The sequence below is a fragment of the Mytilus californianus genome, unplaced genomic scaffold (genome assembly GCF_021869535.1).
Source record: "Mytilus californianus isolate M0D057914Y unplaced genomic scaffold, xbMytCali1.0.p SCAF_2, whole genome shotgun sequence".
Lineage (NCBI taxonomy): Eukaryota > Metazoa > Mollusca > Bivalvia > Mytilida > Mytilidae > Mytilus > Mytilus californianus.
Genome location: NW_026262668.1, coordinates 18,102,254 through 18,158,151, shown reverse-complemented (window position 1 = coordinate 18,158,151; position 55,898 = coordinate 18,102,254). Strand labels below are relative to the sequence as shown.

At 33.2% G+C, this 55,898-nt stretch overlaps 3 protein-coding genes across 3 annotated transcripts; all 3 read right to left on the bottom strand.

The window, feature by feature from the left end:
- Positions 1–2,316: 2,316 nt before the first annotated feature.
- Positions 2,317–11,263, bottom strand: LOC127729399 (uncharacterized). Its single transcript, XM_052237226.1, has 3 exons — positions 11,224–11,263; positions 6,273–6,450; positions 2,317–3,452 (listed from the first exon to the last, which is right to left on the bottom strand). The coding sequence occupies exons 1-3, from the start codon at positions 11,239–11,241 to the stop codon at positions 3,112–3,114; spliced, it is 537 nt and encodes a 178-aa protein (XP_052093186.1). The 5' UTR covers positions 11,242–11,263; the 3' UTR covers positions 2,317–3,111.
- Positions 11,264–15,633: 4,370 nt separating this feature from the next.
- On the bottom strand, positions 15,634–38,166 carry LOC127729398 (transcription initiation factor IIB-like). The gene is made up of 10 exons (XM_052237225.1): positions 38,103–38,166; positions 34,810–34,920; positions 34,241–34,328; positions 26,326–26,430; positions 24,714–24,800; positions 22,013–22,142; positions 21,200–21,309; positions 20,528–20,622; positions 19,210–19,286; positions 15,634–17,704 (listed from the first exon to the last, which is right to left on the bottom strand). The coding sequence occupies exons 1-10, from the start codon at positions 38,120–38,122 to the stop codon at positions 17,571–17,573; spliced, it is 957 nt and encodes a 318-aa protein (XP_052093185.1). The 5' UTR covers positions 38,123–38,166; the 3' UTR covers positions 15,634–17,570.
- Positions 38,167–46,514: 8,348 nt separating this feature from the next.
- Positions 46,515–51,272, bottom strand: LOC127729397 (5-hydroxytryptamine receptor 1D-like). The gene is made up of 2 exons (XM_052237224.1): positions 51,174–51,272; positions 46,515–47,762 (listed from the first exon to the last, which is right to left on the bottom strand). Exon 2 carries the CDS (start codon positions 47,760–47,762, stop codon positions 46,725–46,727), a length of 1,038 nt encoding a protein of 345 aa, XP_052093184.1. The 5' UTR covers positions 51,174–51,272; the 3' UTR covers positions 46,515–46,724.
- Between the last annotated feature and the right edge of the window lie 4,626 nt (positions 51,273–55,898).

Below are 55,898 nucleotides of genomic sequence, written 5' to 3'. Positions count from 1 at the left end.
ATCGATTTTTTTTGTCAGATATACTTGTAAGCAAGAAAAAAAAACTATATAAATCACATGACATATTATTTATAAAAAATTAACACATTGATCACGGATCACGAAAATATAAAAAAAAATAAATCTGTAGAAAAACGGATCACGATAGCGAAAATGCGCCGATCACGAAGAACGAAAATAACCCATTAGGCCCCTCTATATATTGTCGGACGTCAAGAAACAGGACAGAGAAGGTGTAAATAAGGAGAGAGGTTGTGTGAGTCAGGACAGAGAAGGTGTAAATTAGGAGAGAGATGGTGTGAGTTAGGACAGAGAAGGTGTAAATAAGGAGAGAGATGTGTGAGTCAGGACAGAGAAGGTGTAAATTATGAGAGAGATAGTGTGAGTCAGGACAGAGAAGGTGTAAATAAGGAGAGAGATGGTGTGAGTCAGCACAGAGAAAGTGTAAATAAGGAGAGAGATGGTATGAGTCAGGACAGAGAAGGTGTAAATTAGGAGAGAGATAGTGTGAGTCAGGACAGAGAAGGTGTAAATAAGGAGAGAGATGGTGTGAGTCAGGACAGAGAAGGTGTAAATTAGGAGAGAGATGGTGTGAGTCAGGACAGAGAAGGTGTAAATAAGGAGAGAGATGGTGTGAGTCAGGACAGAGAAGGTGTAAATTAGGAGAGAGATGGTGTGAGTCAGGACAGAGAAGGTGTAAATTAGGAGAGAGATGGTGTGAGTCAGGACAGAGACGGTATAAATTAGGAGAGAGATGGTGTGAGTCAGGACAGAGACGGTGTAAGTCAGGACCCGGTTGTTCATCTCTTAAATATCAAAACCCTTGGTTATTTTCTGTTGTTCATTCAGTGGTTAAATTTAACCATCTGACAAAGACGTTGTACGTCAGGACGGAAACTGTGTTAGTCAGGACAGAGACGTTGTTAGTCAGGACAGAGACAGTGTCAGACAGGACAGAGACGGTATCAGACAGGACAGAAGCAGTGTCAGACAGGACAGAGACGGTGTCAGACAGGACAGAGACGTTGTAAGTCAGGACAGAGACGGTGTCAGAAAGGACAGTGACGTTGTAAGTCAGGACAGAGACGGTGTCAGACAGGACAGAGACGTTGTAAGTCAGGACAGAGACGTTGTCAGACAGGACAGAAATTGTAATGATTAACATCCTTTGTAAATGACTGATAAAAGGTTAATGTCGGTGACAAATAGATTAGAGATTGCGAGGACAGAAAAGCAAACAAATTCAAAAAGCGACAAATAGAAACAGATGTTTAGTTGAGGGACAGAACAGAGAAGATGGAATAGAGAATGACGGGATTGGCAGAACAAGGATAATATTTCCAAACTGAACGTAGGTTAAAATGGCAGAGTAATACTGTTGAGCATATCAAATTATGCTTGCTTGAAAAACAGAACAATGATTTAGACAGGAAGCGGGAAAACAATGAATGTTTAATGTATTTTCTTTTAAATTTGTTCCGCTAATGCAGTTGAAATTTTTAGTATCCGGCTACCCTACCAGATAATAATTTTTTTTTTCAGAGAAATTTCTCCGTATTACTATTCTAAAGTAAGGTTTCACAGAGGCAGATTTGTAAACGGAAAAACGTGTACATACCTGACCGTGATTGTTCATAGATTATGGACGTACGCCTCCAAACAGATTCGTGAAGATCTGGGTATAACATGTTTTGATTGAGTATATATAAGCATGTACATTGGCGAATACATTCATACGCTTACTTAAAAATATCATTCTTCTTGATAGAATCACATGATGCTTTATATTTTCCTCATTCGACCATAAGTTAAATCACAGTTTCGTCTTCTTTTCTGTAATTCCATGGCCAATCTATACCAAACTAAATATAAATAATGGTGGGAATGTCCCTCATAATATATAATTCTCATTTCAATCTGATCGGAGGAAAACACCTGACAATTTTCATATTTCTCATACTATGAAACTATGTAGAAAATACTTAAAAGACTACTAGTATATTAATGGAAAGATCATTCAAACTGCTTTAGCAGGGATGGAAAGAAAGGAAAACTACGGATGGAAAGATAGGAAAATTAGAGATGGAAAGATAAGAAAACTTTGTATGCAATGATGTATGTATTATTTCTGCAATGTATTGCTTATTTGTGTGATGTATTGATTATTTACTGGACATGAGGTGCAGCAAAATCTAAATTGTGAAGAAATTCCATGTTAATTTTTATGCAACAAATCTTAACAAGCAGAAAAATTAAAACACATAAAAAAAAGCTTGACTACCTTGTATTCCTGAGTAATCAATACATTTGAACACATACTTTTATGATTTTTAATTACTGATGAAAAAAAAACAACCAAATTTCATATAGGATGATTGACTACAACGTAAAGAGATCTATATAATGTAAGCAATGTGTATATGAAGTAATACTTGAGAATCAATCCATATAATAGAAAAAGAAAGGATATGGGGTATCCATCCATGACACAAAATCAGTACATTCCTATTTTGTATGCTAGATGTTTAACTCATATTATGAACTGTTCGAGCTTTTTAGCTAAGATTTATATAACAATGTGGATATTTTGTTGGATTATTGAATGCATATAACATGTTATGAATACATTAAATGGAACACAGTTGCAAATAAAACTATGAAAAAATACATCATTATATTTCCGTCCTTTTTTCTTTTAATGGGAACATTTGAACAACATTATTGCTCTAAATATGGAAAAAGTTACTCTATTTTTTATTTGCTTGAAACATCATATTGAAGAGGTCTATTATTAACTGCGAAACAAAAGAACTGACAATTCGTGTAAGGTTATCATTAAAAAACAATTAAACGACTAAACATCTTAATAAAAGGTTTCTGTGGAACTTTACAAACTGTATTCTTGCTTTAGGAACTGGAGCCCACGTTAGAATTCTAGCAACATGCATAACTAAACGTATTCTTAATAAGGCTTCACCAGATGTCCAATCGTTGTTCGTTTTTCCTTTCGGAAACATATGTTAAACAATTTGTGACATTTTGTCCATGGCAAACTGCTTTGAGTATTTGTAGAAAGGAGACACACACACATACACTCACTATTCAATATATTTATTTCTTCTTCCAAAAGAAACCATTAGTTGTAGGACCGCCTCCAAAAAAGTTGTTGAACATTCCAGGTTGAACGGGGTCTATACAACATCCAAATCCATATCCGTCTCGACAACATTTACGTTCATAAAAGCAATCATCGTCTCTATGACAACGTCCATAGCAATTGGCATGTACCGCATCAAAATCGGGACACATTCCTTTTTTTGTAGAAGGATATGTAGTTGCAAAATACATTCCCCAGTCATACGGTTTTGTTGTTGTTGGTATTGGTGTTGTTGTTGCTATGGGAACTGGAACCGGAGTTGTTGTCAACGGTGGTGCATGGGTAGTTGGTATTGCTAAAAGAAAAGAAAAACAATTAGTGCTTTGCGCCATGAGCGATTGCATTTTTTTAAGCTACAATACTTAAAAGTATAATAACACTGCAAAGAAGCATATATAGAATAATAGAATAATCATGCGTCACTTTCACAATATTAAGTGTTACTGGTCCACAACTATATGACAAGAGTTAGAATATATTCAAGAGTCAGTTAAATTTATTCTTTTGGATGGTCTTCTAAACTGCATTTATCTGAGTGAGTGCATCTTTAATGTTTTCCAAAACAATTGTAATTAGAACATTAGAACATAAGTGTTGTACTGATAGTCCAGTTTACGTATCTGATTTTATTTTTTAAATAAGGGAAAAGCTGTGGGCCTGACTATCTAATGAAAAAAATAAAATATAGTAGTTAAGTCACAGCTATGGCAATCGACCAACTATAAAATCTTGTACTTGTCCAACCAGTTATAGAAAATCGTGTATTGTCCTTATCCAATAAGTAAATTAGTCAGTCTATCCTTGAACGTGTTTGTCACATTGAAGTCTTCGTTAAAAAGTTTTTTTTGAACTGATGGTGTAGGAGCCCTGTCGACAATTTCATGATAAATGTTAAAATTGCTGTGTTATTGCTTGATCCTTAAGGGCGTATTTTACAAAAATTAAGATTAACTTTATCATCATATAATAATATCTTTATTCTCATATAAACATATTTAGTTTGTGACAAAAAACAAAAACAAACATTATATTGCAAAGAAATAACAATTCTATAATAAATGAACACATGGAAAATAAATGGGGAATGTGTCCATGGGACACAGATGATGCCCCCGCTTGCATATAACGTTATAAAGGGACAAAACTCAAGAACTGTAAAAGTGACGCTACCCAAAGTTGTACTTGCTCTGAGTTTTGTGGTAATAAGCATTGTGTATACGTTTCATAACATTTAGTTGAGGCAAACTTAAGTTAGAGAACGGAAACGAAAAATTCAGCAATTTTTCCATTTGTAAAGGGACATAACTCTAGAACGGTAAAAGTGACACCACCAAAATTCGAACTTGATCTGTGTTTTGTGGTAATTAGCATTGTGCATAAGTTTCATATCATTTGGCTGATGCAAACTAAAGTTAGATTACAGAAACGAATATTCCAGCAATTTTTCCATTTGTAGAGGGGCATAACTCTAGAACGGTAAAAGTGACGCCACCAAAATTCAACCTTGATCTGTGTTTTGTGGTCATAAGCATAGTGTGTAAGTTTCATAACATTTGGTTGAGGCAAACTAAAGTTAGAGAACGGAAACCAATTTTGGGACGTACGTACGGACGTACAGACGGACAAGGGTAAAACTTGATGCCCCCTCCGCGACGGCGGGGGCATAAAAATATAGGATTTCTGCCCTCAGTTCTTATGACAGTTTTATAAAGGAGCCAATATTTTCAACATGTTACATGATGAAGGGGTTTAGCATTTCTTTTACTTTTTGTTCTTCGGTAGGTGACGTAAAATTTTGAGAAGGTAAACAATTTTGAAAATAGATTATCCCTTAGATTTTGGAAATTTTACATTCAAGGAGGAAGTGTTTTTCATCCTACAGCAAGTGGCACAGTTAACATATTCTATCCTTTCTCGGAATTTTATGAATAGCGACCTTTTTTCTATTTCTAACTTATGGTCACTAATTCTCAACTTACATTTTTCGACTTATGAGTTTGAATGTCCCCTTAATTAGTATATTTCACCTCTCCTTTAGTGTGAAGCATTTTCTTATAGAATAGTTATTGGAAGCTAAATAAAATTCTCTTTCCAAGCTAACTTTAAATAGATTTTTTATAAAGTAATAGTTTGATCATACTTTTTATTCTATTCTCAAAAATATTCTTATATTTTTTTTAAATTCATTTTTAATCAAGGGCTTTAAAGAGTACAGCTGTTTTGACAATATAAATGCTTCTTCAAGTAAAGGATTTATATTTTCAGAATTCAGTCTTGCTAGGTAAGATAGAGACTGTGATAGATGTTCAAGGGGGCTTCTTCCTAGTTCTGATAGGACTGCTATATTTGAAGCTATTTTTCTGGTGCCCAGCAAAAATTTACAAAAATTAATGTCAGCCTTTTCAAATGGAGTTTTATCAATAAACGAAATTTTATCAAAGGTTTTATAGGTCATATAGAATAAGAAACTGACTGAGATTAAACGGCTTATACAGCTACATAAACACTGAAAATACACAACAATAATAACGAACTTTCAAACTTCAATATAAACTGTAGCAACAGGTGCTCGTAGACATGATCTTAGTCTATTTTAGTGTCATTAATTATTATAATAATTCTGGTTTTCTCTCATGTTTAAATTTGACACAAATAACATATATGTTATGTAAGCCTTCTAGCACTTATGCTATAACTCAAGATGGTTATAAAATTGTTGTTTAATCCAATAAAACATACAACAGTTGAAGGAGAATAATCTGAAGTATATCGCTTATTTCAATATTGTCTGATAAGCATATTTAGAGAGTATACATTAAGAAGGAAGAAATCTTCTGATTTTTAAGGGTTCTACTAATAAAATTTCTCTGGGGGGAATCTGGATAATTTTTTGCAGTATTTTCATTGAAAAGTATGGGACTATTGTTATCTCCTGACATTTGGTCCTTTCCAAAATCAAAAATCCCCCCCCCCCAAAAAAAAAAAAAACAAAACAAAAAACAAAACAAAACAAAACAAAACAGAACAAAACAAAACAAAAATTCAAAACTAAACCTAGGGGAAAAAATAAAAAAATCCTTTCACGTGTAAATTCTAAAAATGAGCAATAACTTACGAGGATTTGTGAAAACGTGAACTCTGCCTTGATTTTGTCGGTGTTGTGGTAATGGGCCAACATGGAACACACCTGGAGGTGGTTGTTTCATCTGCCCCATTGGTCTAAATCTGTTCATGGAATTGGAGTGAAAGGATTTCACAATATTTGCTAAACAGCAAAGGACGTACGACCATATCTGAAAAAAAGTAAAATAAAATTTTTACAATACAACAATCAAAGTCTTTTTCAAGTAATGCTACAAACCAGAAAAGAGAAATAGGATAGAACGGGTATGGTGCATCCCGTTATATATAACTCACATTCCATTATTTGCATAAAAATTTCAATTCATTAAGAAACTAAGGTTTCATTTCCGTCAGGCAAATTTGAAATTAGATGTATTTTTTAGCTGTTCATTCAAGGTCTCTTTTGGATCATATAACTCCTCAAGTATACGTTTCCTTGACTTTCAAACTTTTGATTTTGAGCGTTTCTGATTGGAGAAAATCCATAAAAACGCTTTGTATGCAACAATGTATTGTAAAGTGCAATCGTTATTTACACCAGTATATGATAAATATAATGAGGCTAGGTATTTGAAAATGTGTTAGAGGAGTATTCATAGTAAAAGTACAAAAAAAATGTATACCGAGAAATGTTTAAAGGGAATAGTAAATGAGTTACGTTACATATTTCTACAGATTTGTAATATAACATTGACATGTTGAACCGAAACTGCAAATAAAATATTAACGCATTTTTATTCGTCTAACAATTAATGTTTTGTCTATCTCTATGCAGGACAAATTAAGGGCGGAACAATACGTACTCTTTCTGGGCTTTAGGTGTTTTAGGTAGTACACGATGTTTCTTTAATTAAACATCAGCAATCCAGCCCCTGGTATGATAATACCGCTTCTTTTTTGTAGTGAGGAAGTGACAGGTGTGACGGACAGTGATTGACGTTACAAGTATATTGCCTGTCAACTGATTTGTCCTTTACAGTAATATTTATGTTAATATGTCGGTCAGTGAATGAAATATAATAATTTATTTACAATAAAAAAAAGTATAAGCATAGTTCAGTTACTAGTTTAATGACAATATAAAACGCACTACTTGTAAATTTACTTTACTTATGTAATACACATTCCGAGTACAAAAAGATATGTAGTAGTTTCAAGTTTAAATCGACCCCAGTGGTCATCTTGAGCCGGACGCTAGGTGTGAGTTCTTTAGCCTTCAAGCAATTATTAAGATAGAAAAAGCAATAAACGCGTTTAATGGTAATAGCGTTGTTCCTATTTTAACTGCTGTCCCATGTATCATCCCTTCATTCCTGGCAACCCCTAAGGTTATGACAGGAACAATTTCGACCGTTATCGTGCGATTTTATTGATACACAATACCCCCCTCAATGACAATATAATGTTCATTGTACTGTCTCAAAAATGAAGGATAAATATTCTACAAAAAATTACTAACCCATTATTAACCATTGCTATTTTAAAAACACTTAAATTCACAAGGGATGACTGGGGAAAAGTAATGTTGATCATACCTTGACTTCTCCCGCTCGGAAGTTAAACTCTCGCTAATATTATGCGTCCAATTCGCTGTGCGATATGTATAAATACGCAGCCTTGTCCAGTGGATTGGAAAGATTAGAATCGATACCCTGTGTAGGGTGAATGCCACGCTACGCACGTTAAAAAAATATTGAATCAACTCTCTAAGGAGTTCGTTGACATTAGCTGTTTGCACGGCAAAATTTCTGCTCCTCTCCAACATACCTCACTGTCCAGTGGCAGTCTTTTCCGCCCTTCATCCATGTATTCATACCTTTCAGAACCTATTTTGTTTTATTAATTGTGTATTTGTTCTCGAAATTATTGCCGATGAACGTTAAACAAGCTACAACCAATTAATAAATGATTAAATTTAACGGAATCGAGAACAGAAGTCTCTATGGTCTGTCAAATTAACATTTACCAATTTAATTAAAATTCTCAGCATTGACCGTAACAATGTTTTATTGGAGTTTTGGATCAATAGATGTGAGCTTAACGTCCAGTGGCTAATATTTCATGCATATTTATAATGAGGACAAATTTACAATTAATCAAATACAGGGGCGTAGCTACCCGGAGGCATGACAGCACGTGCATCCACGTCGTTTTCATCAAAAAAAAAAAACAGAGAGAGAGAGAGGGACAAAGTTAACTTATAGGAATTAGTCTTTCTATGTATGCATTTTAAAAACTACACAAAGAATAAGAGCAAGAGGAATACACATGCAGCGAAATTTTAATCCTGTAAGACGATAAATACATACAACTGGTGTAAACATGGCGGAACTTTTTATATTAAGCACATTGTTTAGGGAAAAAAACAGCTACATAGTTGTCGGTACCACCACCATAACGTATACTCGCCTTGAGTGCAAAAAAAACAACATAAGCCCTTTAGGATTAACAAAAAAACTTGAAAATTATTATTTTCCGCTTCGCTCCAAAACACACATCTTACTAGAACGAAGACTTTAACTCGTATCGATCCGGGAATAATGACTGTTACCTTGTGAACTAGTTCAAAATTGACCAAGTATGTAGGTCTTGACAACACGAATACTTCATTTTCACAACACGTAAACGTATTCCCGTCCTGGTGTGCATGTAATATTTGCTACTGGACATTAATAACCATTCGATCAATCAATAGTTTCCGTAAACTAATAGATGAGAAGTTGGAACTGCTGTTATTATAAAGAAAGTACTCATTTTCCAGTACATGTATTACGTTTTTATTTATTTTCCAAAAAAACATCTTGTATATAGATTCGATACTTCGAAGTCGTTTCTATATGGGCCGGCTATACGAATAGTTGATTGTAAAAGCATTTAAATAAATTGTTAATTCTAACTCGTTTTACTGGACTATTTGGTCATTCAATTTTATAACGAATTTTATGTCCGAGTCGGACACTAAACTGCTGATTCTTGTTCGAAAGAAACACCAAACTTTTAATACACGTATCTTCACTGTTATCATCTAGATATTGCCATACAACTGGTCGAATGCACATGTAGTTGTTAATTAGCTGGATGATTAACAAACGCAGATCATGAAAAGATCGTGATCAAAGTACCATTCCCTCTGAAAAAGTTCATTAATTTCAACTTCGAGAATTCCTAACTGCGTAAAATTAGACATTCCTATCTCTCTCTTGCATGTAGAGTTTACCCACAGAATTTTTAAACATCTAAATCCATATGTTCAGCAAAATATTGGAGAATGTGTCCACCAAGTATTTGGTATCCAAAGATGTTTATTCTAACAGAAACTCCACATATAGTATTGTGTTTTGTTTATTGTTTTTTTTTTATTCATCTACTTTGCTCAATACAAATACTAGCATATGGGACAAATCTCCATGATTTTAAAAGCTCTCACGGCGTACAAAAAACGCAAACGACAATGTTTAGTCTTCATTCGACTCGAAGTTAAACAAATAGTTGACCAAAAAACCACAACAAAAGTGTACAATTTTTATTACGGTTGTGATTGTTTTGAAGCGCTATAAATGCGGATCTTCCGGGGGGGCTTCGCCCTCCTGCCCCCCCCCCCCCCCCCGCCCCCCCCCCCCCCCTACTAGGGCTTTGCCCTGGGCCTACTGGGGGCCTTAGGCGGCGCCCAGACCCCTCGCCCTTTAGTTTGTGATTCCACTTCATTAAGAAGGTAGCTACGCCCCTGAAATATGTATCTATAGGTTCTGTAAAATGGGACGACCAGGATGAAGGACGGGAAACTTTAGGCTGCAACTGCATGGAAAATAGGGTTTGTTTCTAGAGCGGATTTTTTGCCTTTAATTTGTTATAGCTATATAGGGTTAAATCATTATATTTTTTTTTTGGGGGGGGGGGGGGGGGGTCTTTTGGAAGTGACATAAATTTATCTTCCTACTTAAACTTTTTAAATAGATCTAATCTTAATATCTTATTCATATATTAAACTCCAAAAGGAAATGTTCCTCGTTTTTAAGAACATGACATAGATTGCATGCTAATCTTCTATAGGAATTGTAAAATATTTACACGTTTCAATTTGAAGGTTGTTGTAACATATACGTTAATTTTTTTCATTTTTTTTTTCATTTACTTTTTAGTTGCTTATAGTGCTTAATGATTTTGATTGCTTTGCATGGCTACTCTTCATTTTATGTGTGTTTATATGTTCTGCTTATACTGACATATATGAATGCTTTGATTGACTTTCGTGTATATCATATTCATTCTATGTCTATATGTGTATGTATATCTGTTTTATTTTATGTGTTATTGTTTTATATATTCGGTGAAAAGCTCACGAGCTTATGTTTGTATGTTTTAAACCATGCCGAATCAAAATAAAGTTTTCTTATCTTATCTCGGTGAAACACATTCTGATAATAAAATCGTGGTACATTAAGTTAAATTCTTTATCTGGACCAACTTTTATATTTTTGTATAAAAATAACTTACTTTTTATCATAACTGTTTTAATTTGTTTACAATTATGATTCTAGTTTCAATCCGAAATTTTACATTCGAACATCTTAATTTAGAAGAATCTTAATGTAGAAAGTGATGGGTTTATTTCTGATAGACTTTGGAATTTCTTTTTCATTTCATCTATAATAATAAAGCGGTTCTTACGAGTCGTACTGTTTAAAAGCATGTTTGATCTCAATGTTTTAAGACATTAGTCACTTCCAGAAGAAAGGACAATTATAATATCGAGTCTCGGAAATTGAAGAGCAAAAAAAAATCGTATTCAATGAAATTTACATCGATTTTTTATTTATTTTTTTATTTTCCATTAACAACTATTGGAGGACCAAATTTGTTTGAATCCATAGTTATAAAACTTAATTTCAAAATCATAAAAATATCACAATAAAGTCTGAATCTTTTTTTTACTAACAACTTACCACAAATTTAACATCCATGACTGACCCTCCACACACCGGTATGTTGTGAACAGATGATTTATTTTTTATCAACCGTTGATATATTCACCAACCTTGCAAAAGATGACAACTGACAATAAAACAATATAACATGTAGTGTTATGCCATATGCTGTGAAGTGAGGAACAGACAGGATCAAACAGATGTTTTCTTCATACATGACCTCTCATTTTCCGACAATGGGAGTAACCTTAGGCAATTTATAAATAATAAATATAATGATTTCCAATGTTCTTATCACCAGGGCTGACTTACGGGGAAAAAAATCTTCAAAGAATAAAAAAAACCCAGAAAAATTCAGAGAATAAGCCATTTTAGAGTAATATACATGCAATAAAATGAGATATTGGGTAACTTTCAATTTAAAACAGCAACTCAACAAATTTTGCATTTGAAATGTGTTCTTGTCTTTTCCATACAATATTACAATAAAAGAGGTTTATATATGCAGTCAATCTATTCTTTTTTTCCACATGGCAAAAATTACAACAGTGTATGAGTGCCAAAGCAAAATACCAGGCATAAAATTTTAACAACAATAGTAAAGTCATAGAATTTACAATGCGTACAAGAAGGACAAAAGGACACTGCTAAAACTTATTTGCTTTGTTATCGACATTATATTTTCAAAATAAAGATTTGTATGTGTATAAGCATAAGCTTTAAAAATATCAAACTGATACTAAACTATCCAAAAAAATCGTAGTTATAATGTTCATTTTTTCAGAAAACTGTAACCCTTTGCTCTCCATAACTAGTAAATATGTTTGCATGTTGCCATAAATGAGTGTATACATGATTTAACAGTTTTCGAGTCTTTATAAATCAAATAATATCTGCGTTAGCGGGTTACTCGTAGTATGGTGATAAGGGAGTGAGTTACATGAAAAAGGTGCCTGGAAATCGTAAGTTTCAACTATGTCAATGTAATGTTGTCCTTGTCAGGATTAATTATGGTATGGTGTACACCAAGTTAGATTATTGTACTTGAAGTTTAATTGGACAATTGGCGAGTTTACCTTCGGTTGGATGCTGTCACATAACTTCATACAGAGTTCATTCCTTTACCAAGTTCGTGTGCACAATTTGGACATTGATCCTTAATTAGACAAAAATTGTAAAGATAAAAACATTTTTGTGTCTGTGTGCAAACATTGCCTTATTTATTCACATCATTACTTATGGCACCATAAATTCCCGGATGCACATTGATTAATCCAAGAATAAATTGGACGTCAACTGAACGTCATTATTTCTAGACCGAATGAAATATGGGTGAAGTGATCTTCTTGGAACATTATCTTTCTCGAGATGCTTCTTTGTGCCAAGTTATATTTCAAACTGGTACTGGATGCAGATGTTTGGGTACTCCAAAATACCTGATACTATACACCTTATAAGCGAAAAATAAACTGAAGTAAAAACTCAACCAAATTTCTAATTCTGTACTCTGTCTGTTTCTCCCAACTTTAACGTTTTTCAAATATAGTCAATATACGTATGTCTAAGACCGCGAATATATATACGTGAAAGAAAATTTGGTCAGTAAACCTATATGTTGCTATTATTCAATTTTCATGTGCGCCATTCTGTTTAATGTTATTTTTAATATGAAGATTAATTTGAGAGAACATTGTTGAAGTACATGCAAATTAATGTTTTCTGTAATCGTAATGGTTATATATGTCTAAGTAAATAACGAAGACAGTATATTTTTGTAAGTCAAGTGTAAAATGAAAAATCTTGCATCATTACATATTTTCTTCTTTTTTATACGACTGGACAGTATTTGCAGTGAAAATGGATTTTCTTAACCAGTTTATACAAGCAAATAAAGTTTGTTAAAAGTCGGCACAAATATTTCCCACACGACCGCTAATACTATGAATGATACTTGGTGGTGATAAATGCTCCATTGGACAAAAACAAGAGGCTCCCAAGAGTCTCACTTGGTAAAAATATCAGGCAAAAACTCCTATAAGGGGTCAGTTGACCATTTTGGCCTTGTTGCATTTGATGTTAATCTTATTGTGCTAAAAATGTTTGTAATTTACAGATTCTCTCTATCTCTAATAATTCCTTTGGAAGATGCCAAAAAATTGAAGAAAAAAATCCTTAAAGGGAATTAACACATAAAAGCTGTCAATTAACGATTTCAATGAGGTTGACTCATAAGTATATAAACAAACTCATCATTGACACCAGAATTAATCAGATCTTATTGTACTGGTAATTTTACCATTTCAGTGTCTATAACAGTTTTCAAGATAATAACCAAAAGCTGAAATTTGCCAAAACAAAAGACATTTCAGGGGCAACTACTCAAAATTGGGTTTTACTGAAAATTTTATGGTAAATATAACTTGACCTGCTAATTATTGTTATCTCCATGTCAGTTTTGCTCTAACTGCTTTAGTTTTAGAGATATAAGCCAAAATATGCAATTCCCCCTATGTTCCATTTTTAGAAACAGCAGCCATATAAAAATAAGAAGATATGGTATAATTGCCAATGAGACAACTCTCCACAAGAGACCAAATGACATAGAAGTTAACAGATATAGGTCAACGTACGGTCTTCAAAAATGAGCAAAACCTATACCGCCTAGTCAGCTATAAAAGGCAAATGACAAATGTAAAACAATTCAAATGAGAAAACTAACAGCCTGATTTATGTACAAAGCAATGATAGAAAAACAAATATGATATACAGCAACAAACTACAACCACTGAATTACAGGCTCCTGACTTGGGACAGGCACAAACAGAATGTGGCGGGGGGGGGGGGGGGGGGGGAGGGGGGTAAACTAATTTGAAGGTGTCAACCCTCCCCCTAACCTGGGACAGTCGTGTAACAGTACAACATAAGAAAAGGCTTAACTCATCAGATTGATACAAAGCAGAAATACATATAAAAAAATACAGACTGGGCTTGGCAGGGTACTTTACATCCCCACAACAAAAAAGACACTAAGTACAGATCTGAGAGTACTCACAGTTACTGACAGCTAGTTCAAAGCCAGTAACAACTAATAAAAAAATCATGCATCTAAAACTAAAATATCAACCAGTGCACATCCAACATCCAATGGATTTAGTGTATAGACATCATTGACAATCAGAGAAAAACATGACCTTGTGCAATGCCAAGATACAGGTATCGACAGTTTTTAGAGCCATGGATGTGCATATGTATCATGTATCTTTTGTGTTTGTATTGCATAATATATTATTTTTAAAAGTATAATCAGAATAAATGGGGAATGTGTCCATGGGACACAGATGATGCCCCCGCTTACATATAATGTTATAAAGGGACATAACTCAAGAACGATACAAGTGACGCTACCCAAATGCATTCTTGATCTGAGTTTTGTGGTAATAAGCATTGTGTATAAGTTTCATTAGTTGGTTGAGGTTAACTTAAGTTCGAGGACAGAAACGAAAAAATCAACAATTTTTCCATTTGTAAAGGGGCATAACTCTAGAACGGTACAAGTGATGCCACCAAAATTCAAACTTGATCTGTGTTTTGTGGTAATAAGCATTGTGTATAAGAGTCATAACATTTGGTTGAGGCAAACTTTAGAGAACGGAAACGAAAAATTCAGCAATTTTTCCATTTGTATAGGGGCATAACTCTTGAAAAGTAAAAGTGATGCCACTCAAATTCAAACTTGATTTGTGTTTTGTGGTAATAAGCATTGTGTATAGTTTGATAACATTTGGTTGAGGCATACTAAAGTTAGAGAACGGAAACCAATTTCGGGACATACGGACATACAGACGGACAAGGGTAAAACTTAATAACCCCTCTGCTACGGCGGGGGCTTAAAAATTGTTTATCTACTGCATATTGTAAATAAAATAGCTTGACATATGAAAAAATTTCATTTTAGTTCATTTTTTTAAGCTAGCGTTCAAACCATCTCCACACATTTATTAGTCGTCTGTTGCTGATTTGTTGCAAGATTTCGAAACCAATTCATCATACCATATTTTTTACAGAGACAGTCAATTAATTCCATCCTCTATCCCACTCAACTAACTTTCTAGAACATACTTTTTAATGTATTGTTTAATTTGATATCGTCTTAATTATACATTTGTAACTGGACATACAGCATACAACAATTTCAAGGTTGACTTTTTCAATAGTTGTTGATCCTTCCAAGTAAATATGTGGTGTTTAAAGACAGAGCTAGTGGTCATTACAAACAAATTTCAGTGGTTGCATAAAGTAAGTAGTCCCTTAATACAGTTTAAACATAAATGGGAAATCTATTGAGGGGCTTTAAAAAGAGGTTGCATACAGCAGTTCATCACTAAATGCAGGTGGTTAAACTGGTTTGACTGTAATAAAAACAAAATATAACAAAACAACTGTTTTATTTTCCATAAAAAATTATTTCAAAAATTACATAAAGTGTTAAATCTACCAAACAAATATTTGTTTGGCAATAATATCTATGTATACTACCATAATTTTTACCAGCTTAATTTTTAATCTTACCGCTTACTATAAATACAAATCCTTGCTTCCCAGCGACAACAAAAAATATGAAATATGAAGTACTGTAGAAAATAAGTTATCATACAAAAACATACATTTTTGGTGCTTTTATTGTTACAGGCAAAGACTTGGGATGTTTAAAGCAGGACATATATGGTTTAGGAACTTGTTCATTTTTGAAAAATGGTTGTTGCCCTCATAATGTCTTTTCTATTTTTATTGTGTTTAGGGTTGCTGTCTTATTGACCTATAACCCTCCTCTCCATAATTCCAACACATTGGGTGACAATACATTAAAGTCTGTATTTCATTGCATGCATTTGCTATTTTTTTTATTAATAGTAGAAAATAATACAAGTATGATTTCCATAGGCCCATGAAATAAAAATGTTCTCCCTCACATTATCTAATCAATTCATATAATCAGAATAAATGGGGAATGTGTCCATGGGACAGTCCGACACAGATGATGCCCCCGCTTACATATAACATTATAATGGGACATAACTCAAGAATGGTAAAAGTGACGCTACCCAAATTCGTACTTGATCTGAGTTTTGTGGTAATAAGCATTGTGTATAAGTTTATAACATTTGGTTGAGGCAAACTAAAGTTAGTGAACAGAAACCAATTTTGAGGTGTACGGGCGGACAGACGGATGTACAGACGGACAAGGATAAAACTTAATGCCCCCTCCGCTACAGCGTGGACATAAAAAAACGTCAGAAGATACCAAAGAGAGAATCAAAACTCATAAGTCGAAGAGAAATCGATAAAATCATGACACAAGACGAGAAAAAGACTAAGAACAGTCTACAAAACATTACATTTGTAACATATAACAAGTTTTCTCTCAAAATTTTCTGTTTAGTGTGAAATCAGAATAAATATATTTGCAGAATTTAATGCATTTTATAAACTGCAACTGAGTAATGCTTAAAACATTTGTGTGTTGACAGAATCTAACAGACATATATTAAGACATACATATGTATATAGACATTTGTTTAACCATACTACAATTATCACAACACATTATATACTACTAATAATAGAACATAATAAAACTCAATAATATAAAGTAAATTAGTCTACTTCATTTTATTTTTCATTTTCATTCCAGTCTACCTTCATTCAAGTGTAGACAACCATATTTTTCCAATGTGTCCCATTTCAATAAATGTATGACTGTAACCTAATTATTTTTTCACACTTATTTCAGTTTGCTGACATTGTGGCAATTTATTCTTGCTTTGTTGATTTATTTTTATATGAGAAGATTTATATTTATGTAAATAAATTGATCTTGAGAATCGATTAATTACATAATTGACTAGTACACGAGCCCACATTATGTTATGGATGTAAAATGATTAACGATATCAAGTGATGACAAAATATTGAATGCCTTTTATGAAGCATATCATTAAAAATATTTCATTCAGGTTGTATTTGAATTGCCATAAAGTTATAACATACATTTTATCATTAATACTTTGTTTCACTGTCAGGATGACATCATCAAAACTGAGAGCAATGCAGTCATATCTTCAGATACTAAACAACACATATTACGCTAAAAATGACTGATTTTCTGTATGCTAATAGTGTAACAGAATCAATCATAATGATTAAAAAAAATTCTCTGATTGACAGAGTTCTATATTTGTTTTAAATGTTTGCTCTGTTACAACTATCACAGATAGATGTAAAAAAATCTTCCTGTTACACACCAGACAACTATCTGGTTCCTGCAGGAAGTCAAATCTATCCACATCATTCAGGCTAGGGTTGGCTCACTGTGTTGGTAACTGTTCTACTGGTGTGTGGAACTTATAGTCGGCAGGGAATAAGTCATGTGCTCTGGGATACATCTGTTTGTAGGCCTGTCTGATTGTTACCTCTGCTACACCAGCAATGTCACCAATCTCTGTAATATAAATCACCAATTAGTTGTTGTTTTAATTCTGGCACTAATTTTGAAAGTCAACAACAATACCTTCATGGAAGCATATTGAAAAAAAAAATAAAAATCAATTTAAAGCATGTAAGTGTCAGAGCTTGAATAAACTAGTTCCCAGTTGGATTAAGATACGCCTTAAATCCTTGACTAGAACGACCAGGTTAAATAAGGATATGACCATGGGGTGGTTTCATGACTGAGACCACATTTAATTTAAATTATCCTGCAACATCAAATAAATAAATGAGAATGTTGTACTACACTTGCCAATAAGACTTTATGGATAGTTGTCTTATTGATTAGCATAAAAACATTTAGATCAATAAATGGGGAATGTGTCCATGGGACACAGATGATGCCCCCGCTTGCATATAACTTTATAAAGGAACATAACTCAAGAACTGTAAAAGTGATGCTACCCAAATTTGTACTTGATCTGAGTTTTGTAGTAATAAGCATTGTTTATAAGTTTCATAACATTTAGTTGAGGCAAACTTAAGTTAGAGAATGGAAACCAATTTTGGGACGTACATACATGTATGTACGTACATACAGACGGACAAGGGTAAAACTTAATGCCCCCTCGCTACGGTGGGGGCATAATTAAGAAATTTTCTATGAGTATTTTGATAATTCAGCTTATTCACACTGCAACCTTCATTGTAATATCAGAAACTTTCTGTAGAATTTATTGTAAACTTTGTTCATGTAGTGATTTCAATTCCTTGCAAGACACAGGTTAACCAATATGTTTTTCCTTTTCATTACTAAAATTACAAATTCAGAGATAGTGTTATTTATTCATTAATTTTAGGGCAATGTAGGATCGTATCTCTTCATGCATTCCTCTACCGGTAGCTGTTTCTTTTTAAGTAGAATGTATAATCAAATGGTTAGAAAAGTCATATTTCCCTCTGGCAATGCACTCGTGAAATATGAATTTTCTTGGGTGAACAAATCTTCATATCTCCCAATGGCAAGGGAAATAAATGTATAATATTTAACCAAAACTTCCTCCTTTGGAAGGAGAAAGAACTTTCAAAATAAAATGGGAGATAACTTTGCTTATCAAATCAAGATATGTCTCCTCTTGATGGGCTTTAGGTAAAGCTCTTGTTTATATCTATATAATAATGACAAGAGCCCAAAATGAGGCTATTTTGGCAGTAATTTCAGTTTTGCAATAAATGCAAGAAGGCTGAAGTTCTAATGCAAATATGTAAGACAAAATTCAAAAATACGAATACTGAGATCTGGACAGACTAATGTCTTATGAACATCTGAAGGATGTTATTTAGTAGATTTATACTTTTTGATTTTAAAGTTCAAGGAGCAAAAACGTAGCCTTACCATATATTTTCCTTTGCAATTAGGATATAATTAAAATTGAATATTTAGGTAAAAGTGCAATATAAAGTATACCTATTTCAAATATGACTAGATGCAATTAAAAAAACAATCACTCTCGTTACCTTTTTGGTTCTTTTTGTCTGCTGAGGCCTGAGAAGCCATATAAATAGCTGATGCAGCAACAGAGATAGGACTCCTCCTACAAAACAAAATCAGCAATATGTACATCATCATTATACCAACAGCTATGAGTATCATTAAGTCCAAAGTCATTTAATATGATATAATAACAGATATTGTGATTAACTTGCCATTGAATGTTAATTTCTCCATAGAACTATATGCCAGTGTTCCAGTTCACCTAAAGCAAAAATTATTGCAGGTATTCTGTGAACAGATTATAATTCAATCTAAGTGCATGTCAACATAACATATTAATTGAGGGGAGATAATCTGAAACATGTTCCTAGCTTCTGACCCATACTCTGGTATTCAAAATTTGTAAAATGAAAACTCATTTAAAACAATTTTGATGTCTGTTCTGCACTGGAAAATGTAAAAAAAAAAGCTATAATTGTCATAATTTTGTAGTGGTAACACCTTAAATATCTGATCTGTTCTGTATGCATAAATAATAATTTTAAACTAATTTAAAAAGGCAATATGTCGATGCAATAATTTGACTGAGAGTTAAATAGGATCTGTGTTACTCAGTAAAACAAGGAAGGTTAAAAGCTGTCCTGGTTATTTCTATATTGTCTAATTCTATGTACATTGTTTTAGCTACATACTCGTGCCAAATATAAATAATGCAAACATAATCTAAGTTTGCTGACAACCCATCATGCTCAATGGACCCCAGATTGTTTTATATAAATATTCACAAATATTATCATTGCAATGCATACATAATTCAAAATCATTAAAATTCCTATGTATAAATAATCATAAATACAACAAACCAAACCAACTTTGACTAAATACACCCCTTCATAGACGGTCATTGCCGGCCAGGATCAACTAGAGATAAAAACGATATAATCGATCAAAAAGATCTAGAAACCTGTGTCAATCGTTGCCATGTGCGCAATTCAGTCTCCAGGGTCAGGTGCTCATACCTACACCTAAAAATGTGTGTATTGGCAAATCAAAATTTAATCATAAATTATAGTATCTTATAAACATTCAAAATATAAATTGAGTGTTAAATTGTTGCAGCACAGCTAAAAAGTTACCCTATGCTTTATTACTAGAAAGTACATCCATTAGTTACTATAGGTGACCCTATTAGATATTCATACGACCTGTACCCGTCAATACAATATTTTCTCGCTATACTTAAAACAAAATGCATGAAAATAAGATTAACCTGCAACTAGATCCAATTCAAAAGCATACCTAGCTATAGTTTGTAATTTTATGTTGAATAATTCTACCTACCCTGCGACTAGATCCATTTCTACAGCTTTCCTAGCTATATGTGTGGCTGCTTTCTGTACTGATGTTGGTAGACCCAAATTGGAACAGAATCGGGACTGAAATAAATAAAACATTGCTTGCTTTTAACATTGATAAGCAATATATCTTTTCTGAATCAGAAACAATATTAAATGCTTAGTTCAGTTACTTACCCGGTACAATGAATTTCATATACTTAAATACTTCATGAAAAGAAATCAAAGTGCAAGCACTAACAGGATAAAAATTGATTTTATTGTGCATTGTGAACTTAAAATTAAACATTGCATTGTATTAGAATATTTAAAATTAATCAAACATGACAATTTTTTTAATATTTGTCCATAACAGAACAGGTAGATTCATGCACCATTCACATCTGTTTTTTTTTTATAAAATGGTAATACACATACACATCATTTTGTAAATTGAGCATCTGTTTTTGCTTGGCATGAATATGACCTAAAAAAGAATTCACCACACTACACTTTGTACTGTGAATGCCAAAAAAAAAACAAGAACATTGCTGAACATGGCTAACACAGTGACTTGTCACAAGAATATAAGTTATGCTGCACAACCGTAAACATGAGACATCTACAATCCTTCTTATTTCATACAAAAGCAACCATTTAAGATCTGATCAAATCTTACCATAAAATCTCCTGTAGTAATCAGCTCTACATTTGTCTCTAGATTCTTCAGGATCAGTTTAAACACTCTACCAATCTCTTTCTTAGATATTTTGGACACAGCACATATTTCTGCAAATTGTAAATAAAATAAAACCGTTATATATTTCAGTAAAAATTCAATTCACAACAGCTTTAAAGTATTCTGTTGCATAATTGTATCCTAAAGCAAAAGAAGCAAGTTCATGCACCAACATGTGTAAGGAAAAATATTGAACACTGCATTGATAATGCTTTTCAAAGAGCAAAGTACCTAAGTGTTAAATAAAGAATCTTATATGATGATTTATCTTGTTTTAGGTTGAAAGTTAACATTATTTGGTGTGGTTTAAATTTTTAAAAAGAAATACTGTAAAAGCAGAAATTTTCGTGGAGGACTTAATTTTTTTTATTTCGTGGAAAGAATATATCCACGAAATTAAAACCCCCACGAAAATTTCACCTTCATAAAATATCACTTCCATTTAATGGAAACCACGAAATTAAATCCCCATGAAATTTTATATAGAGACAAAACCACGAAATTTTAACCCCACGAAAATTAATGTTTCTACAGTAATCTGAAATTAGATAGTTGAAGAAATCATTATTCTTATCAACTACATGTAAGTGAATGATTGTAAAATTTGCTATGAACAAATATTTTGTTGCTATTACCTATGAATGTCCCAAGAACACTTTCTTGTTGACAAGCTATGTACATACAGGCTATCTAACTATGAATGTCCAAAGAACACTTTCTCGTTGACAAGCAATGAACATACACAATATTTACCTTTGAATGTCCTAGGAACACCTTCTTGTCTACAAGCTATATACATACAAGCAGCTGCTATTGCATCATTACTTCGGCCTTTCAGAGCTTTTCCATCATTTACTTGTTTAAATAAATTGTTAGCTCTATCCTACAAAACAAACATTTAATTATACTTTAAATCAAATTAGTAATAATTTTTTATGTGCAGTTAAATTTGGATGAAAACAATAATTTCTACCACTATGACATGGTGAAAACTTACCTGACCAAACATGCCTATGTGAGTTTTACTCATTACTTTGCCTCATTCATCCTTTTTATCATAGTGAAACTAAAATTGAGCCATAACAATCCTTAAAGGGTTGCATTTCTGTTAATAAGGACAATGCAATTTCCCATAGGAACTCCCTTTGCGGCTAAAACTCTGCCACTTTTACTATGAAGTTTCGTAAAAAATTATATCCTAGAATGAAAAGTTGATATGCACTACTATTTTATTCAAAGGTCAAGACATAGGGCTGTGCGGCATATTTTCAACATTATTATGCCCCGAACTTGTTAGAGTTTAAATGTATACTAAAATTCTGTACTACCCCTACCTTCACTTTGTGTCTACTTCAGAATTCAATTTTCACCGCAACAATATGCTTTTATACTGGTAACATTCCCAAGTAATGTCTCTATGAGATGAAACATAGAGATCATATCTGGGAACCAGTACGTAAACAAAACGAAATACCTATGAATATTATATATCTCCCCAAAAGAGGCGTGGTTTAAGAAACAGCTGTATTAACAAAGAACAACCTTTAAGGTGTCTTGTTTATAAATCGCTCCAGCAACTTTATTGAATAAATGTACCAGCTATATGGATAGGAAACCCCTTCCCATATCTTTTTTTTCTAAAAAGAGTTTCTAAGGTTTTTTCCACATGATCAACTGCAAAATACTTGAATATTTTCTTAATCTCAAAATTGCCCCCATCTATATGATATTCATAAATTAATTAAAATCCTTTTAAGGATTATGGGAGATAAAGACCCTTTAGGGAATCTTTCACTAATATTTAAAATGATCTAGTCATCACGCCTGTTATTTCAAACAATAAACTGTTAACACAGAGATATGTCTCGCCTTTTTGTACTTTTGTTAATGCAAATGTTGAAATCAAAAAAGCAATACTTTAACATGTAAGTTATGCAAATATTCTAAGTCAATGAACCATGACTGAAGGTACATGGCAAAACAATCTCCATGGAAATGAGATGTGCCAATGCTAATACAACTGCATACCAAATACCATAGACTTATCATAAGTCAATCCCTTTCAACAAACCTAAACACAAACATTGACTTGTAAACTATGTAAAAATTTCAAAGTCAATGAACCATGATGAGGGGGTGGGGCTATATAATCTCCATGGAAACGAGACTTGCAAATGCCAATAAATTTGCATACCAGATATCATTGACATTAGCGGTTCATCTTAAACTGATCTAATCACAAACTAATACATGTAAACTAAGCAAAAGTTTCAAAGTCAACAGACCATGACTGAGGGGGCGGGTTCAAATATTCTCCATGGAAATGAGATGTGTTAATGCTTTACAATTGCATACCAATTAACATTGGCCTACCACTAATGGTTCCCCCTGAACTGACCTAATCACAAACTAATACATGAAATATAAGCAAAAGTTTCAAAGTCAATAGACCATGACTGAGGGGGTGGGACCAAATATTCTCCAGTGAAATGAGATATGTCAATGCTTGTACAACTGCATACCAAATATCATTTACTTACCACTTGTGGTTCCCCTTGAACTGACCTAATCACAAACTAATACATGTAAACTAAGCAAAAGTTTTAAAGTCAATAGACCATGACTGAGGGGGTGGAGCCAAATAATCTCCATGGAAATGAGATATGTCAATGCTTTTACAACTGCATACCAAATATCATTGACTTACCACTAGTGGTTCCCCATAAACTGACCTAATCACAAACTAAGACATGTAAACTAAGCAAAAGTTTCAAAGTCAATAGACCATGACTGAGGGGCAGGGCCAAATAATCTCCACGGAAATGAGATGTGCCAGTGCTAATACAACTGCATAACAAATATCATTGACCATCCACTAGTGGTTCACCTTAAACTTGACCTAATCACAAACTAATACATTGTTGACGCCGACGCCGGAAACAGCATACCTATGTCTCGCTTTTTGACTCCGTCAAGGCGAGACAAAAACTGGTTGATAGTAAGCTTAAATTGCCTTATGTTTTTGTTCATTATTTAAATTGTTTTACATTTTTCATTTCAGGGCCTTTTATAGCTTACTGTGTGGTATGGCTTTTGCTCATTGTTGAAGGCTGTATGGTGACCTATAGTTGCTAACTTCTTTACCACATCATTTGATCTCTGGTGGAGAGTTGTCTCATTGGCAATCATGCCATATCTTCTAATAATTTTATGTTACATGAAAACTTTAATTTTGTTACCATAAAGTCTGAAACATGTTTACCATTATTTACATATTTCTTATTTCCATACTGTTTATAAGTTATCATTTCAAATTCTACTTCTCAATAGCTGTACCCTGACTTTTAAACAATTTCTTATAGGAAGGATGATAATTTACAAGTAATGTTGATCAAACCTCAATCTATACGCATAAAATCTTAAAAGAATAAGATTTATGTCCTTTTAAACTTACTGCTATCATTTTAGGAAGATTAAGTCTGTCTCCCATGTTTCCTATTTCCCTGAAGGCATTTATCAAAGCTCTGTCAGCACTACTCATCTAGAAAATACAAATAATCTCACTTACAATAAAACACAGCACCTACAGAAATCATCAAGTCAAAATTGCTGATACTCAGGGTTCAGAGTTTTCTTTCAGGTGAGTCCAGCAATATGTCATTTTCACCAAAAATTAAATATGAAATTAACAGACATAAGGGCAATAGATATATGACTTACCGTTCTTCTGTTTTTATACATTGGTTTTCCATGTTCATCATGCGACAAACTGGTCGGATCTGTTGCTATCATTGTACTCAATATATTACTTACCGTTCGTCTGTTTTTATACATTGGTTTTCTGTGTTTGTCATACGACATACTGGTAAGATCTGATGCAATCATTGTACTCAATAGATATATTACTTACCCTTCTACTGTGTTTATACATTAGTTTTCTATGTTCGTCATACCACATACTGGTCGGATCTGTTGCTTTCATTGTACTCAATAGATATATTACTTACCATTCTACTGTGTTTATACATTAGTTTTCTATGTTCATCATACGACATACTGGTCGGATCGGCTGCTATCATTGTACTCAATAGATATATTACTTACCGTTTTTCTGTTTTTATACATTGGTTTTCCATGTTCATCATGCGACAAACTGGTCGGATCTGTTGCTATCATTGTACTCAATATATTACTTACCGTTCGTCTGTTTTTATACATTGGTTTTCTGTGTTTGTCATACGACATACTGGTAAGATCTGATGCAATCATTGTACTCAATAGATATATTACTTACCCTTCTACTGTGTTTATACATTAGTTTTCTATGTTCGTCATACCACATACTGGTCGGATCTGTTGCTATCATTGTACTCAATAGATATATTACTTACCATTCTACTGTGTTTATACATTAGTTTTCTATGTTTGTCATACGACATACTGGTCGGATCGGCTGCTATCATTGTACTCAATAGATATATTACTTACCGTTTTTCTGTTTTTATACATTGGTTTTCCATGTTCATCATGCGACATACTGGTCGGATCTGTTGCTATCATTGTACTCAATATATTACTTACCGTTCGTCTGTTTTTATACATTGGTTTTCTGTGTTTGTCATACGACATACTAGTCCAGTCTGTTGCTATCATTGTACTCAATAGATATATTACTTACCATTCGTCTGTTTTTATACATTGGTTTTCCATGTTCGTCGTACGACATACTGGTCAGGTCTGTTGCTATCATTGTACTCAATAGATATATTACTTACCGTTTGTCTGTTTTTATACATTGGTTTTTCCTGTTTGTCATACGACATACTGTTCAGGTCTGTTGCTATCACTGTACTCAATAGATATATTACTTACCATTCATCTGTTTTTATACATTGGTTTTCCATGTTCGTCATACGACATACTGGTCAGGTCTGTTGCTATCATTGTACTCAATAGATATATTACTTACCATTCGTCAGTTTTTATACATTGGTTTTCCATTTTCGTCATACGACATACTGGTCAGGTCTGTTGCTATCATTGTACTCAATAGATATATTACTTACCGTTCGTCTGTTTTTATACATTGGTTTTCCATGTTCGTCATACGACATACTGGTCGGGTCTGTTGCTATCATTGTACTCAAGTCTCCTCCATCTAATAATGGATTCTGTAAAAACAAAATGTGGTGCAATGTAAAATATATTCAATCAAACAAACACATTTTGTTGAAAATATGGAATCCTGGACATTTTGAGAACTGCAATACGTGAACAAAGTCAATTCTATCTTTTATTCTATACAAATTTGTAAATTTTGAACCCTTTTCATAACCATTTTCCTGAAATTTTCATCATTAAACTCAAAAATGTTTGCAGTTTTTCTCAATTAAATTTTCATAGTTTTGTTTAAACCTTAGTTTTTTAGATTTCATAAGTTAAACATGAGCATTATTTTTTTGACATCACAAGTTACTATATTCATTCTTTTATATTTGCATATTTCCTTTGTTTTTGTCAAAACTGATCAGTGTGATTTCTCATCCCACATTGCTTTTTGTTTTATGTATGCATTATTAAAGGGGCATTAGCTGTCAAATTCATGTTCACTGATTTGACTCAAACTCTCATATTTTATTGATAACATTCTAAAACGTATATCCAAATTATAAATAGTATATGAACAATTTACGATGTATGGACTTGATAATATGTATCAGCATTTCATTTGTATTTTAGTCTAGACACCATCTAATTAACCATCGATGTGACCTTCGAAGACTGCCAACGATCATATAACCCGATATAAACACAAATATAGATATAAATAGATAATGAACATGTGCAAGTTTTTGTGGATCGAATCAGTCAACCAAATAGTTTACCCTTGTTCCCCTTTCAATGTTAAATTCTATTCCTTTAAATCACTGAAAACGCCTAGTTTATGCGTAACCCATCTCTAGCTAAGAGGGCCTGAGGTTAAATTGGAGGTCACATGAATACGGATTCAATGAGGTCGAATTATCAGCAATGTTTCATAGCTTTTTTTTGGCAAAATCAAACAAAACCGGCTGCTAAAAGCAAATTATTATTTGACTATTTCACTTTCATTAATGATTGAACAAAAGAATATAATATTTTTTTTTTATATCTTGTAGCTAATGCCCCTTTGAGACAATTTTTTTGTTCATATGATTTTATGTTAATATGAGCAAATGTATATACAAATGTAGTAATATTTTGACTTCAAAACTTAAGTCTGCAATTAAATTAAAACATGAATCCTTGAAAATTATAATTAAAATTTCAAAAATAATTTTACATATTAAGCAAATATTTCTGAGATTATAAGTGAAAAGTCATGAAAATTGGAGATGAAATGAGCTCAACATAATTTTTTGAAATTTATTGATTTATATAAAATACACAGAAATACGAAAAAAAAATTAATTTTGTCCACATACTGTACTGACCTACTGACCTAGGACCAATTACTGTCAGTAACCAGTTACCGTCACCTGGCATTTTATGCAATAATGGACACTTTTTGTTAATACGGCATACTGCTATCATCTGCACACTATAACTTTCATTTGATTTTTAGAGGCTTTGTTTTATTTGATCTGATTAAAACAAAAAAATTATGAGTTTTCATTTTTTTTAACACGTTGTTGGAAGATAGGCATGCGGGAACATGACGTCCTCGATTTTAAAAAACTTATCGTTTTCAGACAAAGTAATATCAAAGCATGCTTTAGAACAAAAATTTCTTTCCTGACAATTTAAAAAAGTTTTAATAATTTGAAAATTAACTTCTTTGCTCTTATTGGATACAATGTAAGCTGTTGATTTCAAGTAAAATAAATTCTTAATCAGTTCAGATTTAGTAATAGGAAGAAAAGCTCCAGAAATTTGGATGCAAGAACTATATGTTAGGTTTATTTGACATCCAACTTTATCTTCCTACCATTGAATATCAAAATATGACTATAGTTCAGATTAAGCGAAAAACTTCTATTTAGTAGTTAGATTCTGAAGTGACAGTAACTGGTCCTTTTACTCAAAACATTTCACACAATTGCCACAATAGTACACTGCTTTGCCTCATTTATGAGAGGATTTGAAGACGAGTCTACATTGCTAGAACTGACTTTTGGTAGTCCATTATATGTTAATAAATTATGTGCAAACAAAATTCCTGTTAAAAAATTCGTAAGGTGTTCTGATGAACCCTGAACCTCTCCTGCAACTGCTGTTGTAAGAGTAAAAGTATAATGTTGATTTAAAAAAGTGAGTCCATTTATCAGTGAAATACAGAATTAAAAAAAAAATTAACTTTTACTTTAGATGCTATTTCTTGGTCTTGAATATTAGCTTCTGTCCAAGTTTCATAACAATCCATGAAGGTTTACAAATTTATCATGTCAAAAAAAGTAAATGTTAACTGTAAAAAACAAAGTCCATCTATCAGAGCAAGAGGCTCTCAACTTCTCAAGAACCTGAATCGCTCACCTGTAATTTTTTGCTTAAATCTTTCATCAACTATTATTTTTGCTTTTCAATATATATTAATGAATGGCTTAACTCACATTTGTCAAAATGACAACAATATAGAAACCCTGCAACACTTATTTTTCAGTTGTAGTACATCACAGTTAATTTTAAAAAATCTCCAAGAAATACTTATCAAATCAAACATAGAAATAAATAATCCTCTTGTTGAAAAGGACATTCTGTTAGGTAAAAACACGGGAATACTAAAATATGATAATTTTCTAAACATAATTATCATATATTCTAAATGGACTGTATGAAAAATTAGGAAAATTAGGAATTCAATAAAATTTAACAAAACACCTAAAGCACCTCAAGATATTTATAATATCTGGAAACATAACTTGAAAAATAATCTAAAAATTGTTCTTCTATTGAAAGGCATTGACATCATTGATAAGACAAAATTGGAGTCGGTGATAACGAAAATTTAGACAGTATAAGCTTGAGTCAAAGTACATTTTTTTATGGTTTATTGTATAAGAATATCGAAATGATAAAAAAGTGTTAGCCTATCATGTTTATTGTAGTAAATGCACATCTTTTGTGTGGGTATCTTATTATTTACTTACTATTTTGAAATTAAGGTATAGAACTGTTAGATGCTTCTAACATTATATGGATATATTTTTGACACTAATTTAAATACAAGGTAAAAAGTGGACTACATTTTTATTGCCTTCTATTACCCCTGGATAGATGGTTCATTTTGTAAACAGGGACCCTTAGCCTGTTCCTGGACGACTAAGGTAATTGTATACAGGAAATATTTAGGAATAAAACATTTATAAAAAAATTTAAAAAAATAATGAGTGGCTTAAAAATGCCATTTAAATGTTTTTTGTATCTGTCATATTTTCTTCAAAAGCAAAAAAATGCATTTTACCCTTATGTTCCATTTTAGCCATAGTGGCTATGTTTCTTGACGTACAAGAAAATAAAATACAAAATTTATACTAGATACTCTGAAAATCATATCAGCCCAAGTTTGGCTGAAATTGATTATATAATAATACATTGTAATAATAATAATAAATTCTTTACTTAAAGAGGGTAAACTCAGTTAGTTACAATAAACTAATCTTCCCTGAGGCCCTCACATACAAATTACAATACAATCAAAAACAGATATTTACACATAGTTAATTTACAGTCAATTAGTTCAATGTAATATTACTAACATGATAAGATATAAAGCTGTTCAAGATGCACATGTAGTCAAAAAATCAAATAAAAATAAAAATAAAAGAATATACAAATACATTGTAGAAAACATAATCTTATCAGGACTGTGTTAAGTACTTCTTGATACTTTGTTTAAAAGTATAAGTGTTTTGAGCTTTACGCATTTTGTGTGGTAGTCCATTCCATAACACTGATCCAGAATAAACAAAAGATTTCTTAAATAGCTCAGCTTTTGGCTTAGGAACTATCAGATTACCTTGAGTGACACCTCTCAAGGATTAAGGATTATTATCTGATTTCAGTTTAAACTTTTGAACTAGGTACATTGGAGCTTCCATACGCATACATTTATATAGAAGTAAATATTTGTGGTATTTGATTCTATTGTCAACTGTCATCCACCCAAGTTCTGTAAATAAGGGGGCTGAGGGGGATAAAGGATCTGCATCTAGAATTAATCTTGCTGCCCTTTTTTGGAGTTTTAAAATTCTTGTTATCCCTTCATTTTTACATTCACCCCAAATAATACAGCAGTAGTCAATCAGGGGCAGAATATACCCATTGTAATATGTTTTCCTTGCATTTATATCTAAAAATTTCTTTATTTTAGAAAGAAGGTATATTCTGGATGATATATTAGCACAAACTTGGTCAATTTGATTTCTCCAGCTAAGTGTGCTGTCAATTTTAACACCTAATAATTTTTCACATGAAGAATTTTGTAATACTTTTGAATTTATTATCAAGTTTGGTTGATAAGTCTGAATTGATAGTTTCTGCTTTGTTCCAGTAACCAAACATTTTGTTTTGTTTGCATCAATGAACATGTTATTCATTTTGCACCACTCTTCAACCCTGTATAAATCTTCTTGAACATCATCATGTATATTTTCTATGTTTTTCCCTGATTTATGAAGAGTGGTGTCATCAGCATATAGGTCTGTTTCACAATTTTCAATGCATAAGGGAAGGTCGTTTATAAATAGCACAAACAATAGAGGACCAAGTATAGAACCTTGGGGTACACCAAATTTTACATGTTGTTGTTCAGAGTAAACATTACAAATGTTTACCTGCTGTTTTCTGTTATTCAGGTATGACTTGAAAAAACTAACAGTAGCCTCACTAAATCCATAAATTTCAAGCTTTAAGCAAAGAATGTCATGATCTACCAAATCAAAAGCTTTTTTAAAATCTAATAAAATTGCTAGGTTTAAATTACCATCATTCATTTCTTGCAACCATTTGTCAATGATATTAATAAGTGCAGTTTGACAAGAATGCTGCGGCCTGAAACCAGATTGTGTAGGGTGTAAAAGTTTAAGTTTAGATAAGTATTTGTACATGTTATTAGAAACATGCCTTTCTATTAATTTTGATAAAGTTGGAAGAACAGATATAGGTCTGTAATTTGTTGCTAAAAGCTTGTCACCATCCTTGAAAACTGGTGTTACCTTAGCATTCTTCAGTAAAGAAGGATATATACCAGTATCTATCATTCGGTTAAATATGTATGTGAGAGGTGATGCAATAACAGGGGCGCTTAATCTTAGAATTTTTGGTCCTATATTATCCATAGAAAATTTATCATGTTTATGTAATTTATTTTTAACAAATTTACCAAGATTACTGAAATCTGCTTTGTTTACAGGTGTATAACTTCCTTGTTCTCTTAATTTTTCAGCACAGGAAGTGAAAAAGTTATTAAAAGTTTCTGCTATTGATTTTTTACTTTTAGTTGTATTGTTATCTTCTGTGGCTAACTCATATGGTGTATTTTTAACTTTTGGGTTCAGACTGTGAAGACATTTCCATAAAGTTTTAGGGTCATTGGAGTCTTTTACCATATTTTTATAATAATTCTTTTTTGAGCTATCTATGATATGTTTAGTTTTATTTCTCCAAAATCTATACTCACTCCATAAACCAAGTGCATTATATTTATCTCTCATATTCCTAGCTAAATGATTTCACTGTTATACCATTCAGGCTGTCTGTCCCTTTTAACTCTCTTTTTAACAACAGGAGCATGTTTATCTAAAGCTTTGTTCAACATATCATAAAACAATTGTAGACAGTCAGAGGGGTTTTCTTCAAATTCAATTTTATGAAAAGGTGTATTTTGCAGATCTAATAAAAATTCATTTTGGTTGAAATTTTTGAAATTTCTATAAGTAATTGTACTGTGTGTATTCTTTTTTCCTATATTTGCTTCTTTTCTTGTTAAACAGATAGGATAATGGTCACTAATTGCATATCTACACACATGTGATTCATGTACCATATTTGGATTATTGACATAAATATGATCAATTAATGTACTAGAATCTTTTGTTACCCTTGTGGCATCTACAATCAGTTGTTGAAAATTGTATGATTCTAAAACATTCAGCCATTTTTGAGGAGGTTTGTTTGGTGCTTTAAAATTAAAATTAAAATCACCCATAATTGTTATATCTGAATTCATGGTCATTGCCACTCTTATTTCTTTTTCAAAATCATCAACCCAATCTATCAGTGACTTTGGTGGCCTATACACAAAACATAATAAAAAGGATTTTTTGTAATCTGGTTTAATTTCAACCCACATTGTTTCAATACCCCCTATTTCGATGTTGTTTTTTCTTAAAAATTTAATTGTTTCAGAAAAATAAACAATCAGACCACCCCCGCCTTGTGATGTTCTGTCCTTTCTTTCAAATACATAACCAGGTACTTGTAATTCATTATCAGTAGTGTGTTTTGTTAAAAATGTTTCACACAATCCTAATACATCAGGTTGGTTATCAGAAAACATAAGGTTATGTTTAATTTCTTCATATTTACTTTCAATCCTATTAACATTATGAGAACAAATCCTTATACCTTTGGATTTACTAAAACCATAAGAATTAAAAATCAGCAGTTTCAAAGGAGAAGATGTTATAAAGTAAGCAAACTAGATGAACAAATTGTGAAAAATTGTCTATAAAGGACAATAACTCCTTAAGGGGTCAATTTACAATTTTGGTCATGAAACTTATTTGTAGATTTTACTTTGCTGAACTTTTATGCTGTTTACAGTTTATCTTTATCTATAATAATATTCAAGATAATACATTGTAACCGAAAACTGCAAAATTTCCTTAAAATCATCAATTCAGGGGCAATAACCAGAAAATCAGATACAGATTTGGCTGATAATTTCAGGCCAGATAGACCTTGACCTAATGAATACTTTAACTTCTTGTCTGATTTGCTCTAAATGCTTTAGTTTTTGAGATATAAGTCAAAAACTGCATTTTACCCTATGTTCTATTTTTAGCCATGGCAGCCATGTTTTCTGAGGAAACAGAAAATATAACACAAACTTTATTCTAGATAACCTAAGAATCATTAAACTCAAGTTTGGTTTAATTTGGTTCAGTAGTTTCAGAGGAGAAGATTTTTAAAGTTAGAAAACATGATAAACAAATTGTGTAAAATTGTCCTTAAAGGGCAATAACTCCTTAAGGGGTCAATTGACAATTTTGGTCTGTATGATGACCATTAGATGTCTGTTGTTGTTAGTCTGTATGATGACCATTAGATCGTTGGGTTTATTGTGTGTTGTTAGTCTGTATGATGACCATTAGATGTCTGTTGGGTTTATTGTGTGTTGTTAGTTGGTGTGTTGACCATTAGATGTCTGTTGGGTTTATTGTGTGTTGTTAGTCTGTATGATGACCATTAGATGTCTGTTGGGTTTATTGTGTGTTGTTAGTTGGTGTGTTGACCATTATATGTCTGTTGGGTTTATTGTGTGTTTTTAGTCTGTATGATGACCATTAGATGTCTGTTGGGTTTATTGTGTGTTTTTAGTCTGTATGATGACCATTAGATGTCTGTTGGGTTTATTGTGCGTTGTTAGTCTGTATGATGACCATTAGATGTCTGTTGGGTTTATTGTGTGTTTTTAGTCTGTGTGTTGACCATTAGATGTCTGTTGGGTTTATTGTGTGTTGTTAGTTGGTTTGTTGACCATTAGATGTCTGTTGGGTTTATTGTGTGTTGTTAGTCTGTGAATTGACCATTAGATGTCTGTTGGGTTTATTGTGTGTTTTTAGTCTGTATGATGACCATTAGATGTCTGTTGGGTTTATTGTGTGTTGTTATGTTACTGTCTCATTGACAATTTATTATCAATTATCAATTTATGTATATCTAATGCTATTTAATCTACATCATATTCTATTATGTTTGTTTATTTTTTTAGAATCTTACCTCTGCAGCTCCAACACGAGATGGATCCTTGTTACCGGTACTTTTTTCATTACTAAAAGTTCTCCATTCTGTCCCAACATCTACAACACTGTCAACAAACATTTATAATATGTTATACTAAATTAACTAATATCAATTAAGTCTTTGCGACTTCTGAACCTCACAACAAAACAGAATTAAATTGAACTGATCTCACATTTTGTAAATATAATTTTCCTCTTCTTGAAGTAATATTTGATTTACAAATGTTTGATGTGTATATTTGTCTTTAGCCAGTCAACAAATGCATGTAGGTTGAGAGTTCCAACCCTGCTATTGGCAAAATTTGTCCAATCTTAATTGACTAGGATTGCAAATACTGAAGGTTCTCCAATGGTACTTAGACTTCTTGCACCGACAAAAACCATGATACACTATAGACAAGACTGTAATGAAAGTAACATTAAACACAAATATTTATTCAATCATTAAGAACCTGTTATTTGTAGTTGCTGTGGAAATTCCAATGAAAAAGTGTGAAGGAAAAACAGACAGATCTAAATAATAATTACAACAATCAGTAACTTTACCGATCTCCAACCACAAGTCCACATTCAGGACAGATCATGTCTCCAGCATGGTAATCTTCTATTAAGTTAGCATAAGGATGTTCTGGACAGCATATCTGTTTTGTCTTTGGTCTGAAAAATATACAATAAATCAGAGCTCCAGATAAGAATTCACAAATTGGGGTTTTTACTCACCATTTTTTTATGTAATTGGGTGATAAAGTTTTTAAATTGCATTATCAATTCCAATTCACCCCTCAAGCAAATATCAAATTGGGTTTTTCACCACCAAGCTCCTTAATGTATTGGGTTTTTTCATCAACACAATATTGAATGTTTAGGCATTTTATAATCACATTATATCAACCCCATGCAGATGTTTTTCCATCTTAAATGTGTTTCTTTCTTTGTATATATGCTAGCTGTTTTATTTGGTTTATTCACTGACGAGCAATTGTACGTTTAATTTGTGTCCGATTTTAAACGTTCTGCCAGTTTTGTATTTTCTCACTACTTATATAAACTGCAGCTGGTGTCACTAGTTGGACAGTTACTAATTACCTTTCTAGATTCCATATGATCACCTTACAGTTTAGTTGGGGTAGGCGTGGCTAAGTGTTTCGATTTTTATGTAATAAATGTGAAATTTAGGTGCTGTAAGAAAGTTTTGCCAGTCCTTTCACCTATTTACCAGATCTACTTTTTAATAAAAATAATAAGTAGCTCCCAGATTTAAGATATACCCCAAAACCTTGACCAGGTTTATAGGTTTATAGGTTTAATGACGGAGACCACATTCAACTTAAATTTACAGAGTTAAATTTACAAATAATTCTGTAACATCAAATAAATAAATGACAATGTTAAACTGCACTTGCCAATAAGACAACTATCATAAGCATACAGAACAATAAGACCAAATCAAAGAAAGTGTCAAGATGCACTGACGTAAAAAACGGATATGTGTATTCACTCATCAACTAAAATGAAAAAAATAATATATAAACTAAAATTATACTTGAATGTTTTTGTTTAATTTAATTTACATAAATCTGGGTTAAGTTGTCCCAGCTGATTAGAACTTTTGGTTTCTGATGCTTTCCAACTACATATATCATGTCATAATTGATTTGGCCTTTCACTTTTTCCAACTGATTTCGTTCTTGACAAAACCCCGTGTTTATCGTTCTAGCAATGTTCTCGTTAAGGTACGCAAACGGGTCTTGTTATCATCATAATAACTTTCCCTAAAGTATCAAAAAGAAGCTGAAAACATGCTTCTATTCTATATTTTTATCGGATATTTACTTTTGTTTTAATTCATTGTACATGTATGTTATGATAAATCCCGAGCAATTCTAAAAAAATATGACAACAAGACAAACGCTAATTGGATAAATGCCGAGAAGATCGAAATATTTCCATAAACACGTGTACCTTTTGAGCAACGGAAAATTCCAACAGGGACCCATTTCGGCTACTTGATGCAGGGCTCTATTTTCAGAACTAAAGGACATTTCCAATTATAAATATTATAAAAATAGATTTATGCAACGACTGTAATCAGATAAGGGTAAATAACGCAAACGATAGCGAATAAAAGCGTTAAGAACTCATGGTTTTGGCATATAATTGGGTTTTCCTTTGAATGAATTGGGTTTTTGAACCCTGCAATGGGCAATTTCATTGGGTTTTTGATTATTTGTATTGCGTGATCACGCAAATACATGTACGCAGCTTATCTGGAGCTCTGAATAAATATTTTCCTATCTTGTATAAAGCTTACTGTACATGTAGCATAACTAACAGTATACTTACATTGTAACATAGAAGTTAGCAATTGTGTTTAATACTTTCAAATTCTATGTAGAATGTATGTTTCATGTGGTGATAATGCAGCAGCAATTTTGAATAAAAATGGTAAGGGTAATTAGACCATAATTCAAAATGTTATCAAATAAATGAATAATTTTTAAGATTGGTATCCAACTGGAATCTCAGGCAGACATTGAGGTTAAATATTAAGATGAAACGCTCAATTTTTGTCATGTTTGTACATGTAGATAATTAAACAATAATTTGATTCTTTAAAACTATTCAGAAATATCTTAAAAGAAATGTAGACTTGAGAGTGCTTCCAAAGAAAATTTCCTTATTAATATTTACAAGGGGCATAACCCTTTTAAACATAGTTGACTGACACTGATTTTCTAATTTGTCAGATATATATTTATTTTCTCTGTGTTGGACTTGCCATGGCCATAAATGACAAGTCACCAGACTCACTTCAAAAGTCCTTAGTGAAAACCCTGCATACATGTATAACTTATTACTTCCAAGGGCATAACTCTTTTTAAAGAAGTTGATCAGCACTGATTTTTGAAGTCCAAGACATTGCTGATATAAACCTTTTACATCTGGGTGCGAGACAACTCTGCCTGAAGATGACTTGGCCTGTCTATAATTGCCATTTCAGACAAATTATGTCTATAATTGCCATTTCAGACAAATTATAAAAGGAGAGTTTTGACTATATAAATGATTTAATGAGTGTCATTGACGAAAAAGACTTTACCTTAAGAGAAGTTGGACTGTCTATAAGGCAAAGAATAAACTTAAAAGGGTGAGTATTGACGCCCATTTGTATATAAAAATGTTGAAAAAAGACAACTTCGAGCTAATTTAATTTAATTATTATGACTGTAGATAAAATGAAATTAGATTATAAGAAACAAATATAATAAATAAGGTTCTCAATTAACGTATAAATCCATTTTGTTTAATGAATTAATGAAGATTGTATTCGAAGCACCATGATGAAGTAAAAATTTAAATTTACATTAAATCAATTATTGCACGGCACTGCATTTGCCATTGCAGCAAGGTATATAAAGGATACATTTCTGTTAAATATCATATTTTATAATATAAAAAGCAGTTTTTTCTCTTTGATCTTTCAATTTTTTTCCAAAACTCACACATTTGCTTCATGAAAACTCGACACTGACAGCCCTGAAATATCCCAAACTCTTATGTTTATACTTTGTTAGAGTTTGCATTATAGACGGTCCAAGTTGAAAGTAAAAAGACAGTCCTGGTTGTCTTATTGACAGACTTTAGGTTGAATTTTCAAAAACAACTCAAATTTAAATAAGTCCTTAAGGGGGAGGGGGGTGAAAATATGGTAATTTAGACCTCCCTCGTTGGTGACAGGTCCAAAGGGGGGTATTTCAATTCTTATAGGAAAAAAGAGAGAGTCTCTCTTCTAGAACTGGTGTGTTGGTAGTTATTGTCGTACACACTATGTTTCTTACCCTCTGCTTGTTGATGCCATGATTCGAAATGCCGAATTGCCAATTTGTGAGACTTCCGGTACAAATTGATATCTAGATAGCGGAAACCTTCCCGGAATCCGGGTTACACTAATGCCCTGACAAATGTCATGACACATTGACTTTCGCTATGTCATGACCAATGCCCTGTATTCCTCTTCTTCTTCCAGGTGACCTGCATTAGCTTTCTCTCTTCACAGGCTGATAACAAAATATACAAATAAATGACTTCAAATCGATCGAAAAAAATAACTTTGTTTACTTCTTAAAGGATTGACTTCAAATTTAGATCAAATAATCTAATTAAACGGGCATTAGCTTCGAGATATAAAAAAAATATGATTTGTTTTATTCAATCATTAATGAATAATTCGACCTCGTTGAATCTGTATTCATGTGACCTTTAATTTAACCAGGAAGGCATCTCAGCAACTTAATATTTTGAAACTTTTGGGAACTTATTCACAAGGTAAGTAAGCGTACTATATTCATGATACATTTATTTTTAGCAATTTCAATTTCTGCCTTTTGGCATGGCATTTTTGTACTGAGAAAATTCAAAAAATAGAAAAAGCGCAAGAAAGAGCACTAAGGTTTGTGTATGAAGACCAACCAAGCTTTAAACAGTTGCTTGAAAAGGCTAAGATGCCTTCACTGCATATTCAAAGACATTGATCCTTTTAAAATAGTTAATAAATTAGTACCTGTCAGTTTGCATAATCTCTTAAATGTAAAAGATTGTAAATATTCTCTCAGATATAGCAATATACTAGATATTCCACATGTAAAAGCATAGTTTGGAAAGAAAAGTTTTAGATATGCAGCTGCTACTCTACCTGACCATTCCAGGACTGAAAATAATTTTTCACAATTCAAGAGCCTTATACAGTCCTGGAATGGACTGGAATGCCGTTGTTCTGCATGTAGATAAGCTTTTCATATATCATTTTTAGCGATTGCTCTAAATGTTTGCATTATGCTTTAAATTTTGCATGTGTTTTTTTTTAATTTTTATTTGTGCTTTAAATTATTTTTTGCTCTTAAAATTATTTTTTGCTCTTAATTTTAGTTGTGCTTAAATTTTAGTTGTGCTTCAATTTTAGTTATGCTTCAGTTTTGGCATGTTTAGATGTGTAATTTAGTAGTGCTTTACATGTACTTCAATATGCCTGTGCTGTATCTATGCATTGGAATAGTTGTTGCTTATATGTCTTATCTGCATGTTCTGTGTTTTAATGTTATGTATATGTCACTAAAATATTTGGTAAAAAGCTCTCAAGTGCTTATGTTTGAACTGTTATATGTGAACCGAATAAAATAAAACTTTCGTATATTTCGTAACCCCTTTGCTGGAGATGGGTAACGCATGTATTCAGCTATTAAAGGGAAACGAATATCAACAATGAAAGTGACACAAGGATGAACCATTTGGTTGACTCATTCGATCCACCAAAAAATCATTCTTATATAGGTAAAATCGATGATAAACATACTTTTTTTTAACCTACAATATGAAATCAAACAGACCTAGGAAAATCCAATTGCACGTGGTTGCTATCTATTTATATTTATATTTATGTTTATATCGGGTTATATGTCCGTCGGCAGTTTTCGGAGATCATCTCGATGGTTAATTAGATGAAGTCTAGACAAAAATACACGCGATATATTGATACAAATTATCGAGTCCATGCATTGTTAATTGTTTATTTTAGACTTTTTGTAATTTAGATATACGTTTTGGTATGTTATAAATCAAATATGAGAATTTGAGTCAAATCGGTGAACATGAATTTGACAGCTAATGCAACTTTAATAAATATAAAATCAAATATCAAATTTTCATTTGAAAATGTCGATATTTGATTTCACAAATGGGTTGATGAAAAATATAGTTTATCTCATATACTATATAAAATCATATAATTGATAAGATATCTTATATAAATTATAAGATATCATCTCATATAAATTTTTTTAATAAGATATCTTATAAACTTTAGAAGATATCCAGGGGCGGATTTAGGCGGGGCGTGGTGGGCGTGCGTCCCCCCTAAAATTAAAAACAGATGTTATGAAAAGACAATTAAAAATCGCTGGTAAAAGTAGAAATTCAAGTTCGTTTGCAAAATCTAATATTGGTCAGGTGAGCTATTGTCATATGTCTCATCTCACTTTGTGTCCGTCGGTTCGCCCGTCTATCTGTTAACTCTTCACATTTCTCTCGTCCTAACTAATATATACTTTGTATTGCATGCATCTCAAAAAACATGTTTAACCCCGCCGCATTTTTGCGCCTGTCCCAAGTCAGGAGCCTCTGGCCTTTGTTAGTCTTGTATCATTTTTAATTTTAGTTTCCTGTGTAAAATTTGGAGTTTAGTATGACGTCCATTATCACTGAACTAGTATACATATTTGTTTAGGGGTCAGCTGAAGGACGCTTCCGGGTGCGGGAGTTTCTCGCTGCATTGAAGACCCATTGGTGGCCTTCGGCTGTTGTCTGCTCTATGGTCGGATTGTTGTCTCTTTGACACATTCCCCATTTCCATTTTCAATTTTATAAGGTGTATGTACTAGATTGTATGTTGATTATTGTGGTGATTTTAGATTGTTGTCAGGGGTGGATTTAGGCGGTTTTAGCTTGAAACTTTAATTTCTCGCTAATTTTACCACAAAATATTTCTCGCCACGCTTGGCTTGGCGAGATATCTACAGTGCACCCACTCTAAATAAATATTTCGATAATTTTACCTCGAAAATTTCAATTTGCGCCCACCTAACCTAAAATCCTGGATCTGCCCGAGATATCTTGAAGTTAAAATAAATAGTACAACGGCTTGCCAAACGGGCTGGGTTGAGCGCTCACAAACATGTTTAACCCCGCCACATTCTTTATGTGCCTGTCCCAAGTCAGGAGCCTGTAGTTCAGTGGTTGTCGTTTGTTCATGTCTGTCATATTTGTTTTTTCGTAAATTTGTTTTGTTATAAATTTGCATTCATGTCCAGTGTACAAAGTAGTACCGATATTGTCGACATCGCAAAGTAGACAATGTCGACACAATATTGTACAACGTTGTCGATATCGTTTCATACTTTTGTCTACATCGTTGACATTGACGATATCGCGAAGTAGACAATGTCGACACGATATTGTACAACGTTGTCGATATCGTTTCATACTCTTGTCTACATCGTTGACATTGACGATATCGCGAAGTAGACAATGTCGACACGATGTTGTACAACGTTGTCGATATCGTTTCATACTCCTGTCTACATCGTTGACATTGACGATATCGCGAGGTAGACAATGTTGACACGATATTGTACAACGTTGTCGATATCGTTTCATACTCTTGTCTACATCGTTGACATTGCCGATATCGCTAACACATTACTCGTGTTTACATTGTTAATTGTTAATATTATATTATTGATTGTAATCATTAATAAGGAGAAATAGTAATCCATGATTAAACGATGTAATTTTATTAAAGGTATTTTTAATTCATTTGGCCATGAAGGGCAATCAGAGCTTTTGTATCACTATGTTTCCGTTGTATGTCATCTGTAAACTTTTTGAATAAGCAAACTTTTTGAAACTTGTCATGCATGATCTATGACATGTCATGATTATCAAGTAGACACCAATGGAGAAGGAACTTCCCACTTACAGGCAGCCAGATCTGGATGGCCCCAAACAAAACAAGAAGAATCAAACCCAAGAGCACAGCAAATATCCAAGTATCTAATTTAAAACTAAAAGGTTTAATAAGACAATGACACATCAATGACCAAAACACTCCTGACTTAGCACAGGCGCATATAAATGCGGTGGAGTTTAACTGAGTTTTGTTGGATTCGAACCGTCCCCCTCTACCTGGTCAGAGATGAAAAGGAAAAATAGAAAAAGTACCCACAGTAAAAATACATCCTTAATGTATCCAACCCAAAAAGGAAACGCCACATGACAATTAAACATAAAATACAAAAAAGGCTTTTTAAAAAAGATAGCTCGCAGTTATGAAAGCTAGCTAAGGATACATTTAGAAAAGATCAGTCCTCGAAATTGCCAATTTAGACTTTATTCCGGCATTCCTCTTCCATTAAAATGGGTCTAGAGTTATAGTTTCATAAACTAAAAGACAAAATACGAAGTCGTACAATGCCAATTATGAAACATATACTGAGTGTATCGTATAACTAACACAGTAATATCGGCGTTGTCAACAATGTAGACAGCAAGTAGGACGATGTAGACGATGTTGTAACAATGTTGTCAACTTCGCGATGTCGGCAATGTCAACGATGTTGACAGAGAAGGGGGACGATGTAGACAATGTCGTCACGATGTTGTCAACATCGCGATATCGGCGATGTCAACGATGTAGACAGCAAGAAAACCGATGTAGACGATGTAGTCACGATGTTGTCAACATCACAATGTCGGCGATGTCAACGATGTAGACAGGAAAGGGGGACGATGTAGACGATGTCGTCACGATGTTGTCAACATCACGATGTCGGCGATGTCAACGATGTAGACGATGTCGTCACGATGTTGTCAACATCACGATGTCGGCGATGTCAACGATGTAGACGATGTCGTCACGATGTTGTCAACATCACGATGTCGGCGATGTCAACGATGTAGACAGGAAAGGGGACGATGTAGACAATGTTGCGAGCAGGTATAAAATCATGAACGAAGTTGACAATATCGGCGATATCGTCACTACATCGTGCACTGGACATACCGTTGTTTTTCTCAATTGAATTGTTTCATATTTTTCTTGTCGGGGCCTTTTATAGCCGACCATACGGAATGGGTTTTTCTCATTGTTGAATGCCGTACGGTTGCCTATAATTGCTTACATCCACTTCATTTGAACTTTGGTTGATATTGTCTCATTGGCAATCATACCACATCTCCTTATTTTTATATTCGTTCACCCGACTTGTGTTCTCGAAGTTCCAGTTTGTAAGCATGTTTGAGATACATCTATCCACTCTTGATTCATCATCTTGCTTGTCGTTGCATCCCTTTTAGTTTGTGATACCGGTATTTGTCCCATACTATTGCGCCATACTCCATAGTTTATAACGGATTACTAGCAAAATAATGCTGTTTTCTTGCATTCCTGTTGGCAGCGACTTAAGTTTCTTCTAAAGAAATTAATCATGAAGTTTGCCTTTTTCGCTATATTCGATATGTAAATTTTATTGTTAAAAGTCAGACAAAAGAGCCGCCACATAGATAAAAAAGTTGTTTAAAACAATATTACTATTGTCATTTACAGAACAATGACGAATGAAGTATACCTAGCATTCGCGTTATTCTGGCCCTCCTGCAACCATGACTGCCATATTGACTCATGACATCAACATATGAGCTGCGTCGGATAGAAATCGACCTTATGCACATTAATATCAATATATCTGTTAACCTATCTCGGGATGAAAAATCTCTACGGAAAATCTGTTACTGTTTGAAAAGTGAGTTGTTATAAGAACCCTACAAAACAGACTGACATTTATCTTTTATTTCGTATTTGAATGTTCCATAATTAATCAAAGTCGTATACATGTACACGTATATATGTACTTGCATAAGGTCGATTTTTATCCGACGCAGCTCATATGTTTACAGGAATATAACACGGTGGGTGTCACTATAGTGGAGCATGAACTGTCGACCCTTCCGTTTTACCCGAGATATTTGGTTTGGTTCGTGTTGTTCACTCTTTAGTTATTGTGTAAAAATCAGAATACTTGGTATCTGAAATGAGACAACTATATTTATATAGAACAGAGAATGAGGATGGAATGTTTTGTGACAGCGTTTTGGTATATTCGACATTTCATTTTTGTCGTGGTACTAACTGTTTTTTTACGATCTACGGTGTTTGACCCCTCTAGTAGTATCTTCTCTCCTTTTTTTTGTATAAAGTGTTTTGTTTGTTGTTTGTCTTTACGTTCAATGGTAAATATTTTCTTGAATATTAAAGACTGGAACAATTAAAAATTGAATTCATTGATAAGCTCTGCAAAGCAGATTCCTTTTGGCTTTTCAGCTCCATGTGTATTTATGCACCGGCCATCGATCTTTTCTGGGGGGCAAAGGTTTTTTCTCAGGACAAACACATTTTTCGACTTTAATCAAAGGCAAACATTTTTTTTCAAAAACATACTAGAACTAGAATTTTAAGAATATTTTTTTTCCAACTCGACGTTGAAACCGTTTCCCTCCTCTTTCATGGAAACAAACTAATGTGTTTTTTTTTTCATTTTCCTTCTGAAACAATATTTTTTTCCGAAAAAAATTAGTATCGACAATTTATCTAGAAAGTCAATCCCCTCCCCCATAGATGAATGGCAGGCGCCTTATACATCTTAATTTCCCAATGTTTATGATGAAGATAAGTATAGTGGAAGCCATAAAAGTTTAAGCATGATGATCTTAAGTTCTGATGAACCCCGCTGAAATATTTCAACTAATTTCCATGGCAATGGGCAGTAAATTTAATCCTGTAACAATGTGGGAGAGCAGTAGAAACACAAAAATCTGATGTTTTATTCATTTTTGTATGCATGTGTTATTGTAGTTAGTTACCATTCCAACGTATATTTGTTTGACCAACGTTCACGATATATGAAATTGAAATGTAATAAGTTTAACACGATATCTGGTTGATTGATCGATTATTGTTTGTTGAAAGTCCAGTGGCATATATTGTATGCATATTTAGGACATATATTGTTTCTGAGTGAAAGAATTTTGTTATGTTCCAGTTAAAACTGTCCACCAACGACGGAATGTAATGTTTATGATTATATATATATATATAAATGATACAGAATTTTTTATGTAAGACTCATGTTTCCGAGATACGCTGCAGATCAAAGGCCAGTAAAACAAAATAAGTAAAACGTTTGGGAAATCAGTGTCTTGAAAGACCTACATGTATATCGAGAACATTCAAACTAAAACCGTCCACGGTCGTGTTAATCTTATGAAGTTTCTACCACCTTAGATATCTTTTTCTGATGAAGTTCCTACTTAAATATATTTGTCTGATGGAGTTGTTTCCTTGGATGTATTTGTAAGTATGAGTTGCTACCTTAGAAATCTCTGTCTGGTGGAGTTGCTACCGCCTTAGAAAGATAACATTGTTTGATGAAGTTGTCACCTTAGATATCTTTGTCTGAGTTGCTACCGTAAATATTTTTGTCTGATGGAGTTGCTACCCGAGATATATTTGTCTTATGAAGTTGCGACTACCTAAGATATCTTTATCAGATGGAGTTGCTATCTCAGATATCTTTGTTTGAATGAGTTGCTACCACCTTAGACATTTTTGTCTGTTGGAGTTGTCATCTTAGTTTTTTTTGTCTGATGTAGTTGCCACCTTAGACTTTTTTGTCTGATGGAGTTGCTACCTTAGATATCTTTGTCTGATGGAGTTTTTTCCTTCGATATATTTGTTAGTATGATTTGCTACCTTAGATAACTTTGTCTGACGGAGTTGCTACCGCCTTAGATAACATTGTCTGATGGATTTGCTACCTTAGATATCTTTGTCTGATGGAGTTGTTACCTTAGATATCTTTGTTCGATGGAGTTGCTACCTAAGATAGCTTTGTCTGATGGATTTTTTACCAACTTAGATATATTTTTTCTGATGAAGTTGTTACCTGCGATATCTTTGTTCGACGGAGATGCTACCTTCGATATCTTTGTCAGATGAAGTTGCCCGATTAGAAACGTTGGTTGGTGAAGTAGCTACCATAGATGTTTTGTCCGATTGAGTTGTTACCTTAGACGTCTTTGTCTGATGAAGTTGCTCCTTAGAAAATTTGTCTGATGTAGAAGCTACCATAGATATCTTTGTGCTATTGAGTTGCTACACTGATGAAGTTGCTATCTTTGTCTGATAGCGTTGCTACCTTAGAAAGTATTGTCAGATGGAGATGTTACCACCTTAGATATAATTGTAACCATTCGATTTTTTTTTATTTCGGCAATGAAACTTTGTCTGCTAGAGTTGCTACGTTAAAAATTTTTGTCTAATAGATTTTCTACCTAGATATCTTTGTCTGATAAAGTTGCTACATTAGATATAATATAGAGTTTCTACCTTTAGATATCTTTTTCTGACGGAGTTGCTATCTTAGATATCTTTGTGTGAGAGCGTTGCTCCCTTCGATATTATTGTCAGATGGAGATGTTACCCCTTAGATTAGATTTTTTTTTAATTTTCGGCAATGTCACATGGTTGTATTGTTTATGTAGATGTCATATTTTGTTGCTATTTAGTAACAATCATATTGTTTGGATTTTAAATTAATACATTTTTCTGATAATTACGACATTCTTAAACTCTACTACTGAACTATAAATCGGAATGATTTATTTTTCTGATATTAAATCATAGAATAATTGGCAACAATTCACATTTTATTTAAGCACTTGCTTACATTAAATAGTTGAAACATAATCAGTTAATAGTCGAAAAAAAACCAGCTTTCTTATGTATAGACATATTGACTTTTAAAGCTTAATTGAAGATATATATACTGTCAGAGCACAAATACATCGGACAATTATAAATCTTCTTCGTTTATATGTTCATTGTACTGTTGTTCTCGCACAACCAATGGTTTCAAACAAAACGCCCGTATCCTCCGAACAGACTGTTTCGCAGCGGTTCTAATCTCCTCGTCACTTAACCAGAGGCAAGGTGTAAATAATGATGTCAACGTGCACAGTATCAATGTTGCTTTGAATACCTCTAATCCTGGAAAGCACCTGTGTGATCTACAGGTTACCATTATAAACATATTGACCAAATAAGGGAACCAAAACAACATAGTAATACAACTAACAATTAACGTAGCAATGGTTGATGATCTGAGATGTGGAGTGATGTGACTCCCAGGAGTCTCCGTTTCGTCCATTCTATACCAAACAGGGCGTTTTACTTTGTAAACAATCAACATGATAACAGTTGTCAAGATTAAGAGTAAATTTGGTATCAAGTATGCAACAACGGCTGTCGGAACTAGCATATCATCATGTAATATAAAGCCACAAGTATGGCGAAACACAACACCCATCGTCTTTATGCTAGATAAAAGTAACGGCAAGAAAACACATAATGTGAAAAGCCACGGCATGATGAACAGAAACAGTTGCAAATATTTTATAATCTGTAGCTTATCCGGATACAGTTCCAAAAGTTTAGACAAGAATCTGTCCGCGCACATCGTTGTAATGACTAAAGAAGAAAAACCAAAATGTGTTACATCGAGGATAACATACGTTTGACAAAGTACATGACCATGTAGCCAAGCATAATTGTGCGTGTAACTTATTCCGAACGGCAGCACTAATACTCCAACGACAAGGTCAGACAAACATAAATTTAAAACCCGCCAATAGAATAATTGTTGTCGTATCTTTGAGTGACAGAGTATTAATACTGCAAGAGAAATATTTAGCAGTAGAACAAATACATTTACTAAACAGTCCATTATAATCAACAGTGTGTCTTTGTCTCCTATTTCGGGGGTGGCATCGATGGATAAGTCATCGCTTTCAGTATAGTTAATAACAAAGTTAATCTCCTCCATTGATAGCATCTGAAAATAGATAACAGAAATTTGAAGTAGTACAAGTAGTAAAACAATGGTATTTGGTTAAAAACTGTTGTCAGTAAACAATTGTAATATTTTGGCAAGTAATGTAATGAGGTATTCTAAAAGTACACAGCGAAATTTCACTCACGGGAATTTCACGTGAAAAAAAATCGTGTGATTTTCACTTGAAATTCACGTATAAGGTGAACATTTCAATGCACGTGAATTTCACCTCAAACGAGCTTATACGTGAAAATCACATGAAATTTTTTTCACGTGAACTTCATGTGAATTTTCAAAATAAAGTTATTCAAATAACATCAAATATTTCAAATTTAATTAAAATCATGAAGGATACTATTTTTGTGTGTAAAGTTCACGAGAAATTCACGTGAGTTTCACGTAAAACACGTGAGATTTATCTGAAATTCACGTCAGCACAACTCGCCTGTGTATGTTAACGATTTCAGTACGCATGACTTGTTTGTGTAATAATTATAATTATGTGAGCTCTGCACAAAAAGTTTAGAAAGACTTGCTTGAAGGAGTACCAAAATCGTATAAGCCTTGCATATTTGGCCTTTCTAACTTTTTTATTCGAGCGTCACTGATGAGTCTTGTAGACGAAACGCGCGTCTGGCGTACTAACTTTCAACCCTGTTATCTATGATGAGTTTATTTACGAGCGTCACTGTTGAGTCTTATTTAGACGAAACCGTCGCGTCTGACGTACTAACTTTTAACCCTGTTACCTATGATGAGTTTATTTACGAGCGTCGCTGATGAGTCTTGTAGACGAACCCTTCGCGTCTGTCGTAATAACTTTTAACCCTGTTTATATCAATGATGAGTTTATTTACATAATTAATGAACTGAAATTGACAATTCTAGTGTATAATTTAAATATAAATGACTACTCTGTATATATATATGGTACCCTCGATGTAGTGGTAGGAAAATAAATGCGTGATACCGAATATTTTGTTTTCTTAACAATGCAAGTTGAAAGAACTGCTTTTTAACATACACTGTAATTCACATAAGGACAATGCTAATTTGGTATCAGTTTGAATGAAAAACATTTATTTTAAGGAAATATAAGTGGTTTCAGATGAGACAGTTACACAGAAGAAAACTACCTTAAGTTTTTCTTGTTGTTTAAATAGAATAATTCAACGATTCATAGCGCACTGCAAATAAAAATGCCTCTTGATAGATAAACATATATACATATGAACAATGTAAAGAAACAACACTCGGTCAGATTTAAAATATGACAATAGCAGCCACTTGATAACAAGTTTCTGGTTTGGAAAATGGCCAAAATGTAAAAAGTGCTGTTAAAACGGTATTTTGTGTCTTTTGAAATTTTGTTATAGTTTGTTTTTTTTCTCACATATAATTTGTATTGATATCATGCGTCAGGCCCTTTTCAACAATTTTACAGTTCTAATCTTGACATGTGCTTTTATACCATTGTCCAAGGTTAAGGTAGGGTTGAGCACTCACAAACATGCTTGCTCCCGTCATATTCTTGTCCCAAGCCAGGGACCTGTACCCTGATGGTTGGAGGACCGGGAGGATTTTTTGTCTTTCGCTAAGCCGGAAGTTTTATTTCGCTTGGCACAGCCACGCGAAAATTTATTTTCACTTTTGTACGCAATTATTTATGCATTTTATAGGGCACAATCTTAATTTACATCCCGTCATTGACAATATTTGTTTCAGGTCTTACCAGATCTGTATATTTATTTCCTTACACCCCCCCCCCCCCCACCTCACCCCCGTTCTCCCTCCTTTGCGGGAAACCTCATACTAGCTACTTTTTGGTATTACACCAGAGTTGTCTGTCTTTGATCAATAACCTATCAGTCACGTCAAAGTTTCTTTGTGTCCTTTGTATCTATTTTCTTGTTTTTTACCTAAAAAATTTTTTTTAGCCTACCTTTTCAAAACCGCTAGTCCACGTTACTAAATGAAAACTACCTTATAATAAAATGTTTCATGTCTTAGATATGTCGCTTAAGGGGAATTCATGTAAACGCGAAATTAGTTTTTTGACAAGGTGATATTTTTTATTGACCTTATGAACTTATGATAAAAACATTGAAATTTAGCTGTAAACATGTTAATAAATTCGGTGGTTACAGGAAAAAGACTAAAATCTAACTGCTAACATGTATATGTATATATCGAGTGGAAAGCAGGAAAAGCTAAAAGCTTTATTTCTAAATCATAAAATGTGATTTAACTTCAGTGGTGGTGTTAACGTATATTTGATCCGTCTAATGTAAACTGGAAACCTTGTTATAATAACATAAACGGTACCAATTTGTCTGCACCAGATGTGCATTTCGACAATCAATGTCTCTTCAGTAATTCTCGAGGCCAAAATATTTGAAAATCCAAAGCTTATTAAAAAGATGAAGAGCCAGAAACCAAAAAGGACAAAAAAGTATAGCCAAAGCCGGACAAGGAATCAGAGCTTTGCATGAGGGAGATACATTCCTTAATTTTAAATAATTTCCAAAATTTTGTAACAGCAAATTCTAATAATTTCATGCCAGTACCAAAGTACTGGCTACTGGGCTGGTGATGCCCTCGGGACTAACAGTCCACCAGCAGAGACATCGACCCAGCGGTAGTAATAACATAAACGGTACCAATTGTTCTGCACCAGATGCGCATTTCAACAATCAATGTCTCTTCAGTGATGATCGAGGCCAAAATATTTGAAAATCCAAAGCTTATTAAAAAGATGAAGAGCCAGAAACCAAAAAGGGCAAAAAGTATAATGTCTCTGGCATTACAGATGGCTGAATTAGATTTGTAGCACATACAAACTTTAGTGCTATTGAACAAACACCGAATGTCTGCAAACAATGCTTGTATATCAATTATAACAAATTAATCTTCGAAATAGAATTAGCAGAAATTAAAACCCTAATTCATCAATGTTAACGAGAAACGTGGGGTACACAGTTTGACTATGAATATGAATAACTTTACAAATCATTCAAAAAAATGGACAAATCAGACACAGTTATATGCATTCGTTCAGTTTAAATTCTTCCTATGCAACAAAATAAACGGTTATACTATTCTGTAACATACTATATTCTGTGTAACGTAGGATTCTGAACGATGTATAATTACATTAGAACAATGTTGCAGGACCTCTACAAAATGACCTGACAACGCAACTCGTATCTCATTTATAAGTTAACTTCAAGATTTTCTTGGCTCTATCCCAAATCGAATTTGTTTTGGTTGGAACTTGTAGTATCAATATCTTACTGCGTATGCTAGTGTAGACGTATGGTATACATATGACTCCCAAATTCATGGAGGCTTGACACTGCAATATTGAAATATGATTCTTCTTTACCGAATAAAAAAATATTAAATACTCACATTTGCTTGTTTTTCCTCTTTTGTCTTTTACTCTACACATACCATGTTTCTTTATAATGCTATTACAATTCTAAATATTTAGGTACGCATGCGCTTATAGAATACAGCTGCAGAAACCATAATCGATAGCAGGAATGAATATGTGAGGCTGTTGATGCTAACGTTTTTAACCGTATTTTTCATAAATGTAATATATATATAGGTTTGAACGTTGTTTTCAATTTAGACTTATTTATATATATATATATTGTGTTATTTACTTATATATAATGACATTTTTAACAAGGTTTTCTGTCTAGGGTTTTTAGTTTAGTTTTATATTATTACTACTATGATGTGTTGGTATTATTCATTGCTATTAATATTCTTATTGTGTATTGTTTTTTAAAACATAATGATCCGTAAATACAGTATCAAAATCAATACATGTTGCAGTTTTCAGTCTGGTTTGGAACATTTCTTCTGGTATTCAACGTAAATTATAATCTTTCCTCGGATAATCTTTGTTTTTAAATATATGTTTGTCGGTCTTCGCGTTGAACGTCACTGACTTCCTATACATTCTGTACTTTGGCGTATTTCAAATTTAATCACTTTACTTCTTTACTTGTTCTTTAATAAAAGAATCGGCGTTAAAATACCGGATCGATTTTTACCCAATAAAAATAATTGTCTAAATCCATGGTAACTACCCACTTTACTTTCGAACGAGCACGACAGAAGCAATTTACTGGTGATCAAAATTTTAAACTCATACACTAAAACAGGAACCCTCAAAATGATTAAACTGTTAAGACTTTTTTAAAACTCATAGTTTCGTTGATTCCGATGCCTCGTGTCCGATATCTACATTTCAAGAGATCTTACTTGCAACAACTGATTGCATTGTCCGTAGTTGGTCTATCGCAATGCTAAATTTCTTACCCTATTGAAATGCCTTCCTTTTCAAATGGCATTTAACTGCTCCGTCTTCGTCAAGCTACTTTGCAATACCCGTAAATAAGGTCTATGGCTTTATTTGCTCTCGTCCTGAATATTCATGAAATATTTGTCACTGGACGTTCAACAACCATCAATATTTCCAAAAATGTTTTTTTTTATATATTTGTAATACTAAACTCTGCAAAATATTAATCATATAAGATAGGTTATTATATTCCTTTGATTTGTGTCATATTGATCCATATATGTAATGTAACTATTATCATCATTTTAATTTCCAGTTTGATTTTTACAGCTTTATGTATTGACTTAAATCATTTGTTTTCTTGTTCTTCTGTCGTGATGCTTATACATATTGTATTATAGACTTGACCTCATCTTACACGTTTAAATGTGTCTTGAGTCTTGAAATCATGTACAAATATGTATTATGGCTGTATGATCACCAGCATACCTTGCAAAATCTGTATCTATAAACATATGACACACTCATCTAGCTAGAAAATATTTACTTTTCTTATTAAGATACCTTTTGTTCAAGATTGATAATTAAAAAAAATGTCTTTTATTAGAAATGACGGACAATATCAAGCTTGCGCTAATATGCTAGCTATTGTTTGTTTAGTTTCTCCAAGGATTTTTATAGTTACTATACAAATAAAATTGAGAATGGAAATGGGGAATGTGTCAAAGAGACAACAACCCGACCATAGAGCAGACAACAGCCGAAGGCCACCAATGGGTCTTCAATGCAGCGAGAAACTCCCGCACCCGGAGGCGTCCTTCAGCTGGCCCCTAAACAAATATGTATACTAGTTCAGTGATAATGGACGTCATACTAAACTCCAAATTATACACAAGAAACTAAAATTAAAAATGATACAAGACTAACAAAGGCCAGAGGTTCCTGACTTGGGACAGGCTCAAAAATGCAGCGGGGTTAAACATGTGTTTTGAGATCTCAACCCTCCCCCTAAATCCTTGGTTTCTCTGACTTAACTTCCATTAAGTTTTGTTTAAATCAATGTCATTGTTTACAATAATGTTTATACATATCCGATATATTATTATGCACTGATGATCATTTATTTATCCATTCTTCTCCATAAGAGGAGATAACTCCTCCAAATCGGACACCGCGAAGCGAATTTTTCTCGTCTTAATGTGTACCTTGATGAATGATTTTGTTGTATATTAACCACAAATATTCGTCTTCCGGACACCTGCCTGTCGGATTGATAGTAGTTACCTCCCTTTATGTTGAAGCAAAATATGTTTGTGGCACCTAAACATTTTCAGTTATCTTTTTCAATATCTTTTTTTTTATTTTTGCCTTGTGGCACTCACTTTTTTCTATATTTGAAACTACTAATGTATGTTGTAGATGTCAGTTCTTTACGATAGCGTAGTATGCATGAATTTAAGTATGTCAAAGTGACCTAATAACTCATCTTGCAAATGTACTGGCTTATATACATCGAGATGCGAATTTCAACAAGCATTCCAAGATAAAAACGACGATGCAATGTTTTATTTTTCGAAAATAATTTAAGCGTAAAAAGTTTACTGTTTATTCAATCTGTTGTCTGAAAGAGAGAAGACGATACAAATGGGGTTAACAGAGATCATATACTGTGGTATCGTTGTTATTCGTGGGATACCAATTTTCGTTGATTTCGTGGGTACAGGTGAATCACGAATTTAAATGTTCAGCAAAGTACAAATTTTCTATAGTGACTTCTGCAAAACCGCGAAATTAAATATTAACAAAAATTAAATTTTCCCTCAATCCGCGAAAATAAATGAATCCACAGAAGGTTGCAGAAAAACAGACATATAACAGATACCATAACAAAAGGAAATAAATGGGGAATGTGTCCATGGGACACAGATGATGCCCCCGCTTGCATATCATATAAAGTTATAAAGGGACATAACTGAAGAACGGTAAAAGTGACACAAATTTGTTACTGATCTGAGTTTTGTAGTAATAAGTATTGTGTATATAAGTTTCATAACATTTGGTTGAGGCAAACATAAGTTTGAAAACGGAAACGAAAAATTCAGCATTTTTTCCTTTTGTAAAGGGGCATAACTCTAAAACGGTTAAAATGACACCACCAAAATTCAAACTTGATCTGTATTTTGTGGCAATAAGCATTATGTATAAGTTTCATAACATTTGGTTGAGGCAAACTAAAGTTAGAGAACGGACACGAAAAATTCAGCATTTTTTCCTTTCGTAAAGGGGCATAACTCTAGAACGGTTAAAATGACACCACCGAAATTCAAACTTGATCTGTATTTTGTGGCAATAAGCATTGTGTATAAGTTTCATAACATTTGGTTGAGGCAAACTAAAGCTAGAGAACGGAAACGAAAAATTCAGTAATTTTTCCAAATGTATAGGGGCATAACTCTAGAACGGTTAAAGTGACACCATCAAAATTCAAACTTGATCTGTATTTTGTGGTAATAAGCATTGTGTATAAGTTTCATAACATTTGGTTGAGGCAAACTAAAGTTAGAGAACGGAAACGAAAAATTCAGCAATTTTTCCTTTTGTAATGGGGCATAACTCTAGAACGGTTAAAATGACACCACCAAAATTCAAACTTGATCTGTATTTTTTGGTGATACTAGTAAGCATTGTGTATAAGTTTCATAACATTTGGTTGAGGCAAACTAAAGTTCGAAAACGGAAACGAAAAATTCAGCATTTTTTCCAAAAGTAAAGGGACATAACTCTACAACGGTTTAAGTGACGCCACCAAAATTCAAACTTGATCTGTGTTTTGTGGTAATAAGCATTGTGTATAAGTTTCATAACATTTGGTTGAGGCAAACTAAAGTTCGAGAACGGAAACGAAAAATTCAGCAATTTTTCCATTTGTAAAGGGACATTACTCTACAATGGTTTAAGTGACGCCACCATAATTCAAAATTTATCTGTGTTTTGTAGTAATAAGCATTGTGTATAAGTTTCATAACATTTGGTTGAGGCAAACTAAAGTTAGAGAACGGAAACGAAAAATTCAGCAATTTTCCATTTGTAAAGGGCATCACTGTACAACGGTTTAAGTGACGCCACCAAAATTCAAATTTGATCTGTTTTTGTGGTAATAAGCATTGTGTATACGTTTCATAACATTTGGTTGAGGCAAACTAAAGTTAGAGAACGGAAACCAACTTGGGGACGTACGGACAAGGGTAAAACTTGATGCCCCCTCCGCTACGGCGGGGGCATAAAAAATGATAACAGTAAATTAAGTCCACAAAACACTTCGAAGAAATCTAAAGAGTGAACAACACGAAAAACCGTGGGTAAACTGATGTGTTCCGTAAAAGTCAGCAGTACCTGCTCCTATAATGAAACTGAACGCTTACTTGCTCTGCTGGTAACACAGAGACTGAACGCTTACCTGCACCGCTAGTTACAATGAGAATGAACGCTTGCCTGCTCCGCTAGTTACAATGAGAATGAACGCATATATGCCCCGCTTGTTACAAAGAGACTGAACGCTTAATTACTCCGCTAGTTACTCACAGAGTGAACACTTTTTACCTGCTCCGCTAATTACACAGGGACTGAACGCTTACCTGCTCCCGCTAGTTACAGGGACTGAACGCTTACCTGCTCTGCTAGTTACAGTCTGAACGCTTACCTGCTCCGCTAATTACACAGGGACTGAACGCTTACCTGCTCCCGCTCGTTACAGGGACTGAACGCTTACCTGCTCTGCTAGTTACAGTCTGAACGCTTACCTGCTCCGCTAGTTCCAG

What these genes read in the sequence shown, in the direction of transcription:
- LOC127729397 (XM_052237224.1), bottom strand. Translation starts at nt 47,762, where the DNA reads ATGCTATCAATGGAGGAGATTAACTTTGTTATTAACTATACTGAAAGC.
- LOC127729399 (XM_052237226.1), bottom strand. An exon ending in TCACGTTTTCACAAATCCTC is followed by an intron (nt 3,453 to 6,272) that starts GTAAGTTATTGC and finishes CTTTTCTTTTAG; the next exon opens with CAATACCAACTACCCATGCA.
- LOC127729398 (XM_052237225.1), bottom strand. Translation starts at nt 38,122, where the DNA reads ATGGCATCAACAAGCAGAGG. An exon ending in ATGGCATCAACAAGCAGAGG is followed by an intron (nt 34,921 to 38,102) that starts GTAAGAAACATA and finishes TATATTTTTCAG; the next exon opens with ACCAAAGACAAAACAGATAT. An exon ending in GGACTTGTGGTTGGAGATCG is followed by an intron (nt 34,329 to 34,809) that starts GTAAAGTTACTG and finishes GTTTGTTGACAG; the next exon opens with TGTTGTAGATGTTGGGACAG.